At 39.5% G+C, this 72,089-nt stretch overlaps 3 protein-coding genes and 1 pseudogene across 4 annotated transcripts; 2 read left to right on the top strand and 2 right to left on the bottom strand.

The window, feature by feature from the left end:
• Positions 1 to 267: 267 nt before the first annotated feature.
• LOC306666653 (histone-binding protein RBBP4-like) lies at positions 268 to 2,378 on the bottom strand (annotated as a pseudogene). The gene has a single exon. The product of its transcript is annotated as a histone-binding protein RBBP4-like (transcript).
• Positions 2,379 to 12,811: 10,433 nt separating this feature from the next.
• On the top strand, positions 12,812 to 13,771 carry LOC306666970 (olfactory receptor 6N2-like; the record flags this gene model as incomplete). Its single annotated transcript, XM_079149223.1, has 1 exon — positions 12,812 to 13,771. The coding sequence occupies one exon, from the start codon at positions 12,812 to 12,814 to the stop codon at positions 13,769 to 13,771; it is 960 nt and encodes a 319-aa protein (XP_079005349.1).
• A 20,541-nt stretch (positions 13,772 to 34,312) lies between these two features.
• LOC306666969 (uncharacterized protein) lies at positions 34,313 to 64,927 on the top strand (the record flags this gene model as incomplete). Its single annotated transcript, XM_079149222.1, is given in 5 exon segments — positions 34,313 to 35,239; positions 40,831 to 41,254; positions 53,143 to 53,381; positions 63,934 to 63,984; positions 63,986 to 64,927. Coding segments are annotated over 5 exon segments (2,583 nt in total).
• Positions 64,928 to 65,648: 721 nt separating this feature from the next.
• Positions 65,649 to 69,137, bottom strand: UBD (ubiquitin D). Its single transcript, XM_079146431.1, has 2 exons — positions 68,980 to 69,137; positions 65,649 to 67,078 (listed from the first exon to the last, which is right to left on the bottom strand). Exons 1-2 carry the CDS (start codon positions 69,112 to 69,114, stop codon positions 66,608 to 66,610), a joined length of 606 nt encoding a protein of 201 aa, XP_079002557.1. The 5' UTR covers positions 69,115 to 69,137; the 3' UTR covers positions 65,649 to 66,607.
• Between the last annotated feature and the right edge of the window lie 2,952 nt (positions 69,138 to 72,089).

The following is a 72,089-nucleotide window of genomic DNA, read 5'->3' as shown; positions in this document are numbered from 1 at the left end:
CATGGTCAAGAAACTACTATCTCTAGCTATGCCTATATTCCAGTTAAGGGTAGCAGGGATCTGGGGTATTAAAAAGATAAAATTACTATTGCATGCATTCTTAACTTTTACCATGTAAAAATGTTGCCATATTTATTTTTTACATGTTAACTAAAAGTAAATCAGCTGTTTACCTTTTTGTTTTTTTTTTGTTTTTTTTTTTTTTTTTTTTTATGTAGGAAAGCAATTTATTCCATTATAAGCACTTACAGAGTTAGTCATGGAGAGTAACAGGCCTGCTGGTGAAACAGGTCACCCAAAATGCAGATGGTATCAAACTAGTGGTCAAGGACCAACTCCTAAAAAAAAAAAGCAACTCTTATCAAGGATTAATTTAATTTTAAAAACATACAAGCTATCAATTCAGTCTTCTCAACTTGATAGTATACCCGTGGTACAACTGTCAGGTAAAAACATACATCTTTACAACTTGGTGGTCCCAAGTTTAAAAAACAAAAATACAAAAACAAAACAAAACCAAAAGAACAAAAACCATTTCACAGAAAGGAAAGGAATAATATGAAAACAGCTCAAGAAATACACTAACAAGCAAAAATATATGGGGAAGGAAGAACATGTAGTTTTGAGTTAACTTGTAGAAATCAAGAGGAGACTGGTCTACATAGGAAAATGTGCATCCTGCAAAGTCAAGTGTGAAGATTTTAGAATAGGAATCTACATGACTTGAATCTCCCCTAATTCCTGAATAAAAATGACATCTTGCTGTATTTATACTTCATGGCTCAGACACCTACCTCACTTGGCTCTATTCCTTACTCGTTCTAGCTTTTACTTAAATGAGTCTGAAAACTTGGGGATACAGCTTAAGAAGAAAAATAACCACATGTAATATTCCCCTTTCTGTATCTACTTTAGACCTGGGTTTGTTACTAGAAAATTCCTGAAGAAAATTTAAATAAGTCTGGCTTTGCTGAATAAAGTACCCCAGTTAATATTTAGAAAACACCCACTATTTGGGATAATAGCAATCGGTGGTGGTAGCTATAATAGAGGGATAGCTGAACAAAGTCTGTATCTCAAAACCAGTGTTAAATCGATCTCAGGGTTGAGAGGGGGAAAAGGGGAGTCTAAAAATCACAAGTGCAGACATCTAGGATCCTTGTCCTTCAGGATCCACACTTCCTTCAGGATCTTCATCATTATAGATGTTCTCTGCCATCTGCCACACTTGCATGATATTGTCTTCTGATACAGAACAAATCACCCAAGATTCATTGGGATTCCAGGAGAAATCAGATATCTTGGCAGTATGACCACCATGAATAAACAATAACTCTGGAGGGCCATCTTCTGCATCTTCTGGTGATTGTTCTTCTCCAATTTTACTTAAATCCCAGACATTCAGTCTGCGATCAGTACCACTAGAAGCCAAAATAGTCTCATTGTGAGGTGACCACTGAACCTGGAATATTTCATCCTTATGTGATTCAAAGGAATGCAACTTAAGTTTCAGATTTCTCAGATCCCACAAGGTAACAGTCTTGTCAGCTGATCCTGTGGCAAGTATAAACTCACTGTAAGGATTGAAAGAGAGGCAGTTCACTTCAGCAGTGTGAGCATCTACTGAGTGGCTTGGTTTGGAAGTATTGTTTGAACGAGTATCCCAAATCATAAGTTTCTGATCATCAGCAACTGATCCAAACAGGGACTCATGGAGCAGATGCCAGGAAACATCTTCTACTACTGCTGTATGCCCTGTAAAGATGGTCTTCGCATCGACCACTTTTCCTTCCTTTGGGACAGCACTGATATCCCATAGGCAGATGGTATGGTCATCTGAAGCACTAATTAAGTGCCCACTGAGATTTGGGTTCCAAGAAAGCCCATACCCTTCCTTCTGATGTCCACAGAGACGCAAGTCTGGATTGCACTCCCCAGAAGGGTCTGTTTACTTCTCCTTCATGGTTGATCTTGATTTCTATTTCAATTTTCCCACTAACTGAGCCAAAACCTCCAAATTCTCCTTTCTCACTGTCGTAGTGTGATGCATCAAACTGAGCATCATCATTAGGGAGCTGTACACTGGCTATCACAAGGTGGTTTTGTTCATCTGATGTGTGTGTCCCCAGAACAAGTTGATGAATGCTGAAATCTTTTCCTTCTGGTCTGGTTACATCTGGAAGCCACTGCGCTGTTAGGCTAGGCCACTCCAGAGCATGGGTCATCACCAAATCATAAAGAAAAGGGGTGTTCTTCTTCCATATTTTGTACTCCTCGTTGATCACACGTTCTTCCACTGCGTCGTCAAAGGCTGCTTCCTTGTCGGCCATGGCGGCAGGCGAGCCGGGGGTATCCCAGGGTCGAGCGTTGCGGGAGGGGCGGGGAGCCTGCTACCTTTTTATTTTTTAATTATGAAAGTAATAAATATGGTAACAAATGAAAAAATAGATGAAATAGAAGTATTGTGGTCTCTCCCAATCATTGCGCCTCTAATTCTCACCTCTCCAGACAATGGAAAAGTCTAGTGTTAATCCTTGCATATTTTTATTTTGCACAAATATAGATAGTGGTAGATAGGTAGGTAGGTAAGTACAGATGAATAGACATTTCAAATAAAATAGTCCTAAAATAAACTGAATATTACCTCATTCTTTCTTACAAACATTTCACCAAACTGATAGTCTGATAGTACACTCACACACACAAACACACACACACATACACACGGACATTAGTTCTTCTAGCTGGTGCGTTAGTGGTTGACTTCAGAGTTAACATGTTTCTTTTCAACAAATAGACTCACAATATACATACTATAAAAATAGTTTGCATCTTGCACTAAACAATGTGTATATACCTCAATATATCATGGGTGTCCTTACAAAGTAGTAAAGATTTTCCTATTAAAATGTCTTTTTGCATAAAAATATACACAACATATGATTTTATGTCTCATATAACAGTACCATAAAATGTAAGGCAAGGGGATGTTTGGAGCTATCTGTTTGTTGAGCCTCTTTTTGTGGTTTTCTACTGCCTTTAATTCTTTCATATGAATTTCCCCCATAAAACCTCCACTCAGATCCTTCTCATGTAACCCAAGCTCAGAATCAGTTGTGTATCTTTCTACACTTTTCTCCATGAGTATAAAAATACATTTATAAATACATCCTCACATGCATGCACAGTGCTGATATAATTGTTACATTGGTTTTAGTATCTATATTGAATCTTTAACTTGAGTACATCATATTGAACTCAACCATTCCTCTAAGACTATATATTAAGATCATTATCAGTATGCTTTATTACAGTGATGCCCCAGCATTCCTATTCTATACATCTTTAACTACCAATCTCCCATTTTCAGCAGATAAATTTTCAAAGTGATTCCTGGCTCAAAATACATGCACTTTTATAATTTAAGTAAGTATTGCCAGGTTGCTTTCCGTAGAGGCAATAGTAATTCTCAAAAGAACATAAAAATAAATCCTCAGACTTTTCATGACCATTGGGTCTTACTTAACACGATTTTCATATTTGCTAATTTGAAGTGTACTGCCTAATCATTGTTTTTATATGCATTTCTGATAAGTAATGGTAAACTGAATATCTTCCTCCATTTGTCAATTTTGTCTTTGTGTGCTTCACCTTTTCATATCTTTTACCTATTCTGATTTGGATTGCCTTTCTTATTAATTTCAGAATTTCTTTTTGTATCAGGGAAAGCTTATCCTTTGTCCAAGTACAACATAAGCTCATTTAGAGAACCACGTTTTATAAATTTCAGCACCTAGAACAGTTCTACACACTAAGAACGTGGAGCTTGGACTTTGACAAGTCTGATTTCAGTCATGGCTCCACCCTGCTGCCCTTCCTCACCCTATAAAATACAAACTCACTGACGGGGGGCTCTGCTTAAAGACTGCAGTGGAGACCACAAACATATTCTCCCATTAATTTCACATATGTTGTCTAATTTCATTACTCAGCAATTCGTGGTTGCTAAAAAGAGCCTAATCTTATTGATTTGTACACAATCCAAACTAAAGGAATTTCAAAATTATTGGCCTCCATTTTATTTTCCTAAAGTGAAGCAGGTCTGATCCAAAAATAAAACTGATGGAGAAACATCATTTCAGAGAGGAATCAAGTTTACCATGGGGATGTCTCTGACTTCCAAAGTTTCTTGAGAATTAATAATTCATGTTCATACAAAAGAAATGGTATTTTATCCAACATGATTTTGCCAAAAAAGAAATATCAAAGCTCTTTGCAGTCTTTATTAGATATTTACATAGTCCTTCCAGTTAATGTTCTTCCTCACGAGACTACACACTAGAACTCTGTATCCAGGACAGGTAGTATATCCTGTTCATCGTTGTTTCCCAAGTACATTGTAGATGTTTCATCAATGACTAAGAAAGAATGAAGAGAACTGCATGAATGGATGAGTGCATGAATGAAACCATCCATCAAGTTGGAAATGCCAACTTGAAAGAAAACTCAAAACAGTAGACATGACTGGTTTTCTTTAGTTTTCAATTCAGTACCTGCAAAATTGTCTACTCCCTAAAATTTCTCTGTAACCCTCAAGTCGACTTTTCCAACAATTCGTGGGTATGTGCTTGAGCAGAGTGCAAAAAATGTGAATCTTACAACGTGCACTCTCCCAGCTGGGGGTTAAAAAGAGACATTCTGCCTTCTTGTTTCAGCTCTTATACTGCAAGCAAGTGTCCTTTTCATGGTGCATTTAGTGCTCCATTTCATTGTTTGTTTGTTTTTGTTGTGATTTCACTGATTAAAATGGCCCCATATGTGATGCTGAAGTGCTCTCCAGTGTTCCTAAGCATGGGTGGGCCTTAATGAGAAAATACATTCGTTACAGAAACCTTTTTAATCTAATTTTTTATTAGTGCATTACAGTTATACATAATATTGGGGTTCATTTTTGACATAATTATACAAGAGTGGAATATAATTTGCTCCAATTCAGTCCCCAGTACTTCTCCTTTCCCTCTTTTCCTCACTCCACCTTTTCCCTTAGTGCATTTTAGAGATACATAGGGTGAAATTCACTGTGGTATATTCATATATGTACATAGATACATATATGGCTCACTTTCATTCCACTGTTACTCTCTTTTCCCATCCCTCATTCCTCCCCTTCAATCTTCTTCTTCTCCACTGATCTCTCTTCTATTTTTCATGGGATTCCCAACCTTTTTTATTTCCTAATTTTGCTTCAGCTCCCACACAGAAGAAAAAAACATTCACCCCTTGACTTGCCAAGTCTGGCTTATTTCATTTACCATGATGTTCTCCAATTCTATCCATTTTCCAGCCACTATTGTAATTTCATTTTTCTTTATGGCTGAAACTCCTTTATATATATGTATACACACACACACACCACATTTTCTTTATTCATTGACAGACATCTGGGCTGGTTCCATAACTTGGCTATTATGAATTAGGCTGATATAAACAGTAGTATGCATGTATCACTACAGTATGCTGATTTTAGTTCTTTTGGATAAATATCAGAGTGGGATAGCTAAGTCATATGGTCATTCCATTCCTAGTTTTTTGAGGAATCTCTGTATTGCTTTCCCGAGAGTGGCTGTCATAATTTGCAGTCCCACCAACAACATATGTGTGTGCCTTTTCCCCCACATCCTTACCAGTATTTGTTTTTATTTGTTTCTTGAAATTGCTCTTCTGGCTGGAGTGAAATGAAATCTCAGTGCAGTTTTGATATGCATTTCCCTGGTTTCTAGAGATGTTGAACGTATTTTCATATATTTGCCTGTCATTCGTTATTTCTTCTTTTGAAAATTATCTGTTTAGTTATTTTGTCCATTTATTAATTGGGTTATTTGGAGGTTTGGGGTATTAATTTTTTGAGTTCTTTATATATTCTGATATATATACATGTATGTGTGTGTGTGTGTGTGTGTGTGTATGAGAGAGAATATAGACATATTCTGTATAAATTCTGGGTATTCCCTATCTGAGGAGCAGGTGGCAAAAATATCCCATTCTGTAGGCTGTTCAAGAAACTTAGGTATGTGTTATAATATCATTGGCTATGGGTTCAGTATTAGTAAACAATATATATTAAATAAGATGTCTTTAAGAAGAAATACAAAGTTGTTATTTATTCATCAATTTATGAAAATGTGACCATAGACCCACAGGAATCTAATTCTGTATTTCCCCTACAGCAAGGCAGGATTCAATACTGTCTATGTTTGAGGCAACTGTGTAAAATATAACTGCATCAAATAATGAGAATCAGTTTTATTTTCATTTTAAAGATGAGACTCTGAAACTCAGGAGAGTGAAGTAAACTGTACAACTTTACAGAATGGGTCAGTCATATGGCTAGGATTTGAACTCTGGCCTAGTTCAGAGCTCTCTGTTTTATCTATAGCTCTCTGCAATATCCTAGGATGCAATAAGAAAAAAGGAAACACAGAACAGGGCAGAAGAGAAAGAGGAAGCATCAGATGAGATTTTGTGGATTTTTTCAAAAAGGGTTGGCTTTAAAGCAGTCTTGTAAGTAGTACATTAGAAGTATTATCTTAGATAGTCCATGCTTATATAATTATGTAAAAATGGATTCCACTCTTGTGTATAACTAAAAAGAACCAATTTAAAAAAAAGAAAAGCCATACATTGATATCAAGCAGCATATGTTTCTCAAATACATGTAACTGCTGTATCAGTAATGGTCAAAATACTAATAACTGGTGCAAATTGGAAAAAGTAAATAAGATGTTACCTTTTCATGGATATTGCATTCTATAGATTTGACATTAAAACTATATTGTGATATGTCAGTAATAGTAATTTTAATTAATTAACTTTAACAGGGTCTAGGCAGAAATGAAGAAGTGAATAAGGAATATATAAAATTAGCTTATGTATTGACCTCAATTATGAGCATATGAAAGAAATATCAGATAACTCTCATAGAATTTTGTTAAAGACAGGTTATCAAATGTGGAGAGAATGTTTAGCGGAACAATGAAATTTAGTGAGAAGTAGCAGAGTTTATGAAGCTACAACACTAAAATTTACAACAGAAATATCCCATTAAGTATTATTTTCCAGCTTGGCTTGGTCCTCAACTATTTAAAGATCTTAAATAAGGAGTCCCTTAAGTTTTTCAACACATGGTGTTTACTTCATTGTTTTTTGAATGTCTGTTTATGCTCTTTTAAGGATAGTTAAAAGGATTATGCAGAAGAGGATGTTCATGAATTCTATTATATGATTTATGCATGCAAAATGCTAACAAACTGTAATCCTGCTAGGCCATTATGGCCCTTTATTTTATAAAACTTAGAAAAACTGTATCACCATTATAAAAATGGTCACCAAACATCCTGACAAATTAATTAAAGTTTAAGTGTCAAAATGAAAAAAATATATATTATTTTAGCGTAAATAATATAACATTTACTGTAATGATCATTCTTCAGGTTTAGTGGGGTTCTTCTGTTCCTGTCACATTTCTACAGAAAGGATTTCCTCCTACATGAGCTCAGGGAAATGGCTGCTTCTTTTTCCATGCCTTCCTGACTCTCTTTTCCCCCACAAAGGAATGCTTCGTCTATCACCTAAGAGAAATATTTGTTTTCAACACCAAAAGAAGTATATGTCAGATGTGCTTCCCTTTAATAAAAGTCATTAGTGATTGAAGCAGGAGATCCTGAGACGACAGGACCCTGTGGGAGGTGTGGGCTTATTCAGTGGCTGTGGTTGAAGAAGATGCCATCTTAAGGGATTAGAGAACCTGTAGTCTCCGTGCTGACACTTCATAGAGCAAGAGAGAAGAACTTGGCCCCATCGGCCTGCTCTCCACACAAACAGGTAGACATGGTCCCTCTCCAGGGAGCAGCCTGCCCTGCCAGAGTTCTTTGGCCCTGAGGAAATTGTGTGTCTACTGAGTTTCTGACAATCATCCCTGTGTGTCACCTCTGTGTGCCTGGGTCTTGGGAGGCATGTTCCCCTGAGAAGAGTCTCACACCATTAACAATCCACCCCTGAAAACTTGATAAGTGAAAAATAAACTGGAATAATCTTCTGAAGATTCACAGTCTCAAGGAGCCCCTGTCTTCTAGGCTGAATATAGTTCCAAAAGAGGGGCTAAGAGAAAAGGGCACTGGGAACTTCTCTCCCAACTTTTTCCTCGGTTGATCTTTCTCACTGTTTCTCCTAAGGCAAACGCTGTGCCCTTTGTCTTTAATCCAGCTGAGCATCATTCTAGTCTCATTCTCATCATTGGTGAGTGTTAACCTCTCCACCCCTGACCTCTGCTTAAAGCCTTTACAGGTCAATGTCCTTGATCATACAAAAAAAAGTAGAAATGTAAAGGTGGAATGTAACTACTGATAGTGAGCCAGATAGTCCCTCTAATAGCTCAGAACAGAACTGAGCTATCCCCATCTTAGAAGGAAGGGAGGGAGGGAGGGAGGGCCAGATGAAGCCCAGAAAAGTCAGCATAGGATGCTCCAAAGGTAATCTGGAGCTTCACTGAATTGAAGAGGAGTTTGGAGTATTTCTTCACCTATCTAGAATAAATGTGAGGCGATTAATGAGAAAAAAAAAATTCTTCGTCAGTTGCAGAGGTGAAGAAGAGGGCTGGAAAAGGTAGAAGCACTTGAAGTCATCTGTTTCTGAATTACACTGCCGTGTCCATTCTCCAACAGGAAGTTGTGCTTCTAGTCACTTGCACTGTAATAATCATGCCTAGGATCTGAGCTATAACTAAGGAATTGCATTTTCAACTTTCCCACCTTCTCTCATTCAAGTTTCCTTCTGAAACTTGGGGCACTCATCTCTGATCCTTGCTGTAAGCTCTCTCGAGAAGTATCAAAATAGCATGAGTACTTTTTATTTTACACTTTCATTTACTATTTAATCTTTATACCACATAAATATATAATTTTATTAAAAATAAACTTTAAGATATCACTGAGAAAAAAATTGTGTCACTTTCCTTTGCAAAACTGTAAAGAAAGTCAAATTAGAAAAGATACACATGAAAGCAACCGCTGTTTAACAATATTAGGTAAAGATTAAACCATGGTTTGGTCAGAGAGAAATGAACAATGTAACTTTTTCCATTTTCTCTCCATCAATAGAATATATATGTGTGTTAACTCAACAGGTAGACTGAATTTTGGGTTCTTTCCCATAAAACCACCTGGCCTCACCCATTCCATGACTGTGCCAATCACTGGCCAGCAGTGTCATTGAAAAGGAGGAAAAACTAAATGGAAAGAGAAAAGCAGAAATGGGGATAAAAGTAAAAATGTCAGGTGCAAATCTATTCCTCCCATCCTGAGTCTGGCAGCATGCTGAGAACATGTCCCTGGAAAAAGAAGGGCCTTATGAGACATGGATGCTGAGAAAATTTCCCAGTCCCAGGGGAAAGACAAAATCATTCACAAGAGAATTAAAGATGTGATTAAAAATGCAAGCTAACAGGTGGACCTGTGGACCAGAAGGCTCCAATTCTCATGTTACTACACACCATTTGGATGACTCAAAAAGCCACCTACTTATTTCCTCTCTGAGCTTCAGGCCACGTAATATAGAGGAAGTGTTTGGATTAGAACTTATAGATCCAATTGCCACTCTAACAAACTCCGCGGCCCTTTCTAAACACCAGAACGTAAAGGTCAGTGGATTAGGATAGCTGGCTAAGTCTTCTTAAATAATTCAAGAAGGATGATTGCTATTTTAGAAACCAAAGGCATTGAGGCAGGAAGGATCCTGTTGGTTCCAAAGAACAAGCTGACCAAAACATCCTTTGACCATTATATTTTCTAAATGTTAAATGTGCATCAGGATATAAGTATGTGTGTGTGTGTGTGTATACGTGTGTGTGTGTGTATATATGTGTGTGTGTGTGTGTGTGTGTGTGTGTGTGTGTGTATTTTTTTTTTACTAAGGCATCTCAGGGTATAGGGTGTAAATGTGAAACAGTTTTACATTTGTGTTAACTGGCATAGCTACACTCTGCTGGCTCCCTCTCTTTCTATTGGATAGCTGACTTAATGTTCCTCAGCCAGATTCCTTAATTTGTGAGTCACTTTTGGCTTAAAAGTATTAAAACATGTTGATAAAGCTGTCCTTTTCCTCTTTTTGTTGAGTTGTAATTTGGCACACAAAGACCTGTTTAAGTTTCAATCATATTTTTACTTCAAAGTTCCTTTCTTCATAACCTCAGTCAACAGCCAGCACTAGCAGCTGGAGTAAATAGGAGAGCGTTGGACCCTCATACCGGCTCCCCACACCCCTCCGGGTGCTGGGGAGTGAGGAGGGACAGGAACAATGCACAGGTAAAGCTGTGTCTCTTCTTGGCTGGTGGCAGCTTCTGCTCTGGCCCTTGGAGGGATTCACTTGGATGGACAGTGGTAACCGGCTCCCACATTCTTGTCCATCTTCATCTTCCAGTTATGTCTTGGCCAGAGGCCTCATACCAAATTCCTAATGCTTGTACTCTTTGTTCTAAAATCTAGCATAGCCCTGAACTCATCCACCCTCCCTGACCCTAATTCTGTCCTGTACCCATGGATGGAATCCATCTTCCATAACCTTTCATACCCTGAGAAAGCAATTGTTCAAGGAAGCAGGGCCTATCTCTTTCTTCTCTGCCTTAAGGTCCCATAACATCATCCTTATGATCCCATATGGCTCTTTCCTTGTTAGATGCTGCTGGTCAGGAAGCCCAGTGACTGAATGAGCATCCAAGTAAGAAACCAGAAATCAGTCCTCTTCTCTCCACAGACACCCCTTTTCTCCTGGCTGTGGAAAAGAAAATTTGAAAATTCATCCTCTGACCCCTTTGGAAGGCCTGAAGAAGGGATAGCCTGTCTTCACAAACCTTGCCTTCCTCATAAACATGACCAACTCCCCTACTCGCAACTCCCCTCTTAAACACCTGGGGTCTGGAGAGGGTGGAGGCTGGGGTCTTGAGTTCCGATTCTTCTAACCTAACACTTAGTGACCAATAGTAGGAGAGGGCAGACCCCCTCAGGAAGTGTGAATTTTGAATGAGCTTTGGGAAAATGAGAAAAAAAAATCCCACTAATAAATCTAAAATTACATTTTTATGTACATATAGGGTGAGGTCAGATTTGCAGGGTCTACAAAGGAATACTAAATAAAAGGAGATGGGCTGAAGTCCTTGACCAACTTGGTGAAGGGAAAATTGAAAGAAAATGAGCAATTAAGGTAAGGTCTTTTTATGGCTTCAAGTGTGCATTTCTGTGTGGGTATAAGCATGTTTAAATGCATGTATGCAAATTAAGTAGCCTGTAATAAACACTGCAAATATAAACACTGTCACAAATTAAAATTTCAGGTGATACTTGTTTTATTAATACTTGTCAATTTCTGTAGTCTTTTCTCAATTAACAAATCTCTGACATTAAAATAAACACTTTAATAGCAAAATTAAAGTCTCAGATATATTAAAACATCTTTATTATAAGATATTTGGAAACAGAAATCTACATTTTTTTGGTGGTGGTGGTATTGGAGATTGAACCCAGGGCCTTGTAAATGCTAGGCAAGCTATATCCCCAACCCAGAAGCCTATATATTTTTTTTTATTGTAAACAAATGGGATACATGTTGTTTCTCTCTGTTTGTAAGCCTATATTTTAAGTGATAATCTTACAATAATCTGACATCTTGAGAATATACATCAGATGCTAGGTTTTGCATTGTATCACTTTTTCTCTTCATGTTGTGTCAGAACAATTACCCATGTTTTTTAATTTGTAGCATATTAGCCTAACACCTAATAATGAATATTTTTGATGTCTCCATTTTTAGAAGCATTTCGAAGAAAGAAAGTCAAGAATTGGAAATCTGTGTAAAACTCATGCTTTGAAAGCATCAATACTATTATCTTTATCTTTCCCAATGTTAATTTTAACTCAGAAAATCTAAGTTTCCTCTGAGGTTTGCATTATGGTCTCTTTGAATTTGCTCACATATCAGTAATAGTTATTTTCTCTTCAAAGACCGTAATCCATCCCAAAATTTCCACCTGAGAATCCCGGCCTGAATTTACCCTCTCCTCTGAAACATGCTCCCTTTCTTACCCTTAACCAAGCAAGATCTTTCCTGTTCTTCCCAAGAAATCCAAATCCAGAGGTTTCTGTGAAGAACCTCTGTTCCATCCACATTGAAACCTGTACAAAGGGCTGCACACTCTTCTTCTTTACCTTCTGAGATCCAATGTCCATTGACATAACAGGTAAATAAAAAAACAGGAAGATTCCACATCTTCTGCAAGCTTGATGGTTAAAGAATCTTAGGGTCAGAGAGGACTCAAGGTATACAGTAACCCACATGTAGAGATATTAGGTTAATTCATAAATTGTTGGGGATTTTATACCAAATAAGTTGACGTTAACATACCAACATATGATTCAATCTTTATGTGGAAGTGAGGCATGTTACATGCTCAGTCTAGAGAGATCCATAGATGCAGAGCCTTCGCCTCTAATTCCTGGGAAATATGGGAATTCCTGGGAAATATGGCATTTCTATTTCAATGAGGAGAGAGAAATGGCTTTGAATATTTAGTATTCTATTTAAGAAGTATAGTACTCTTCACTGTTTGAAAAGTGAGAAGCAGCCAAGTCAAGCAGTAATCTAAAGGGAAAATTGAGAGTGTCCATAGAGGTTGACCAGAGATGACTAGATAACCACATAATGGAGGACATCTAAGATCTTCAAATACACCTCCTTTCCTTGCCAAGTTGACTCACCTGACTGAATGGAGAAAGTCAACCACACGTTGGTGACTGAATTTGTTTTCCTGAGATTTTCTAACTCCCCACATCTTCAGGTGCTCTTCTTCTCCCTCTTCCTCCTGGTCTACCTCTTGTCCTTGGTAGGCAATGCACTTATTGTGCTCCTCGTGGCCCTCGATGGGCACCTCCACACTCCCATGTACTTCTTCATCTGCAATCTCTCCTTGGTAGAGCTCTGGTACACCACAGTCACTGTGCCCAAGATGTTGGCCAACTTTCTAAGTTCCCAAGGGGTCATCTCAGTTCCCAGCTGCATCACTCAGTACTACTTCTTCTTCTCCTTGGCTGCCACTGAGCTCTTCATCCTCACCACAATGGCCTTTGACCGCTATGCTGCCATTTGTCGCCCACTCCACTACCCACTGTTGTTCAGTCCCCAAACTTGTGGGACCCTGGCTGGGATCTGCTGGTCTGTGGGATTCCTCTGTCCCATGTTCCCCTCCTTCCTCCTTGCACAAATCTCTTTCTGCACCCCAAACCAGATCAACCACTTCTTCTGTGATGCAGATCAGATTTTTCGCCTTTCCTGCACAGACACATACGTCATCCAAGCAGTGGGCTATGCTTTCAGCAATGTCATTATCCTAGGAGCCCTGGCCTTTACCATGGTTTCCTATGCCCAAATCCTGGCCACAATCTTAGCCATGGCCTCAGCTGCAGCCCGACACAAAGCCTTCTCTACCTGCGCAGCCCACCTCTCTGTGGTAACTATCTACTTTGGCACCCTCATCTTCATGTATGTCCGCCCAGCAGTAAAATATGAGTCAAGTATCAATAAGATTGTGGCTATATTCTACTCAGTTATCACCCCACTTCTCAATCCTCTCATCTATACACTCCGCAACAAGGATGTCAAGGAGTCCCTGAAGGTGTTGGTGTCCCGAATCCAAAGAGTCTGCCAACCAAGCAAGGAGACCCAGTGATGGTGCCACCTAAGTAACCAGAAGAAAGCAAAGATGGAGGACTATCCAGAATAAAACCTTCTTTACTCATTTCCTGTTTCATTTGTTATGTAGATTCTTTTAGAAACATTAAATTTATGTACTTTCCTTGTATGAGTTATCTGTGGTATATTTTAAGTAGGAAAAAAAAATGTCTTCTCCTATAACGCAGTATCATTACCATCTAGGGGTGCTGGATTTGATGTCTCCATGCAGCCAAGAATTGAAGAACAGGACACAATAAACCTGCAAGCAAGCAGCAGGTTTATTGCAAAAGCAACAGAGATAGACTTTTCCAAAGAGAAGGGGCCCCAGAGCTGGGAATCTGGTGGAGGGAAGTGGTCTGTTCTTTCTATGGTCTCTGGAGTTTCTTCCTTTCCTTATCTCCTTCCCTGTCCACACTTCCTTCACTCTTGTTGATTGGAGCCCCCTCTGTCCATGTGTCTGTTTTAGTTTTTCTATTGGATCCACTGCTTAGGAGCATGAACTTGGAAGATACTATCTGACTGGGTCCCTGCTTGTGTCAATAGGCACTTTCATCAGCCCGGAAGCTGACATCAGAAGACCCTCTCCGTGCTCCTCTATTCTGGCCTATGCCTGACCTCCTCACTTGCCATCTTGTTCTGGCTGCCTAAACCCTTCTACAGTATTGTCAATATGCTACCTGTTCCTTCAGCTGTTCAGCTGTTCTTTTTTATTTATTATTTGTCCAGTTTAGTTATACATGAGAGCAGAATGCATTTCGATTCATCATACACAGACGGAGCACAACTTTACATTTCTCTGGTTATACATGATATAGATTCATACCATTTGGGTAATCATACTTGTACATAGGATAATGATATCTGTCTCATTCCACCATCTTTCCCACCCCCTACCTGCTCCCTCCCCTCATTTCCCTCTGCACAATCCAAAGTTTCTCCATTCTTCCCTCACCACCACCACTCCCCAGTAATGTATCAGCATCCACTTATCAGAGAAAACATTTGGCCTTTGGTTTTTGGGGATTGGTTTATCCTGCTTAGCATGATATTCTCCAACTCTATCCATTTACCTGCAAATGTCATAATTTTATTCTTCTTTGTGTCTGAGTAATATTCCATTGTATGAATGTATATGTGTGGGTGTATATATATATACACACACACCACAGTTTCTTTATCCATTCATCTGTTGAAGGGTATCTAGGTTGGTTTCACAATTTAGCTATTGTGAATTGATATTCAACTCTTCTTTAGGAAAAAGAAATGGATAATTTCACATTAATATTAATATAAGAAAATGGAAAGGATTTTGTAGTCCTCTCTCAGTTGCTAGCATCAGTTAGCAATTCACTAATCTGATAAAGAGTTCTGGGGAAGTAATTAAAGAACAATAAAACTTTTTAAATTACCTCAGAAGACTAATATTCAATTGATCTAAGAACATGTAAAGCAATGAACAAGTGTTGATTTTTCTTACATTACCCTCTAGCGAACATAATTACAAAGATCAAATACTCATTTTTTAACAAAATGCATTTTTTTTTCTGAATGTAAAGATAAAAGATACTCATTACCACGAAGCCAAATGATACAAACTCCATGATACATAAAGTAAGAGACCACCTTCTAATTCAATCAAGGAAACTTGATTTTTCAATAGCATCCATAATGGTGACTACAGGACTTTCAACTATTTACAATAGCCAAGATACAGAATCAGCCTATGGATCTTTCAATGGATTAAAAAATATATGGAGAAGCCCAGCAGGCTTGCAAGAATTCTTTTCTGGACAAGGGAAGTTTGTGCTCTTTCCCAGGTTGGCCTTCCAAGAACATGACTGCAGTTGAGCTGGAAGGAGATATTTGGATGGGGGGGTTGGGGTGGGTTAGCTCTGAGCAGTAGACCCTAAATCTGATAGTGGAGAGAAGTGCAGTTTTCTGCATCTCTGCCCTTTGGTCTGTGCCCACAGGTGACCTCATCCTCGTCCATCCTAAGCACATGGTCTGAAGGACTTGGTATCTCCTTATACTCTATGAACAGATGGTCTGAGGAAGCTCTGGATCCTGGGAAAGGCAGCTGTATTGGCTAGCACACGGTATTTTCTCTTTGATTCCAAATATATATATATTTTTCCCTTTTTTACTTATAAATAGACAAATCCAAGGCTGTGAGGTGAATGAGTGTCTATTTGGATTCCTCAAAACCAAAATCTATCTCAAACAAAGTAAAGGCTGTACACAATAACTTTGAATGATCTGTAGTGTGTGTGTCTGTTGTGTGTGAGCCTCATGCCCTGTGTTCTTGTGAAGATACTTTGAATGGCAGCCATCCTGCTCACGTTAACCACACATCTCAAGGCCCTCTCAAGGTAATTTATTTTATGCATTTACTGTTTACCAAACACCTGTCTGATTGTGTACTCGAGAGTATTTGGCGCATTGTCGATGGTGGCCCCTGTGTTGCCCGAGATCCTGCACTCAAGGTAGAGGTTCCACTCTGCTCATCACTGCAATTTGCACATTGCTCCATGGACACTCAGAGGCCTGTGTTCTGCTCCCTATGAATGGAAGTGTTCTTTGAACCTGTTTGCCTCCCTCCGCTAGTCCTTGCCTTCAGTCTCAGCCTCCAGAGGATGTCCACATTCACTTGGGACAGAAGACAGAAGGCAAAAGTGGAGTTCCAGACAGAAGCTTGATTGGTTCTTCAGTGACAAGTTTGGACGTGCTGTGGCCCAGACATCAGCCCGACCAGGATCTCCAGGAGGCCCTGGCAGACACCACAGTGCCACAGCACTGTCCTTCCTTTTCTGAGTTCAGTGGACACAGGCAGGCTGGCATGTGGCCAAAAGGGGCCAGAGCACAGGAACCCTCAGATACCTACTTTCTACCTTCCTTTCGAAATCACCAATAATTCACTGAATTGTCTCCAAGCAGAACAAGTTTTACCAAAATGAATCCTTCTTCATTTAACTGAACAAATGGTTAAATCTGACCCTTCAAGTTTCTTTCCCCAGCCGGGAGCTGGTCTGAGTATTGAGTATTGGCTTCACTGAAGCATCTTACCCTGAAGGCCTGAGAAGAATCACAGTGGTCAAGCTGGGCTTAACTAGTGACCACAGTCTGGCCACAGCGGTTGGAGGTTTCCTTCTCAGAAACCTTGTTGAATCTGGTTTTCCACATGAATGAGACGGAAAGAGTTGATGGAGGGTTTGGTGCTTTAGTTGGAAGATCTGCAAATGCTAACACATTCCTGTGTGAGGCATATCACCATTTGTCAATTATTGTGAATATGTGTATTTTAAGCAATAAGATTCAGCTGGTCAGAGTTTTCTGGGAAGTCTCAGTGACGAATTTCCTGTGCTGTGATTGTTCTGAAGACAGAGTGTCTCTAACCACTGTGAGAAGCTCAGATAAAAATTAATCCCAAAGTTAAAAAAAAAAGTTTCAGTTAGGCAAGATGAATAAGTTCTGGAAATCTATTATGCACACATTGACTACAGTTAATAAAAATGTATTTCACAACTAAAAGTTACCAAGCGAATAGATCTTGAATGGTCTAATCACAAAAACGTATGTGAAGTGACAAACGTTAGTTTCATCTAATCATCTCACAAAGTATATCTACATGTATCAAAATATAATGTTTTATACCATAAATATTAAATAAAAATTTAATGGTCGATTCTACTTTAATAAAGCTGAAAAAGAACTTTAAGAGATTATAATTTGAAAGTCTTAAATAGGAATTGCTTAGAGACAATCAAAAAGAAAATCTGATAAGCAATTTGAAATTTTTTAAAACTTACAAATAAAAAACTTTTGTGTTCCTATGCATAGTTACAAATCAATCAGATAAGCCTGTACTACTGAAAGATCTCTGTTCCAAAGTATTCCAAACATAAAGCTTTCATTAAAATACTAAACTTCTGAAAACCAGACTATATCATAGACAAGCACTTAATGTTATATCCTTATTTCTTTTTTTTACATAAAAATCAATTTTTTTTTTTTTTGGAAAGGAGACTCATACAAAAACTTTTTTAAAAAGACAACTAAGGGAGACATTTACAGCTCATATTACAAAGAGCTATTCTTCCTAACATGTAAATTGACAAAATCACAGCCCTGTCAAAACATAGAAAAAGGAAGTAAAATTTGCTATTAATAAACAAGATAGTTAACTTCACTCATTAAAAAAGAGAAATTTAAATTAAAACTGCAGATGAAAGCCCTTTTTCTCTCTCTCCATTGGCAAAAATCCAAAGTTAGCTAACGTACCCTATTGATAGGATTCTGGAGGGGAAAGCATTTTCTCATGCATTCTGACAGCAGTGTGTTAAAGTCATCCAGAATTATTGTGTTGTGGTCTATTTAATTCCTGGAATTGAGAAGGATTTGTTTGACATACATGGATGTGCCATTGTTTGGGGCATAAATATTTATGATCGTTATGTCTTCCTGATTTATGATTCCCTTAAGCAGTATGAAATGTCCTTCTTTATCCTTTCTAACTTTGGCTTGAAGTCCACTTTATCTTATACAAGGATGGAAATTCCCACTTTTTTACTGAGTCCATGTGCGTGGTATGTTTTTCCCATCCTTTCACCTTTAGTCTGTGTATGTCTTTTTCTATGAGATGAGTCTCTTGCAGGCAGCATATTGTTGGGTCTTTCTTTTTAATTCATTCTGCCAGTCCATGTCTTTTGATTGATGAGTTTAGGCCATTAACATTCAGAGTTATTACTGAGATATGATTTGTATTCCCAGTCATTTGGGCTTATTTTTGATTTTTAAGTTGGCTTGGTCTCTCCTTTGAGTGGATTTTTCTTTAAGGTACTTCCTCCCTTTGCTGACTTACATTGTTGTTTTTCATTTCCTTCTCATGGAATATTTTGTTGAGAATATTCTGTAGTGCAGGCTTTCTATTTGTAAATTCTTTTAACTTTTGTTTATCATGAAAGGATTTTTATTTCATCTTCAAATCTGAAGGTTAGTTTTGCTGGGTATAGGATTCTTGGCAACCGTGTTCTTTCAGATCTTGAAATATGTTGTTCCAGGCCCTTCTAGCTTTTAGAGTCTGAGTTGAGAAGTCTGCTGATAACCATATTGGTTTCCCCCTATATGTAATCTGATGCTTTTCTCTCGCAGCCTTCAAAATCCTATCTTTATTTTGAATGTTAGGCATTTTCATTCTAATGTGCCTTGGTGTGGATGTGTTGTGATTTTGTGCATTTGGTGTTCTGTAAGCCTCTTGTAATTGATTTTCCATTTCATTCTTCAGGCTTGGGTAATTTTCTGATATTATTTCATTGAATAGGTTGTTCATTCCTTTGGTGTGTATCTCCATGCCTTCCTCAATCCCAATAATTCTTAAATTTGGTCTTTTCATGATGTCCCATAGTTCTTGGAGATTGTGTTCATGATTTCTTACCATCTTTTCTGTTTGGGCAACTTTATTTTCAAGATTAAATATTTTGTCTTCATTGTCTGAGGTTCTGTCTTCCAAGTGGTCTAGTCTTTTGGTGATGCTTTCCATTGAGTTCTTTTATTTGGTTTATTGTTTCCTTCATTTCAAGGATTTCCATTTGGTTTTTTGTTTGTTTGTTTGTTTTGGTTTGGTTTGGTTTTTTGTTGTTGTTGTTTTTGTTTTTGTTTTTGTTTTTGAGAATCTCTCTCTTTGTTGAAGAGATCTTTTGCTTCCTGCAGTTGCTCTTTCAACTGCTTATTGGTATTATCATTCATTGCCTGCATCTGCTCTCTTATCTCATCCTTTGCTTCACAAATCATTTTAATTAAATATGTTCTGAACTCCTTTTCTGACATTTCTTCTACCATGCTATCATTGGATTCTATTAATATAGAATCTTCGTTTGTTTGGAACACTTTCTTCCCGTGTTTTTTCATGTTGTGTACGTATCTTTCCCTCTAGCAGTGTAGATCTGGGGTATTGTGGTTTCCCCCTATAGGCTTATAGTGACCCTGCAGGTTTCTAAAACCTCTTCTATAAGGGGGAGATCAATATTAGCAGCACCAAGTACAGGCAATATGCAACCCTAAACCATGTGGGGTGCTGTCGGTCAGGCACAGGAGTCCTGAAGGTGGGGTGAAATCAGTCAGGCTAGGGGTCCTGCAGGTCCTGGCTGTTGTCCCAAAATGTCAGTAGCCATGTGTAACCAAACCTGTGGATACTGTGACAGTGGACTTCCAGGCAACAGCAGGCAGCTGGCAATCCACTGTTGGTCTGTGGTCTGTCTGCAGGCAACCAGCCAATGATCGGCAGGTGGACCTCAGGTGGTGGGTGATGGGTAGGTGAAAGGCAGGCATTGGGCAGGCAAGAGGCAGGCAAATGGGCAAGTGGTGGATGATAGGCAGCAGCCAGTAAGCAATCTGCACTCAAAAAATAGTTGATATGCTCGCAGATTGTGGGTGTTTTGGGTGGACAAATGGGGTAAACAGCAGGGGATCGATGAACAGCAAAGACTGCCTCACAAAGAAATAGAGTTTCCTCTGCTTGAAACCTGAGTTATGAAGTGACAAGAAACCCAGTCTCCCTCTAGTCCACCATCTTGGATCTCCTATCCTTATTTCTTGACAAAATCTTTTTCTTAATTCAGTGATACAGAGTCCTGCTTATTATAGCCTTTAATTGACTTTCAGTGCTGTGGGAAACATCTGTATTGCCAGAGCAAGCTGACATAAAGTGCAGTGAGTGACCAGAATGTGGGAGCTTCCTTCCTCCCTAATTAAAATCAAATGTATTGTCAAACATCATGGAACTTCCTCCCAACAGAATGAAGCTTTCCTTTTCAACCTTTGCTTAGGAAAAAAAAATTTATCATTTCTACAACATCAATGGCCATCATTGTTTTAAAATATATATATATATATATATATATATATATATATATATATATCAGAATTTTCTGATCTCATCAGCATGAGCATGGCAAAAGAAAAGAGTTAGCACACTGAGAGATAGCTGCCGTTTCACCAAGTGTACACAGAGGAGAAATGTTTGAAGAAAAATGGTCTACATCAGGATAAATCTCATCTTTTTTTTTTTTTTTTTTTCAATCTCTAACAGTTAATAGATTCCAGTTGCTATTTAGTTCTTACCAACAACCTGCCTCTGCATACCCAGGGCAGGCAGCTTCACTCAAGTGCCTCCAAGTCAGGCTTTTTTATTTAGAGATCTGGAACAATTTGTGTGCACTAAAAAAATTTTTCCATGAGAGCTGGTGTGGATCAGTGGTTGAGCATTGGCCTAGCACGCTTGACGCCTTGAGTTCCATCTCTAGAACTGCAAAAGGATAAGTAAATAAATTACTTCAATGAGTGAGCAAATCTATGATTTTAAGTGTTCCAGTGTTTTCAGTTTGAGTTATCTTCACACAAAAAAATCATATATCCCAAACGTCATTTTCGTATGTTTTCAAAATGAACAGAACTGAGGTGCTCTTTCAATTTGTCTCGCTTCATGTTTCTATTCAAAAGAATTTTTCCACACTACAAACACTGTGGCATTTAGATGCCACTGCATATTTATTAATACAAGTGAAATTCTAAAATGCAAAGCTTTCATCAAGCTTTCTTTGACATTTCAATTTAATTATAAGAAATAAAATACAGCTAAAGTAAAATATTCAACTCACTTTGGAACTAAATTTTCATTTGGTTTTATCTACATTGAATAAGAATTTCCATAGCATGTACATATGCAAAATATTTTAAATATCTTCTTATAAAAGTTAAATTTAAACATTATCTTTAAATGAGATATTTTTAAAATTATGATAGGTACACAAAATAAAACTAGTTTTATAATTTGTTCAAGGTTTAAACTTTTTTATGGCTTAAGTGGGAGTTAGAATTGGGTTATATTATTTACAGTAGTTTAGAAGCAATGCCCAGACTGAATTTCAGCTACTGCTTCTAAATCTCTCTAAAAATAATTATCTTTATTTCTGGTATGGCTCTCCATCTGTTCGTGAATTTATTTTTTAAATACAGACAATTTTTATAAATAATAATGTATGAACACAACCTGTACCAGTGGAGTACCAAGGATAAGGCCATTGGAGCTCAAGTTTGCTCAGGTGTGGGCAATGAGGGAAAGCATTTTAAACAATAACCAAACCAACTAGGGTCATATATCCATATATTGCTATGTCATATATCCATGCAATCACACACACACACACACACACACACACATACACACACATACACACACATCTTTTGATGGACCAACTTGTTGCAGCTTCTATTGAGTTTTTTCCTTTTATTAAAATTTTTGTAAGAACATTATAGTTATACATAGCATTTGGGTTCATATTGACAAAATTATACATGCAAGGTATACATACAATGATTTCAATCCCATTCTTCCACTTTTCCTCCCCATCTCCTCCTCCTTTTCTCCCTCCTCTATGCTACTGAACTTCCTTTCACTCCTTTTTTTTTTTTTATTAGAGCTTTGTAGTTACATATAGTGGTTGGTTCATCCTGACATACTCATACATGTGTGGAATTCAATTTCAGTTCATGTTCCCCCCTTTTCCCTCCAGTCCTCTCTCCTCTCCCCTGTTCTCCCTCCTCTACTCTACTAGACTTCCTTTCGCTCATCTATTTGTTTATAGTTTATTGGCTCTTTTTACTTATACATAAAGATGAAATTCCCTGTGTTATTTTATATATACACTTAACATGATTTTTTAAGAATTCATGAGATGCAAGCAAGGCTCTTCTTAAATGGGTTCTTGATAGCTGCTTCTATCATCTGAGGACATCAGACTCTCACATCTTACCCTTCCAAAGCGACTCTGCCAGTGATTTTCCAGGAAAGGTGTACCAACCTCGCCCTCATGCCGAGCCTCTGCACACAGGCCTCCTGAGGCTCAAAGATCTGCCTTTGGCCTAGCCAGGACTGCCTCCCCATTACCTACTGCTCCCAGTGCCACCCACTCAGGTGCTACAGGCCTCCCTCCAAGATGTTGCGGCTGCTCCCTCCCCCTGCACAAACAACCCGCAGAACTGTATATTCACTCCCACCCCCATAACCCAACCCAACCTCCAACAACTAAAAACACTAGAATAAGAGGTCTCAATTGCTGAGCTGTTGAATCTAGGAATACAATAAAAATGGGCTGGGAATTTGAAAAAAAAAAAAAAAGAATTCATTCTTCATTGCCTCCCTTTTCCCATCCCTCCACTCTGCCTCTCAATCTCCTTCTTCTACGGTACAGATCTCCCTTCATCTTTATGATATTCTATCTTTCCCTCCCCATTTCTTTTATCTTACATTAGTTTCTACACATGAGAGAAAACATTTGATTTTGAGTTTCTGAGTGTGGCTTATTTCACTTATCATGCTATTCTCCTTTTCCATGCATTTACCAGTAAATGCCATAATTTCATTCTACTTTATTGCTTAGTAGGACTCCATTGTGTGTATGTATGTGTGTGTGTGGGGGGGGGTGTTACAACTTCTTAATCCATTCATCTATTGATGGGCACCTGAGTTTATTTCATAATTTAGTTACTGTAAATTGTGCTGCTATAAACACTGAGGTGGCTGTATAGCTATAGTATGCTGATTTTAGATCTTCTGGGAAAATAACAAGGACTGGGATGACTGGATCATGTGGTGGTTCCATTTCTAGTTTTTTGAGGCATCTCCATACTGCATTCCAGAGTGGTTATACTAGTCTGCAGTCCCATCAACAATAGACAAATGTACTTTTCTCCCCACAACCTCACCAGCATTTATTATTGTTTGTATTCTTCATCCTTGCCATTCTGACTAGAGTAAGATGAAATCTCTAGTATAGTTTGGATTTGCATTTCCCCGTTAGAGATGTTGAACATTTTTTCCTATGTTTGTTGGCCATTTGTGTTTCTTCTTTTGAGAAGTTTCTATTCAGTTCTTTTGCCCATTTATTGATTGAGTTATTTGAATTTTTTAATTCTTTGTATTTTCTGAATATTAATCCTGTATCAGGGGAGTAAATGACCATGATTTTCTCCCATTCTGTAGGCTCTTTCTTCATACTCTTAATCATTTCCTTTCCTGGGCAGGAGCTTTTTAGTTTGATGGTGTCCCACCTTTGATTCTTGGGTTTTTACAGCAGTTACAATGGTCTAATTCCTAAGTCTGTGATCCATTCCAATTTGAGTTTTGTGCAGGGTAAGAGATAGGGGTCTATTTTCATTTTTCTATGTGTAGTTATCCAGTTTTTCCAGCACCATTTGTTAAAAAGGCTGTCTTTTCTCCGAAATAATTTTTGGCACCTTCATTAGGTATCAGATGACTTTATGTGAATTTGTCTCCGTGTTTCTATTCTGTTCCATTGGTCTTCACATCTACATTGATTCTAATACCATGCTGTTTTCATCACTGCAGTCTGTAGTATAATTTCAGATCAGTTATTGTGATGCCTCCTACTTTACTTTTCTTATTTAATATTGCTTTGGCTATTCTGGGTCTCTTATTCTTCCAAATAATTTTTTAATGTATTTGCTAATTCTGCAAAGAAAGTAATTGGTATTTCGTTGAGGGTTGCATTGAATCTGTACATTGCTTTTGGTAGTACAGCCATTTTGACAATATTAATTCTGCCTATCCAAGAACATGGGATATCGTTCCATCTTTTGGGGTCTTCTTCAATTTCTTTCTTCAGTGTTCTATAATTTTTACTGTAGAGCTCTCTTTTCCCTCATTGGTTATATTAGTTCCCAAGGTTTTTGTTTTTGTTTTTGTTTTTTGTTTTTCTTTTGAGGTTATTGTGAATGAAATGGTTTTCCAATTTCTTCCTCAGTTGAATCATTGTTGGAGTATAGAAAGGCTATTGATTGATTGTATCCTGCTACTTTTCTTAGCTCATTTATAAGCTCTATTCTGGTGGAGTTTTTTGTGTCTTCTAGAAATAGGATCATGTCATAGGCAAATAGTATAGTTTGACCTCTTCTTTTCCTATTTGTATCCCTTTGATGTCCTTTTCTTCCCTATTATACTGACTGATGTTTCAAGGAGTATATTGAATAGGAGTGGTGAGAGTGGATAACTTGTCTTGTTCCTGATTTTAGAGGAGATGCTTCTAGTTTTTCTCTATGCATTATGACATTGGCTTTGCATATGTCATAAATGGCCTTTACAATGTTGAGGTAAGTTCCTTCAATCCCTAGCTTCTCCAGAATTTTTAACATAAGTGGGTGTTAAATTTTATCCAAGGCCTTTTCTGCATCTATTGAGGTAATCATGTGATTCTCGTCCTTAGTTCTGGCAGTCCTTAAAAGTGATGAATTACGTTTATTGATTTTCATATGTTGAACTAAACTTGCTTCCCAAGAATGAAACACACTTGACCATGGCATACTATGTTTTGGATGTGTTTTTGAATGCAGTGTGCTAAAATTTTATTAAGGACTTTTGCATCTATGTTCATCAGGTATATTGGTCTATAGTTTTCTTATCTTGATTCATCTATGTCTGGTTTTTGAATCAAGGCTTCATAGAATGTATTTTGGAATGTATTTCAATTTCATGGAATAATTTGAGAAAAACCGGTGTTAGTTCTGTAAAGGTCTGGTAAAAATCGGCTGAGAAGCCATCAGGGTTCTGGGCTTTTCTCTTTTGGAAGGCTTTTAATTGCTGTTTCAATTTCATTACTTAATATTGGTCAGTTTGGGTCTTTTATATCTTCCTGATTCAATTTGAGCAGGTCATATGTGTCTGGAAATTTGTCAATGTCTTCTAGGTTTTCCAGTTTATTGGAGTATAAATTTTCAAAATAGTTCTGATAATTCTCTGGATTTCAAAAGGGTCTTTTTCATCTCCTATCTTGTTGATTTGAGTCTTCTCTCTCTTTCTTTTAGTTAGTTTAGTTAAGGGTTTATCCATCTTAGTTATCTTTTTGAAAAAGCAATTCATTGTTGCATTGTTTTCTTAGTCTCAATTCAATTAATTGTGGTTCTGTTTTTTTGTTTTTTTGTTTTGTTTTTTTGTTGTTGTTTTGTTTGTTTGTAGTGCTGGGGATTGAATCCAGGGCTTTGTGCTTGAGAGGCAAGCACTCTACCAACTGAGCTATCTCCCCAGCCCTGTGGCTCTGTTCTTCATGCCTTTCTTCTACTGGTTTTGAAATTAGTTTGTTCTTTTTATAAGGCCTTGGGGTAGAATATAAGCTTATTTATTTGGAATCTCTCTGTTTTTGATGCTACTCTTGAGTTTTAATAACACCTGTAAGCTTCAAATTAGTATATTGTTACTACTTAGACTTTAATAAACATTATATTCTACTTGGCAGCTAATTCAGATAATTCCCTGCTAAATAGTTAACACTGGACATTTCAAAATCAGCTACTGGCATTAATTTAGAGTAAGTCTGAAAATTATTTGGAATCTCCAGTTCATTTCAGAACTGAGTTCATTTCTCTGACCCCCGCAGTACCACCTTCCTACTTTGAAAAATGGATTCTAAACAAACAGGGATAGTATGATGACTTAAAGAAAAAGGGAAAAAACAGAATTTGACTTCAATTTCCTTCTTTGCTGCCATTTGGAATTTTATTTGTGGTTAAAGTTTAAATTAGTGAAACAATGTGAACTGAACTGTGAGATGTAATTTTTGTGTTTCTTAAGAACAAGTTTATATATGAAATAAGCATTTTAATTGAATAAATTTTACTAAATAATATCTTAAATTGAAATGTATTGTTGTTGTTATTTTTGAATATTTATTAAGCTGAGATATTATTACTCATTACTACAATAGATCAACATATAGTACAAGTTTTTCCTTTACTCCCCCCAAAATACATTAGTATAATTTTCTATATCATTCCTTCCTTTTTCCCTCCTTATTGTTTGACATAAACACATATTTGAAGTTCAGTGAAAGCACATTTATCTACCTGTACTTTCTTTCTGAGCATTATGATGAATATAATTTCATGATTTTCACTGAAATTTTTATTGTACAAAGGGGAGGCATAAAAACAGTCCCTTCTGAGTGTCAGGTAAGCTTGGTACGATATCAATTTGCTGAACCAATGTCAACTTTATGTCGAAAACAAACTATACCCCCAGCCCTAGAATAAGTTTTGAGAGGAAAGAGAAGCATTTTCTTGCTAACGCGCATGCTCACGGTAATCTACAAAACCGTCTTTAAATTTCAAATTTTCCAGTTATATACATAAAGTCTATAAAACCACGACACGTCCCGGCACATGGAATCACGCTAACGCTCACTACAGTATCCCTTCCGGTTTGAAGTTATTGGATGAAATGTGGCAGAAAAAGCTTCAAAAGAGGCCCATGGTAAGATTATTCAGTACAAACACATATTCACAGAAACACGGAAAGCAAAATGCTGGAGGCGCAAAATTAAGGTCTGAGAGGGCTGCAGATTGCAGCTCACATCGCCATCGTGTGGCAGCATCCACAGTTACAGCCTCTGATGGAGCATGCCCGCCTTTGGCAGGTGGATTTAAAAAAAAAAAAAAAAAAAAAAATTATAGTGAATATAGAACTTATTTTAATTTAGCCTAATAAATATGCTACAGATAGTGTGAATATAATTATCATTTGGCCCTGTAAAGAAAAAAAAGAACAGAATCAGAGTTCACTGTGTACACACGTGTGTGAGTCTTTAAAATATGAGGAAAGATACATGTGAAATTAAGGAATGATCAAATATATATATCAAGCAGATGAAATAACAAAAATTACAGGTACGATACTTTTATTATTAGATAAGTTACTCCTTATCAAAAATGTTAAAGGGCAGAAAAGCACTTTATAATGCTAATGGATGAAATTTACAATGAAGGTATGGCAGAGATGAGTCCGAAGTCAAAAATATCAATACTCATGATTCAAAAAGTACAAGAGATATAAGAAGGAAATATAAATTCATTAAGCTCCTAAGTTTTTTAAAGCTATAGCAGAAACAAAATAGAATTAACTAAATTTATTTACATCATTCATCATAACATAGTTATAACTTTTCATAGTAATATATCCAATGAGAAAACATCTGCAGCTGGTCCTTGTACCCACAGGTTCCACATCTGGAGATTCGACCTAGTGTGGATGGAAAATATTCCTCCTCTCCCTAAAAATTTCATCTACACTGAACATGTAGAGGCCTTTTCCCCTATCATTATTCCCTAAACAATATAGTGTAGCAGCTATTTACATGGTATATAAACTATTTATATTGTATTTATACTATTATAACTATTTATGTTGTATTAGGGATTATGTGTAACCCAGAGATCATTTAAACACATAGGGAAGATATGCACAGGTTATATGCAAACACTGTGCCATTTTGTATATAAGACTTGAGCATCCATGAATTTTGGTATCCAAGGAGAATCCTGAAACTAACCTCCCACAGACACCAAGTGACAACTGTAATTGATATGGAACATTCACCACCATCCCAGAAAAATGACTTTATCTCACAAAGACAACCTTGAATTATAAAAATAATGAGAGGGAAGAGGGAGGAAAAAACTAGGGGAAGAGTAAATAGAATATCTCTTATCATGACACAAAAAACTAGACATTGAAAATAAAAACAGAACCTCTACCATTTGTAAATTTTAAAACTTCCAGGTGTGGCATAACCACTATAGACACAACAGTTCTTCAAAAATGGGGTAAATAGAATGCATACAGCACCACTGGACCATAGTAATATTAAAATACAAATGAGTTCATGTTGCCAGCTTCTTAATTAGGGCTCAGTCCTACTGTCTGAAAGTTGGTCAGCATGACCATTGCCTCTATCTTCTGGCTTTTTGGTTCTACCTCTGAATCTTCTTTTTTTCAGATAGCTTGTGTTGCATCTAAGTAAACTTCTCAGCATGTCTCCCATACACAATAGTTCAGAGATCCAAAAACTTCCCTTCTTTTAGTACCATATCTGTCCTTTCAGCTAAGTTGATACAATTCCTTTAAAAACTTTATAGGCTTCCTGTGACTCAATTTGCAATCCGGTTTTATTATATAAATAGTACTTCCACAGGAGTCCTTCTCTACCTTGGGCTCCTTGTTAGGCTACTGGACAACATCTCTACCCTAAGATATTTTAGCACAGATTTAAGTTTGAACCCTATAAGACCTAGATACTATATTTTAATATTTTTCTTGAAAACTGAAAAAAATCCCTTTTTTAGTTCACTTCTTTCTATACCATTGGTTAAAAGAACCGGCTGAGGTTTTCAGCCTTCTAAGTGGATATCTCCTTAGCCAGACCCATCAGTTCAGTAGGTCCATTTTTTTTCCCACATTGCTACGGGTTACTGTTTTGCTCTATTTTCTGTCACTACGTACAAAGATCTCAAGGATCTCTTTGACTGCAGCTTCTGATAACATTTCCCTCACTTTCCTTTAATATTTTCTCCACGTTCCCCATTAAAAGTCTCCCAAAGCTCCTTGCTATTTGTTCCTGAAGACAATGCCACTGTAGACAGGTAGGGTGTGGCTGAAGGAGGTGGGTCACTGGGGACATGCCTTTGGGGTTTATGTTTTGTCCCTAGTAAGTAGTATCAGTGCCTCTCTCTCTCTCTCTTTCTCTCTCCTCTCTCTCTCAACTGATTTCCTCCTCCTCTCTCAACTGATTTCCTCCTCTACCATGTTGTTCTGCCTTGAATTGGGCCCAGAGCATTGGAGTTGGCCATCTAAGGATCCAGACCTCTAAAACCATGAGCCCCAAAATAAACTTTCCCTCCTCTAAAATAGTTCTTGTCAAGTCTTTTGGTCACGGTGATGAAGAAACTGACCAAAACAGGTCTTTTTCATAAGGGCACAATACCACTCAGGAGGGCTCCATCCTCATGAACTAGTCACATCTCAAAGGTTCTACCTCCAGATCCTACCACATTGAGTTAGGTTTCAACACATGAGTTAGAAGGGGAGGAGAGAGAAAATGTCTGTATAATGTAATTCTATAGCAGCAGAACAGGATGTCTTGTCTTGTCCTACAATGTCTGAGACATCAACTGGGAAGACTCATAGACTGGAAGTGGTTTGACAACTGGGATCCATAGTCTGCTGGTTGAAATCATCACTCACGTGTCTGATACTGGTCTTGGATGATTTTTAAAGTGTGCTCGCTGGAGTGCTTCTGTGACCTCCGCATGTGGCTTGGCTTCTCACAGCACAGTAGTGTCAGAGTAGCTGAACTTCTTACATGGTAGGTAAGGGGGTCCAACTGTAAATATTCCAAGACAGAAGGCGGAAGTGGCATCACCTTTTATGATCCAGCCTCAGAAATCACACAGCATCCTATCCCCCTTGCTCTATGGGTTGAATGATCAAACAGATTTAAACAAGTTGGGAGAAGTAGGCTTCACTTTTTGATGGAGAAGAAGGTGATATCGTAGAGGAATGTGTGGGTAAGAAAGAATGTGGGTACCTTTGGAAAGTACAATCTGCCACAATCCCTTTGAAGTCAGTTTTAGTTATGCGACATGCTCTGGCGAGTAAAATGTAACTAATGTAATTTAATTGATGATGATTGACTCTCCAGCTCATTCCTTCATGCTGTAGCAAATACAAAAGAAGTGTTCATATGACAAAGTCATGAGATCAAAGCTACGTGGAGCTTTGCATGGAGCACATCTATTCCAGTGGGTCATCTAGGCCCACAACAGATTCTGCATGGTTAAGAAATAATTGTTTTGTATTAAGCCACTAAGATTTTGGGTTGCTTGCTCTTGCAGAAACATGCTACAGTTATACTCCACAGTCAAAGTAGCAGGAGAAAGAGTGTGAAATCTGTACAACCTCCACAGACAAGGACAAGGATGATTGGTAACAAAAACAAACATCCCCTAGAGCAGAGTCAAGGATTCACTCATGCACACATATACACTTTTTTGGATGAACAACTTAAAAGAAACTTGTAGTAAGCATAACCCTTTGCCCTTAAATGTGTTATTCTCCAACTTTCTGAAGTCAAGGGATCCACGAAAATGTTATGACACCCAAGAAATTTAATAGTAGTACAGTAATATAAACTCCACAATCAATTTTGTGTTTCGAAAGCCTTTTCTAGTTGTTTTGTTTTTCTTATGATCTGGGATCCAGTCATGGGCCAGGTCATTTTTCTGTCAGGTTTTTTGGTCTTCCTCAGTTAAGAATAATATCGTCCGCCACTTTTGTTTCAAAGGTAAAACACAAGTCGTTAGTGTTTTTGAAGAGTCTGCGTCAATTGTCTGAAGAATGTGCCATTAACTGAGTTTGTCTGATTATTTCCTTATAATTATGCTCAAGCTAAACATCTTTGGCAAGAATTCTACATACTTTACACTAATAGAATGTTTACCTGGCACAGAGCATCCCAGAGTGTTCCACTGTGTTCTGTTCCCTGAAACAGAGATGCCCCCATCTTAAGCCATAAGTGGGCCAGACACCAGGAACAGAACACTCATAAACTGACAGGAAACAAGATTTCTGATGACTTCTTAGATCAAAGCAGTCATAGTGCTTTGAACTGCAAAGTTTCAGAAAATGAAGTGAGACAAAAATTTTTGTCCTCTTTTTTATTTTTAGTGCATTATAGTGCACATAACTATAATATGTAGTGGGGCTCTTTTTCATAGTGATAAATTTATTTATGTGTTTGTGTGTATATGTGTGTGTGTGTGTGCTGGGCATTAAACCCAGGGCTTCATGCATGCTAGGCAAGCACTCTATCACTGAGCTACTCCCCAGTCCTAATTTTCATCCTTTTTGAGCCACTGGAATTTCCATTACTTTCAACCAAACCTAATAAAACAGGTGATGCAAAGAAAACTACTTTTTTGCATTTTATTTTTACAGACTGCATTTTGATTCATTGTACACAAAGGGGGTACATCTTTTCATTTCTATGGTTGTGCATGATGTAGATTCATACCATTCATGTAATCATACATGTACATAGGGTAATGATGTCTACCTCATTCCACCATTTTTCATACCCCCTTCCTCCCTCTCATTTCCCTCTACATAATCTAAAGTTCCTTCATTCTTCTCTCACCCCCCACCCCCATTATATATCATCATCCACTTACCAGGGAAAACATTTGGCCTTTGGTTTTGGGGGATTGGTTTATTTCACTTAGCATAATATTCTCCAATTCCATCTATTTATCTACAAATGCCATAACATTATTCTTCTTTATGGCTAAATAATATTCCATTGTGTATATATACCATAGTTTCTTTATCCATTCATCTGTTGAAGGGCATCTAGGAACCAACAAAATGGTCTAATTACAAATATTTCATTTCATTAATGGGGAAACGGAGATGTCACAAATGTCACCTAACAAAGCATAAAGCCAGAGCTTGGATTCTGATGTGTATATATAAAATGGTTTCTGTTATGAAATTTAAAAACATTAATGAAACCCAAGCATTCTTTGAATTAGTCATTTTGGGTCAGCTTTAGTGGTGGCATAAGATGATTAAAAACAACTTCAGACTAGCAAAAAAAAAAAGAAAGAAAGAAAGAAAAAGAAAACTAAGTGGGAGATCTGGTATAAGCAAAACCTGAAGTTATAGTTACAGGAACTTATAAATTAACTTATTTTTAAACCAGTTTGAGTTTGGAACTTGTTATTGTAACAGGTGTTATATGTCTTAAAAACATCTTTTCTCACATGTAGAATTTATCAAATGTATGAAGGTGTGTAAGAACACAGAAGAAACAAATCAAAAAATAAATGCAAATTGTAATAATGTAAAGAAGATACTTGTATAATACGTGAAAAAATTAAGAGAAGTTCAAGACAAATTTCCAAAAAAATAATAATTATTAGCTCACTAAGGTCAAAATATGTTTATTTCTCTTCTGTATTAATTCCATGTAAAATAACTGAAATATATAAAGGACTCTGTGAATAGCTAAAAATAAATTTATTACTAAACTATATCAATATCCATGAGATGGTAAAATGGCATTATTACTTTTCATAGATACAGTAGGACATTAAGAGTGGTAGAAGAAAATCTTGACAAAGGCAAAGAGCATAAAAAAGGTCGACCTAGAGGTATTATGGGAGAATTAAAAGAAACCAATAGCCCTGGTCATTTCCTCTGAAATATTCTTGACAGGTCATCCTATACTTTTTGTGATCTAAGGAACTAACTCTAAAATAACAAATTAATTAGTTATTTCCCATTGGAAAGCCAAATATACTGGAGACTGAGGTCCTCAGAGACCTTAGGGAGACACCAAACCTACGAGTACCTTCCTCATGAGGATCCTCTATGTAGAGAGAGGAGAAAATAAGCAAGTCGTCAAACACCACCTGCCTTTATCACTGGTTATCTCTCCAAACAGAGAAATGCTATTCTAATAATATACTGGAAAACTGAACAACATGGAATGAACCAGGGATTCTCAACTGCAAAAGGATATCAATACGTGCACTCGTGTTTCTAATATACATTCTAACATATGGTTATTTTGCACAGAATTTGGATTTATGTATCTGTGTGTGTCTTTGGGTGTAATATTCTTATGTTAAATGAGTTTTGATTTCCATTGTTATCCGTAATGAAGTTTGTATATGTATGATTTATATGTGATTTATCTGTGACTTTAAATGAACCTAGCATCTGAGGATATTACATTATTCTTCTGTGCTTAGATTTAGAAATGCAGTATGCTAGTGTGTGCATCTGTGGCGTTTATATGAGTGGCCTGGGGATTTGTATATGTGGTATGATATAAAGGGATGAAATTTGTAAGAAGCAGAAATACGCAACTGAGGAAGTTCTTTTTATCTCCTTCCAAGAGCATTTTTTTAAAACTAGAGAGATCCTCTGGAAAATTGAACTACTTAACTGCCTTCAGGACCCTGAAAGAAATGATCTACAAAACCCTTCTCTCCCCACTGAAAACCGTGAAATTCATCTCATGGTAAATGATAGAAAACGAAAAGGTTGGGAAACTGGAATAGTAACGGGAGGAAAAAAGAAAAATAGAGAAGAGGTAAACATTAGGCCAGAGAAAAGACAAATAGAGAAAAGAAAGACATGTGAAAGAAAGAAAAGAAACAAAAGGATTCAAGGCGGAAAAGAACAGGAAAGGAAATTCCCTTTTACTTGGAATGCGGGTTTTCCATGTCCCGAACACAGAACAAGGTCTGGCTTTGAGCAGAAAAACTTCTGCTGGGAGGGAAAATTCAGTCCCCAGCCCTGCAGCAAGGCTGGGAAAGGGAGAAGAGAGTGAGAGGGGGCTAGAATGAGCCACCGCTCCACCCAGGAGAAACTAAACCAAATTCAATGCTTCATCTGAAGGTAGGCAGCATCAGGAAGAGATCAGGACCGCCAGCCTGACTCAGGGTTCCGAGGGGTGGGGGTGGGGGGCAGCTGGGCTGTCTCATTTCAAAGACCCTGAAAGTCTAAAAGAAAGGGAGTTCCAGTGCTTTGATCCAATGCGGAGAGAGGTCATTTTTGTCGCCTTCGCAATTCCACGGTGGCGACTCTTCTTTGCCATTTCTTTTCCCTCCTGTCCAAAGGGGCGTGAGCAGGATGAGCACAAACGCTTCCATGGTGGCTGACTTCGTCCTGGTCGGCTTCTCCCGCCTGGCCCACCTCCAGGGCTTGCTCTTCTCTCTCTTCCTCGCGGTCTACCTGCTCACCGTCACCGGCAACCTCCTCATTGTGGCGCTGGTCTCAGCGGACACTGCACTCCAGTCCCCCATGTACTTCTTCCTCCGAATCCTCTCGGCCCTGGAGATTGGGTACACGTCGGTCACGGTCCCCCTGCTGCTCCACCACCTCCTCACCGGCCAGCGCCACATCCCCCGCTGGGGCTGTGCGCTCCAGATGTTCTTCTTCCTCTTTTTTGGTGCCACCGAGTGTTGCCTCCTGGCGGCCATGGCCTACGACCGCTACGCAGCCATCTGCGAACCCCTTCGCTACCCGCTGCTGCTGAGCCGCCGGGTGTGTCTGCAGCTAGCGGGCTCGGCTTGGGCCTGCGGCGCCATGGTGGGGCTGGGCCACACCTCCTTCATCTTCTCCTTGCCCTTCTGCGGCCCCAACGCCATCCCTCACTTCTTTTGTGAGATCCAGCCCGTCCTGCAGCTGGTGTGTGGAGACACCTCACTCAATGAATTGCAGATTATCCTGGCTGCTGCCCTCATTATCCTCTGCCCCTTTGGCCTTATCCTGAGCTCCTATGGGCGTATCCTGGCTACTATCTTCCGGATCCCATCTGCGGCTGGTCGCCACAAGGCCTTCTCCACTTGTTCCTCCCACCTGATCGTGGTCTCCCTCTTCTACGGCACTGCCATCTTTATCTATATTCGCCCGAAGGCCAGCTATGATCCAGCCACGGACCCTCTGCTGTCCCTCTTCTATGCTGTGATCACCCCCATCCTCAACCCCATCATCTATAGCCTGCGTAACACTGATGTCAAGGCTGCCCTAAAGAGAACCATCCAGAAAATGGGGTCTGCAGAGATTTGACAAGGAGAGTGACGATGAGGACTGCAGTACAGCGCCTCCAGTCAACCCCAAATCACCAGGGACCAAAGGGAGAGGAGGCACGGGTCTCCCGGAGGGGAGGACCACCCTGTCAAGAAGACAGACAGCTTTGAAGAACTACTTGGAATCAAGTCCCGGCAAAACCCTTTCACACTCACATAATCTAAAGAAAACTCAAGCTAAAGGATCAAGTTTATAAGCAGAACAATTTGACAAAGTTACAAAGTATCAACCCCACCAGACTGTCAAGGTAGTACAATTTTCAACCTTTAACACTTGTACATCCGGGGGAAAAAAACAAATCTTTTTTTAAAAACTTGTATTGGTGTTAGGTGGGGGGGTCCCTCAGTGGATGGGAGGTGTCAGCACAGTGGAGAAACAGCACACAGATACACCAAGTGTTCTGAGGCTGAATCTGTCTTTATTTTTTCTGCCAGTCTTTTTACAGATATTTTCTTTAGTAATGATTGTATCATTTTTGGTTAGTTTACAACAAGAAAAACCTTCAAAAGTACAATCTATGCTTCTTCTCAAAGTACACATTCTCTCTGTATGACAGTCCAGACCAAAACAGTCTTATTTCCCAGCTAAATTAAAACAACCCCGTCTCCCAGCTAAACTGAGGGCACCAGATCTGCCAGCCTTCAACCTTCAGAACAAACGCATCACTAGATTTTCTGAGAAACCACCCCCACCATGAACTCCAGTGTTTAACAGTGAAGTTTTTACTATTATTAAAGGGCAAAGAAATCAACTTATAATTAATATTTAGTCTATTCTAATTTCACACAATGATGGACTACAATCTTATTCTGATTCTCCAAGAATTAGACTAAACATAGGAAAAGCACAAATTATATTTATGACTAACCTAAATGTTTTTATTATGTAAAGTATCTCTAGAATCAACTATTGAAACTAAGAAAGCAACAAAGGCCAAACACCATATCCAAGCTCAAAGGAATGTCTCTTTATCCATCTATTATTATACTAAAGCAATCACAGACTCCTTTTAACTCGAGCACAGCTACAATTGTTAATTTTCATATATTTTATCTATGTATTACTGCTAAATTTTTATTGTGCACTATTTTGTGTCCCAATACAGTAAAACCTTCCCAATGTTTTCCCAATGTTTCTAAATGATATATTGATTACTAATATTAAAAAGCAACTTCACATGGAGACATGCCATGCCTATGGCCCCCAAGAGGGAGGACCATCAACAGAACCATGTCAAGTGTTGAGTCTTCTATTCCAACAGACCGTGTCAAGTGTCAGATCCTCTACTCCAACAGACTGTGTCAAGTGTCGGAGTGGCAGGAAATAGACGCGGCAGGTGTGTTATAATAATACATCTTAGCAAGCGCTGTTGTCACATATTTAGATATACACACAGTATAATTTGGTTTATTTCATTCCCCAGTACCTTTGCTTTCCCTCCTTTCTTCCCTCCCCCGGTCCCCATCCTCTATTCTGTTGGCCTCCCATCTACTTTCATAAGATTCCACCAACCCCCTTTCTTTTTCTTTTCCTTTTTTCTCTCTAGCTTACACATATAAGAGAAAGCATAAGACCCTTGACTTTCTGTGTCTGGCTTATTTCACTGAACATAATATCCTCAAGTTCCATCCATTTTCCTGCAAAAGACATAATTTGTTCTTCTTTATGACTGAGTAGGACTCCATATATACCACATTTTCTTTATCCATTCACCCACTGAAAAACACCTAGATTGGTTCAATACTTTGGCTCTTGTGAATTGTGCTGCTATAAACATAGGTATGTATCGCTATAGTATGCTGACTTTAATTCTTTTGGATAAACACAGTAGAGTGGTATAGCTGGGTCATACGGAATTCTGTTCCTAGTCAAAAAGCAAATCTCCGAAGATGTGAGGAGAGGCCAAAAGAATTTCAATCAGTATGACACAGTGATTGAGAGAATAGATATTGATGTCAGATAAATTTGAATTCAAGTCTTATTTCTTCCAACTAGCAAATGATACAAACAGTCTGAGCCTTAATCTCCTTATGCATAAAATTCAAATAACAATGGAGTCTATTTCTTTGGGGGTTTGTTCGGATTTAGAGACTTGTGAGCACCAAGCTTACTATCTGGCACAAAATAGTATCTCAAAAGCTGTCTCGACAATGAGTCAGACAGATCAGCACAGAGGATAATATCCAGCTCACATTTCATGCCTTTGCTGGGGAAAGAAGGGTATTCCTAGACTGTCAATGGCATTGGGATCCAAGAGACACAAAGGAAGGTAAAGAAAGAGGCTCCGTACAACAAGACTATAGGAAACTGCCACACAGCACACAGGCAAGCCAGAAACAACCAGGATACGAAAAAGCAATATAACAGCAATGAAATGCAGGAGTCAACTATCCTCAGAACAAATATGAAATAAGCTGAAAGAGTTAATCCAAAAAAGATGCCTTCAAGATGCAAAAATTCATTAACAATTAAAAATACAACCCGCATACTTTTTTGTATTCCCAGCATCTTAATTTTGTTCCATTTCTCTGCTTGACACTGTGGTGAATACCAATTAAATACAGGGGGTAATTTTGCCCAGAAAGTCCTTTCTGTCTGGAGAGAACATGCTGATTCCTGTGAAAACTGTCAGAGAGCCACAAAATGTAAGGAAATACCGTACTCAAAACATTAAAGAGACACAAGTGGTTACTCCTCCCCTTCCCAGAGGGACAACAGGACCTTTGCCACACTTATTTTATCAGAGTAAAACCTCAACACTATTGCTCTTCAGTACTTATCAAAACTCCCATAAATAGGAATGGCATTTTAAAAGAATTGCCTATAGGATTGGTAAAACAATGAGCTTTCCTCTTTAATCACTGAAAATCTTATTTCCAGGCTGAGGCAGACCACAGGAGAGCTGCACATTTAAAATGCATCATTTTTTGCCTCCTAATTATCTCCACCTGCCCACCCTTCATAGAAGCGTTCTTGCTGGCAGGTGCTCTGGCATGCTGCCACTGGTTTCCATTAGGGAAGATTATAAGAAGCAACACTATGAAACCTTCAGAAGAAAAATTTATCCCACATCTCCATGATAGGAACACCAGTACTTTTCCCTGTCATATAAGCAATAACTTTTTTTCTTACTATTTTATGGAGGCATCATTGATGTGTACAAATTGCACATATTTAAGTGTGAATTTTGTGTTGACTACGTATGCACTATGAAACCATCACAACAATCATGAAAGAATATACCAGCCTTCCCAAAACTTTTCTCAAGGCCTGCTACAATAGCTGATTTCCACCCTAGCCTGCATTCCTCATTCCCAAGCAATCTTTGATCTGATTTCCAACACTATAGTCTGCCTTTTCTACAGTTTTATAAAAGACTCTTTTGGTCTCTGTGTTACTGGAGATTGAATTCAGGACCTCACATATGCTAGACAAATAGTCTTAATGCTGAACTATATCCCAGCCCTTTCATTTTGAGAAAGGTCTTGCTAAGTTGCTGAGGCTGGCCTTGAACTTGCTATCCTCCTGCTGCAGCCTCCCAAGTAGCTGGGATTATAGGTGCACTGCTCCCTGCAATCTGACTTTTTTCACTCAACATAATTTTTTGAGATTCATCTACACTGTGATGTATAACAGCTCATTCCTTTTCATTCCCTAAGTGATATCTTGTTGTATAGATGTACCACGATTTGTCCATTCACCTATTAATGGAAATTTGAATTGTTTCCAGCTTTTTATTCTTACATGAACATTTGTGTACAAGTTCTGTGTGCTTTCATTGCTCAAATGAATATACAGGTGTGCGATGGCTGCATCCATGGAGGAGATATGTGTTTAACCTTTTTAAAAACAAAGGAATCACTTTTTCCTCTTTGTGTAACAGCTAGTAAGTTTATACCAGATAGCCTCATATGGCTAGGGAGCATGTGAGATACACCACTCTACCTCTCCAACATAGTTTGCAGACTCCAATATGATCACCTTTTATCTAGAATGGGGTGGGAAACTTGGTGGAGCTTGGGGCTCAACACTGTTAACCTGCCCTTATACTATGCCTATGGTCATCAAAAGTGATCCCTGAACAGCAGCAACAGCATCATCAGGGAATTTAAAGATGCTCCTCAGGTGCTACCCTAGACCTGCTGAATCAGGAATTCTTGTGGGTAAGATCCAGTTTTAAAATCTCAACTACCCTAGGCCTTAGCTCAAGGAGATGTTGCTACAAAGCCCGCCAGTACTGTACTGCATGCAGTTTCCCAATTTGACCACATGGTGGCACCAAAACTCTAATAATCCTGACATTTATCAGTAAGGAGCAGTGTATTAGCCTGGTAGGGCCCCTGCCCAGAAATTGGTAGGTTTCTTAAAGTTCAGAAATAGAAAGCCAAGGTAAAAGTTTTGGTAAACAATAGCTTTAACCACACCCCAAAGACAGCACAGGAAGGTAATTGGTCCAATTAATGGTCTCCGGAAACGACAAGTTTAATAATGACTTCGTACTTCCAGTCGCAAGACAGCTCTGGCCCCACCCTCCAGGAGGTGTGTCCAGTGCAATGTGGGAATAACTTCTCCTCCCGAAAGTCCAGTTTTCCAGGTGAGGAACTGAGAGAAAGATAATGTTTCCACCTGCACTTTATCACTCCCGAGAACTTTCCCTGAGAAAAATCAAGTGCAGAAAGGAAGCTGAAGCCATTACAGCCCCTAAAACCATCACCCTTCCTTGTTTGACTTCTACCCTGAGCCCCAAAGAAAGATGATAAGTGCATTTTGCTTTGCTTTATTTTTATTTCTAATCACCCAGACTCCCACCACCTCCCAGTAGAAAATCTAGGCAGGTAGTTTTTTCAGTGAGGGAAGGGCAGATTGCAACTATAATGAATATTCCATCCCCCAGATCCCTTAAGTTCAGAATGCCACAACTTCTTAAGTGAAAGTTGAAGGTTTGGGGGAAGAGAAGAGAGAGCAAATTGATGGGCTGATGCAAATAAGAATCCCTGAGCTGCACAGCCCAGAGATGGGAGATGGGAACATAAGGGGTAAAATGGGGACCATGATGATCTAAACTCTAGAAAAGAGGGCAAGACAAATTTAGGGTGATGAGAAAACTATAAAATAGGAGGCTTTTCCCCAGAACCATACATACTACTTGCTACACTTTTGCTCCATATCTTCAGCTCCCAAATAACTCCTTGGAGAACCAATCCCCTGGGAGCAATGGGACAGACCCTGGGGAGGCAACAGGAGAAAAGGCCTGAGTGCCAGAAATCCCAGTTAGTTGGCTTCCATCCCTGGAAATGGTGTCTATAGAAAATCAACTTGAGCTCCCCTACTCCACTCCCATTCTACTGTGATCCCGTCTTCTCTTGACTGGTCCCACAGAAGAAAGGTGAAGCCCAATAGTAAGGTCTGGAGAGGGTCGCTCCTATGCAGCCCCAGATGAGAGTCTCCCACCTTGTCTCCAGGAGACAAGGCAGGCCACCCCTCCAGCTGTCACCCCAGGATGCATGTACACTCCGTGCAGCTTCCGCTGCAAGATGATGCTTTTCATCTGACTGAAGCTCTTGCCGCACACCGCGCAGCCCTTAGGGCTTCTCACCAGTATGAAGCCTGCGGTGCCAGAAGACGTTGGAACTGCCGCCGAAGTCCTCATCGCAGTAACTGCAGCAATAGAGGCGCTCGCCTGTGCGCTTCCCCGGGTGGACCGTGAGGTGCATTGCTGGTTGAAGTTTCCCGTCAACCCACACTTTTCCCTGGTGTGGATGCCAGGGGTTGACCAGGATGTGTCTGAGAGGAAAGCACTTTCCGCACTTGCACCTGTAGGGGCCGCTCTCCGTGCACACCCTCAGGTGCGTGAGTACCGCACAGTGGGCGCAGCAGATCGGCCCCTCACGGACGTGGACATGCTGCTGCCTGGCCAGGTCAACGCTGTGGCTGAAACTACAGCTACACTGCGTGCACAGGAAGGGCCGCTCACGTGCATGAGTTGGTGACGCGTCAGGTCCGAGCTCCAGCTCTGACGCTGATGGCCCTGCACGCGTTGGAACGGCTTCTCTGCACTGTGACAGCGCCTGTGGCGGTTGAAGTTAGAGCGATAATTGAAGGTCTTGCCGCTGAGGGCTCTGGTAAGGTTTGGGAGGGTCTGGGGGAAAGGGGGTTCCCAGTCTCCCTTGGTGGGGTCGAGGTTTCAGTTATGTCACCTACTGGGTGAAAGCAGAAAGAAGAATGGGTTAGAGATAGGTGGGAAGGGCCTGGAGTGCATATCAGATTTGTGCTCTAATGTCTTGGCTACCATCAACCCATTGGCAAATTACTCAGTATCTTTAGCCTTTTCCCTTATCTATAAAAGAGAAGAAAAAAGAACATCCTAGGTCTGTTAGAATGATTAAGTAGCTGCTTAACAAATATTTGCTGAATGGAATGCCTGAAATGTAGAGATGTCCACAATTACTTCATACTCCGTGATCTGGCTTCTCACCAGAAACTCATATAATCCAAAAACAAAATAAACATGAAGTTATTTCCCCTTGGTTTCAGTAGGTTTAAATTCCTAACTCAATTTTTTTTCATAATTATTTTCAGGGGTGGGGGTAACGGGGACTTCCAGAATGATTGAGTAAGGCACTTAACAAATACTACCAAAAGAGCAATAATAAAACTATAAAGAACAACTATGCAAAGGTTCTGGAAATTGTCCAGAGGCATCCCACAAATTAGGAAGCATTCATTCAAGAATAATTCTAGAACCTCAGTAAGAACAGTGAGAAGCTGCCGAATTTTAACCTGGAGCTGCTACCATTGTCCATCTACCCAACTCTCTGTATGCAAAGTTCTTCAAGGAAAGGCCAGGCCATGATCAGCAAGGAAAGGGCTGACTTTAATTGGAACAGAACCGAGAACATTCCAAGCCTAAGAAATTGTCAAAAACAATAGAAATCTCAGTGATGAACAATCAGAAAAGTCCTGCATGTCAGCTAGCCTGAAACCTACAAACTGACTGAAGAGAACAAACCTGCAATCCAGGCAGAAATGTAACAGGAAGATCTGGAGAATAAGTTATCCAAAGTGCATCTGGATAAGATCCCACCTATTCTGCATGATCTAAAAGGCTGTGCTCCTATGAAAGGCTATAGACACTACCCAGCTACTCAACTCAGACTGAACACTAGGCCCAGCAAACACAGAAAGTAAGATACAAGACAAGCTTACAAAATGATTCAACTTTGAATGCATTCTCCAAGTCACACAGATCCATCAATAAAGGGTAGAAGACTCACTAGCTCAAGGTGTTTAAGCACAACCTCTAATAAACCTTTTTGACCCATGAATAACCTCTAAGAAGGTTAAAAACAAAAACAAGAATTTAAAAATTCTGTGGCCAATACTAAAGGTTAAAGAGACCCTACAAAATTAGTCCAGGTAAATTTTTGAACAAATAAATAAACAGCAGCAGCCACCACTGTTGGAGGGAATCGGAATTCAGATTTGCTACTTTATCTAAAATATCCAGTAAGTAACAAAAAATTATAAATCAAAGAAGTAGGAAAGTGTGACCCATATACAAGAAAAAATAAATAAATAGAAACTGCCTCTGAGGGTGTCTAAAAATTCTAACTATAAAAGTCAAAGACCTAAAAAAAAAATAGTACAAATACGTTCAAAAAAGTAAAGGCAGAAGAACTAAAATATGATGACAAGGTTTTATCAGATAGAGAATATAAACAAGGAAATAAATTACTACAAAAGAACCAAATGGAAATTCCAAAATTGAAAGTATAACTGAAATGAAAAATTCACTAGAAGAGCTCAACAGCAAAGAAAAGACAAAAGAAAGGATCAGCATACCTTAAGACAGATCAATAGAAATTATCCAACTGAAACAGTAAGAAAATGAAAAATGAACAAGGCCTCAAACAGAAATGAGGGACAACATCAAGCATACAACAAACAAATATCTGGAAGATCAGGAAAAGAGAAAGAGAAAAAAAAACATTTGAAAAAATAATGGCTACAAATGCAAATGATCGATGAAAAATAATGAACTTACACATCCAAGAAGCTCAGTGAATTGCTCTAGGATAAGTGCAGATGAAAACCAGACCTGGCCAGGCACAGTGGTATACACCAGTAATCACAGTAATTTGGGAGGCTGAGGCAGGAGGATTCGTTACAGACCAGCCTCTGAAACTCAGTGAAACCCTGTGTCAAAATAAAAAATAAAAAGGGTTGGAGATGTAGCTCAGTGGTAGAGTACCCACTGGGTTCAATTGCCAGTACTGAAAAAAAAAAAAAAAAGAAAAATCCAATTCATCAGGATTAATAAATAAATACATAAAACATACAAGCATAACAAGAGAGTCCCAAAATACATGAAGCAAATTTGATAAAATAGAAAAATGAACAATTCAACCACAATGTTTGGCGATTTCAACATCCCACTAACAATACTGGATAAAACAATAAGATGAAAAAACAGCAGGGATTTAGAATATGTGAGCAACACTTTCATACAACTTGACCTCACTGACAAAGAACACTCCACGAAAGAGCAAAATATATTTTTTTCTTAAAGACACTTAGGGCTATAATTAAGACTTTTACAAGAAAACGTAGAAAAATTCCAGGACTTAGTTTGGGCAAAGATTTCTCAAATTTGACACTAAAAGCAAGAAATGAAAATAAATAGATAAATTTGATCTTCATCCAATTTAAAACCTTTTCAAAAAACATTGAAAGATGAAAAGACAAGCTACAGTCTGGAGTAAATGCCTACAAATCATATATTGGATAAAGAACTTATATCCAAAATATGAAGGACCTCTTACAACTTAATATGAATACAAATGACCCAATTATAAAACGGACCAAAGATTTGAATAGACACTTCCCTAAAGAAAATGTGCAGGTGGCTAAAAAGTGCACAGAAAAATGCTCAGCATCATTAGTCACTAGGAAAATGAAAATGAAAACCACAATGAGAAATGAAAGATTTCTAAATAAAACTAAAACCATCAAACCACTTAACAAGTGTTGGCAAGGATGTAGAGAAACTGGAATTCTCACACGTTACTGGCGAAAATATAAAATGATGCAGCCACTTTGGAAACAGTTTGGCAGTTTCTTAAAAGGTATTACTCTACTTTTTAAGATGTGCCAAGAAAAGGCACTGTCATAGAGACAGAAATTAAAGTAGTAGTTGCCTGGGGCCTTGGGTAAACATGAAGAGTGAATGCAAATGGTCAAAAGATCTTTTGAGCTTGGAAAACACTCAGATTGTTCTGAAGTTTACTAAAAATCACTGAATTATTTGCTTAAAATGGGTGAGTTTTGTGGTATATAGGTTATATACTGCAATAAAACTGTTATGTTTTATATATGACGTGTCTGCCAAAAGCTCCTGTTAATGCAGGAGCTCAATGGTGACAATGATTAGATTATGAGAGCTATAACCTCATCAGTCCATCCTAGTTTGAATGACTGGGTGGTGTGTGGAGACAGGTGGGACATAGCTAGAGAAGGTGGGTCCCTGGGGGAGCGATCTGGAAGGGGAAGCCTTCCCTACTGCCCCACCCATACACACACACCCTACTTCCAGACACGCTGTGAGCAGAGCAGCTTCCTCTGGGCCTTTCTCCAATGATGTGCTACCTCACCTTGGGATGAGAGCAATGAGTGTTAATAAACTTTTCCTCCTCTCAGTTGTTCTTATAGGGTATTTTGACTACATTGACAAAAAGCTAACTAAAACACTATTTTTAAAACTTATTTCTAAGGTTCCTTTTTTGTTCTACCATTTCATGACTTCAGGCAGTAGTATGAGTTTCCAGGACCCAAGGAGTCTGGATGGTGTCTTTGGATAGGTGGAGTGGCCAAGGATGTGGAATGGTAAGGAAATGCCAGCTAATGATTCAGACAACCACTTACAATCCAGGAATTGATGGGTCCACACATAAACTATTAAAAGTTGATGCAGTTTTCCAAGTCACCACAGGTAAAAGCAGTAATGAAGGTACCTAAAGCCAGAACCTGATGCAAATTGTTTTCTGTCATACAAAGTAGGAGACAAATTCAATTTGAACTTGGAAGAAAGATTTTTCATGGCATACTCTGTCCTAAAAGTTACACCACAGTAGCTCATGTTTAATAAAGGGAGAAGTAATACAGCTTAAAAGATGAGAGCACAGCTTCTAGAGTCAGACTCCCAACTCTACCACAAACTAGTTCTATGATCTCCAGAAAGTATTTTACCCCTTTTACACCTCATTGCCCTACCTGGAAAAATTGGATTAAGGTGATAATATCTAACTCATAAATTTAAAAAATAGTTCCAAGTTGAAAATGAATTACTATGCCTAAAGGTTCAAGAACAATTCTTCACATAGTAAATTCTACGCAATGTTGGCTGTCACTTTAATTCTAAACCATGTTGAAATAAGACACGCTCAGATATGCTGAAAAAGGTCTTAGGCCAATTTGATGTCTCCTTCAAAAGCATGATGGGTTTTGATTTCCTCTAAACCTATGAGCTCCGGGTTTAAATAAAAATGAGGCAGAAACAGTCATATTACCATACGCTGCAATAACATGCATAAATAATGACAGAACAGATAACTACAGGTGGGCAATGTCTGTGACTGTGGAGTAGTTTTAACTGTTTAAAAATAAGGTAGCATCAAATGCATGACCTCCTCTTCCTTATCATGAGGCACAAACGCATGTACAAAAGGATTCATGTGTGCACATGTACCATATAGGAGGGTAATCTGAATATTTACCATTCATTCAGCAGAACCTCAGTTGTGTGACAATTAGTGAACCTGCCATGCTACTACCAGTGACCAACAGGAGGTCAACAGATGCTGAAAATACCAAGTGTACCTGCTGTTGTCCAGAAGCCACATCACCACATGACCTGCCAATGACAACACCAGACTATTCTGGTTCTATTGTTTCACAATAGAAGGAACTTTTCCCAAAATTTCTGCCAGTACTCTAACTAAACTAACTTACATGGGCTTTAAATCAAGTGTCAAAAAAAAAAAAAAAAAATACTGAGTTTGGAATGTAAACTTGGTGGTTCCAAGTTTAAGTGACCATTAAAATGGTCACTTTGGGCATCACTGTCCAAAAACAGATTATATCATCTGTTGATTTTTTAATATGTATATTAAATACATATTTTTTAAAACTGGTCTTTAGTAAACACTTGATTTAAAGAACCTTTTGACTGTAGTTCCAGTCCTCCTCCTGTCAATCTCACATTCTCATTTTTTAAGACATTTAGGGCTACATTTAAAAAAAAAATGGACATTGTCACTAGACCTATGTTAATTTTTAAAAGTCTGAGGAACACAAAATATAAAGACAAATTGTATGTGGTTAGTGGAATTATGGATGTTTTAATTAAAGTTTTTTTCCCTTTTTTTGCAATTTTTCTACAATGAACAAGCATCACATTTGTAATCAGGAAAATGTAAGTGGATATAGCTCAGTGGTAGATCCCTGTCTCGTATGCAGAAGGACCATGGGCTGGGTTGAGTTTTGTTCTTTTGCTCAGTGAGAAAAGTTCACTGATCACAAGCTTGGGCGCTGCAGCAATGTCAAGTTGCTCTGAAATTTTTTCAATGCTTTCTCTCAGTTTATGTACTTTTCCCATCACAAACTGGTGACAATTCACAGAACAGCACTAGTCCATAGACCACACTTTGAGAAGCACTACTCTAGCCAGGAATAGTGTATGCCTATAATCCCAGATACCTGGGAGGCCGAGGCAGAAGGATTGCAAGTTCAAGAACAGTCTGGGCAACTTGTCAAAATAAATAAATAAAAGGGCTGGGGATATAGCTCAGTGGCAGAAGGTGCCTGGGTTCAATCCCCAGTGCCACAAACAAATAGCACTACTAGACTACTCATTTGATATGAAGCATATTCAGCCTTCTATGTTTAAAGGATGTTTTTTCTGTATGGACACATTTTGTCAGTCAGTTCCCCATGTTTACCCCTTCCCTCCCCTCTTCACCTCTCCTACTCAGTTCCCCATGTTTACCCCTTCCCTCCCCTCTTCACCTCTCCTCTCCAGGATTTCTAGAATTCACAATTCAATGCTGCAGGGAGGGATTTGGAAGATCCTGGGGCACAGAGGTCTCACATAGGGTGCAGAAAAAGAAAGTGGGATGCAGAAATGAACACCGAAGGCTTCAGTTCAGTACAGGAAAAGTGAGTGGGTGCTGTAACTGATGCAATGATTCTCCCCTTGGTGAGTGTAAAGCCAATAAGCAGTACCAGAAGATAAAAGAATGGGGAAAGATTACCTGCAGCCAGTAGGAAGAGCACTGAAGTTATTTGCAAACCAATGTTCTCCCCCAACAAAGGCAGCACGGGGATTTTATTCGGTCAGCCTTTCTGCTTCTCTAGGGGCTGTGTTCTCACCAGCCTTAACTCCTCCCAGTCAGGGTCCACTAGGAAAGGGTGAAAAGAGGAAAGAAACGAGGAAGCAAGGAGAGAATACAGGCACCACAGGGAGGTTGAGAAACAAGGAAGGGGGAGGAAACTGACTGGGCTTGCTGCTCTGAAGATTCATGGACTCAGTTCTCTGAGAACTGAGAAAAAAACTAGATGTGGGATCTCATGGGATCTCACTGCAGACTTAAGGCTTTAAAGATGCCATTTATTTAGTCTCCTTTATTCTGACTAACTCCTTTCATGTCTGCAAGAGGTATCAATTTTCCACAGTGTACTTTATTCCACATACTCCTCATGATCAGGTAAAAATCCTTTTGCCTTTCTCTTCTGTGCAGCATCATTTTTCTCTCATCTTCCTTCTCCCACTCTCTCCCCCAGTGAGCCTCACTTGCCTATCCTCCTCATCACCCAATACCATACCCTTCAAAGAGGTGGAATATTATCAATTTCACTTTCTGAATGTTTAGTCTTCCAGCAACCAGGACTGAAAATGCCACTTACCAAAAGACTGAGAAACCCAGCCACACCCTCCTTAGAAACTGCTTTTGCCAAACAACAGAGAAGCAGCCCTGGACAGGAAACTGACAGCTTGTGATCTTGATATTTTAGAGGTTAGAGGTATAGCACCTTGACTGAAGTTAGACATTTAACCACTGTAAGAAATGAGAATGTACAGGCACAAAATTAAAAGTCACTTCTCTCCCTGATTTTGAAAAGCCCCCAAAAAAGTTTGCTTCAGCTTGCCTACAATGTGATGGGTAAGATACCAGTCAGTGACTAGGTATCTAAAGTACTAAAGTGACTAGTTTACCAAAACTGAATTCACAGGAAGTTGATTTAAAACCAGAAGGACAGTTAGCTCCTTCTGAAGACACAGTACACCTGGCCTGAGTAGTAGGATCAGTTTTGCAATCACCCTCTTTAGGAAACCAAGTCACAGGTCAAAAGATTTTTTTAGAACCCAAACATTGAAAAGAGCACAAGGTCCCTGTCCACCTAAACAAAGCATTCATTTTCCACAGCAAGAATATTAACCTAAGGACTGGAATTTATCATCCAGGTCGGTTTTCTGCCTTTCTTTTTTATTTGATGGCATTCCTGTGAGTCTTCTGTATTCTTTTATCTCCCACCCCAATCTGCCTCAGTCTAGTAGTTTGGACCTTACTCTCCATTTGTTTAAAAATTAATACAGATCATAGCTATGCAAACCCTAAACATCTTTGACTCCCAAAGTAAAAAAAAAAAAAAAAAAAAAAAAAAAAAAAATTGTCATAGGCACTCATAATACTTTTTTTTTTTTTTTTTTAACTGAGGATTTAACCAGGAGCAATTTACCTCTGAGCTACATCCCCAGGCCCTTTTACTTTTTTTATTTTGAAACTTTTGAGACAGGGTCTCACTGAGTTGCATAGGACCTTCTAAACTGCTGAGGCTGACCTTGATCTTGTGACCCTCCTGCTTCAGCCTCCTGAGCTGTTGGGGTTATAGGCATTCAACATTACATCTGGCATTGGCCACCATGCGCAACATGATACCTCTTTTTTGCTTTCTTGCACCAGTTGGGAAACCTTCTGAAGTAGTGATTGGGAAATCAAAGAGTTTTTGCCCTGGGACCACATATACATATACACATTGGGCTCATCATTTTAATCTTTATTCGGCTCCAAAAAATAATCAACTTGAAAAATGATGTTTGTTGGTAGTTTTATACTACTGATGCCAAATCAGAATTCTGTACTAGGTAAGGTTTGTTGAAAAGGATTGAACAGTGGTGAAAGACTCTCCTGACTGGAGTATTCGAAAGGCCTTGCACCAGCCTGGGTGGGGAGATTAACTGAAAGGTTATAAAGATAAACACAGGGGTTCACCCCACACCGCAATAAGCACACACGTCATATCCTATTTGGGGAATCACTGTTACATGTAATCTGGCAAACCAGGGTTAGTCATTCTTCTGTATTATGCAGAGAAAACCTAGTACTGAAGTGAAGAACGTAATGGCTGGGTCTCCTCAGGGCCTTAGCTCTTTTCCAGTTTCTCCCCAACACTGGATATGCTTTCTTTCATTCCTTGTCTTTCTCTGTATTCCTTGACTTTCTCACTGGTGTTACACAGGAAGTAAGCCAGTCATAATTGTTTTAGTTCTTCTTTCAGCCAGTCTTCCACACTCTGCCTCAAAAAGAAAATCAAAAAGTGATCAACATGATCCATAATCAGGGAAGTAGGATGGCAGAATTACTCATGAGGCAGGAGTCTTAGATGGCTCTCCAATGCTTCTGTCTCTCCATTCCCTCCTGGATAATTCTGGAGTCTACAAGTTATATTGCCACATTTGTGTGATCCATAGGAATCAGTTGAGAAAAGAACAAAGCTAGGAAAGAAAAGGTAGATATGAAAATGTTTTTTTTTTTTTTAATTGTAAACACCTGGAGTAAAGGCATACATACCATTTGTGTAATCATAAATTTACATAGGGTAATGTTGTTTGATTCGTTGTTATTTTTTCCCTTCCCCCCACCCCTCCCACCCCTCTTTTTCCTGTACACAGTCCTCCCTTCCTCCATTATTGCCCCCCTCCCTAACCCTAACTCTAACCCTAACACTAACCCCTCCCACCTCCCATTATGTGTCATCATCCACTTATCAGCGAGATCATTCGCATTTGGTTTTTTGAGATTGGCTTATCTCACTTAGCATGATATTCTTCAATTTCATCCATTTGCCTGCAAATGCCATAATTTTATCATTCTTTATGGCTGAGTAATATTCCATTGTGTATATATACCAGAGTTTCTTTATCCATTCATCAATTGAAGGGCATCTAGGTTGGTTCCACAATCTGGCTATTGTGAATTGAGCAGCTATGAACATTGATGTGGCTGTATCTCTGTAGTATGCTGATTTTAAGTCCTTAGGGTATAGGCCAAGGAGTGGGATAGCTGGGTCAAATGGTGGTTCCATTCCAAGTTTTCTAAGGAATCTCCACACTTCTTTCCAGAGTGGCTGCACTAATTTGCAGCCCCACCAGCAATGTATGAGTGTACCTTTCTCCCCACATCCTCTCCAACACCTGTTGTTTCTTGTATTCTTGATAATCGCCATTCTACTTGGGGATAGATGGAATCTTAGGGTGGTTTTGATTTGCATTTCTCTTATTACTAGAGATGTTGAACACTTTTTCATATGTTTGTTGATTGCTTGTAGATCTTCTTCGGTGAAGTGTCTGTTCATTTCCTTAGACCATCTGTCGATTGGGTTATTTGTATTCTTGGTGTAGAGTTTTTTGAGTTCTTTATAGATTCTGGAGATTAGTGCTCTATCTGAAGTATGATTGGCAAAGATATTCTCCCACTCTGTAGGCTCTTTCTTCGCATTGCTGATAGTTTCCTTTGCTGAGAGAAAGCTTTTTAGTTTGAATCTATCCCAGTTATTGATTCTTGCTTTTATTTCTTGTGCTATGGGAGTCCTGTTGAGGAAGTCTAAGCCAACATGTTGAAGATCTGGACCTACTTTTTCTTCTATAATCTGCAGGGTCTCTGGTCTGATTCCGAGGTCCTTAATCCATTTTGAGTTTAGTTTCGTGCACGGTGAGAGATATGAGTTTAGTTTCATTCTGTTGCATATGGATTTCCAATTCTCCCAGCACCATTTGTTGAAGAGGCTATCTTTTCTCCATTGCATATTTTTGGCCCCTTTGTCTAGTATGAGAAAATTGTATTTATTTGGGTTTGTGACCATGTCCTCTATTCTGTACCATTGATCTACCTATTTTGGTACCAATACCATGCTATTTTAGTTACTATTGCTTTGTAGTATAGTTGAAGTTCTGGCATTGCAATACCCCCAGCTTCATTTTTCCTGCGAAAGATTGCTTTAGCTATTCTGGGTTTCTTATTCTTCCCGATGAATTTCATGATTGCTTGCTCTATTTCTGTAAGGTACGTCATTGGGATTTTAATTGGAATTGCATTGAATCTGTTTAGCACTTTTGGTAGTATGGCCATTTTGACAATATTAATTCTGCCTATCCAAGAACATGGGAGATCTTTCCATCTTCTAAGGTTTTCTTTAATTTCTTTCTTTAGTGTTCTGTAGTTCTCATTGTAGAGGTCTTTCACCTCTTTTGTGAGATTGATTCCCAAATATTTTATTTTTTTTTTGAAGCTATTGTGAATGGGGTAGTTTTCCTAATTTTTCTTTCCAAAGAAAAATTCATCACTTATGTATAAAAATGCATTAGATTTATGAGCATTGTAGATCTGAAAATCTTACTAGTACAAGATGATGTTTTATTACTATGTGATTTGTTCTTCTTCATTAGGCAACTGACCTCTCGGCAGAAGCCTCATTTTCTAGCTGGACTATTCAGGGAATGTCCTGTGCCTGTTCTGAATGCCACTCAGAAACTTTAATGAATTCCTATTCTTCTTCCAACCTTCTATATTCCTCCTTAGTATCAAACTGGACACTTGATATCTGGTATACTGTAATTCCTACTTATGAGTTGCCTGTTCAATTCCAGTGACCTTTTTTTTTTTTTTTTTAATTTCCTGGTATCCAGTAAATCCCATCCCTACTTCCTTTTGAGATACTTATGTTTCTCATGATACCTTATCCCAACATATTCTTGCTTTTTAATTATTCATAGCCTTTAATTTATCCTTCTTTTGCTTTAACCTCTATCTTTTTCTGATCCATCTTCCTTAAAACCCTTGCAGAAAATGCGAAGTATGGAGACAGTGAAAATATCAGAGGTTACCAAGGATTATAAATGGAGAGGGAGGGAAGAATGGGGAGCACAGAGGATTTGTAAGTCAAAATTATTCAGAATGTATTATGCTTTTCTAAATCCATAAAATACATAACACCAAGAATAAGCCCAAATGGAAGCAGTGTGCTTCAATGGTATACCAAAGTAAGCTCATCAAATATAGCAAACTACAATTCTGAGGTGGGATATTGATAGTGGGTGAGACTGAAAAGGGGAAATTATTCCTGGAATTTAAGAAATGTGCTTTCTGCTCAGTTTTGCTGTGAAGCTAAGACTGCTCTAAAAATAAAATTTATTTAAAAGGAAGAGAAAAATAAGAAGAAAAAGAACCTCAATATCTCCCCATATGTTAAATAACTTGCAATCTTGCCCTCTCGTAATTACTGAAACTCTCTAATCTCTACATATGGTTAGAGCTCAAAAAAATATTTCAAAACATCAAATATCAAAAACATTTCACTCAACACTCCCTCACAAAAACTATCTTCCTTCTCCAGATTTTCTATATCCTCATCTTCACAATTGAATGTTCTTTCTAACACCCACTGGAGAAAGTCTCTTGGTTTCCTCGGCTTCACAGGAAAACAGGCTCGTGGCAGCACGCTTTTATAGGTAACGAAATGCCCAGCAATTCCACAAGCCTACATTTACATTTCCGCCCCTGGCTGCAAGAGAAAACCCAAAACCGGACTCGCCCCGCTGCCATGGAGACGCGCCGACCCTCGGGAGGCCCCTCTGGGACGCGCGGGAGGGCTGACGTCGGTGGTCCTAACCCTTCTCTCCAACGACCGCGCAGCTGCTCTGGAGTTGGGCGACCTCAAGGCGCGCGTTTATATCCTCAGCATAAGTGAGAATAAAACAAGAAACTCTGGGAAGCTGGTTGGTCCTGCGATCCAAGCAGAGAACTCTGAAAGATCACTGGAAATGAGAAAGAGAGAAACAAAGCCAGGATAGAAATGAATGAGAGTGGAAAGAAGGAAGGAGCTGGCACGAAAGAGTGATTTCTAAGGGCTGAAGCGGAGAATGGAGTGGGTGTTTGTGGATGACAATGTCCGTAGATTTTAAGAGGGAAAAGGAGTTCGCAGAAACTGGAGTGAATTAGGAAGCGGGTTCTGGTAGGCAGGGCAGGAGCAAGGACAATAGTTTTCCTTCTTTGATGCTTTACCTTCAATTAAAATAATAAAAACGTTTGTACGCTTGAAAACATCTTTTCTACATTGATATATAGAAAAGCAGATTGGTCCTCCAAATTCGAAAGCTATCACTTCTTCACCCTACAACTTCACAGAACAGCCTTACCACCTTCTGTGTAAAAAGAGGTTCTTTGAGGACAATCCCTATCTTCTCTTACTCCCTAAGATAATCAAAATACAGCAACAATTATAATGGTAAGACCTGCAAATAATCCAAATGTTCCCAATAGGTGGATGGGTTTTACAAATGTGGTATGTGATGACTGATCTTGGTTGTCAACTTGACTAGATTGGGAGACATCTAAAAAAATTGGTAAAGCACGCTTCTGGGTGTGTCTGTGAGGGGTGGCCAGAGAGGATTGGTATGTGAGTCAGCAGAGTGGGGAAGACCTGCCTGGAACATGGGCAACACCATCCGGTAGGCTGGGGACTCAGATGGAGCAAAAAGCAGAAGGGGAGGAACATGTCCACTCTAGACTTCTTGAGTGGGTATAAAATTTTGTTTGCTGCTGGCATCACCCATGGACATCAGACTTCAGATTCTCTGGGTTTTGAATTCAAACTTGCACCTCCAGGCCTTTATCCTTGAACCAGGGCTGCATCATTGATCCTTCTTACTTTGAGTTTCCAGCTTCTTGGATTGAGAAGCTATTATTTCTCTAGCTCTCCAGCCTGTCCATGGCCATTGTGGTACCATTCAGTTTTTGATGGTATAAGTCAATCTAATAAATCTCTTATAATACATCATACAATGAAGACCTCTGAGTAATAAAAAGAAATAAACTACTGATACATGAAACAACCTGGAAGAATCTCGAAAGCATACCAAGTGAAATAAAGTAGTCTCAGAAGAGCACTTAATGTATGAGGCCATTATATGAAGTTCTAGAAAATGCAAACCAGGCCATGTCCCGCCCTCCCGCCCTACCCACACCGCAGGCAAACGCTGGACATTGCACCAGCCTGCTGTGCTGACTTGGCACTGTCTCGCTGAGGCTCCCCAGCTTCTTTAGAGGCTGGTGCAGACATTTTGAAAAATTCCTGAGGGCATGGCCACCATCATTGGGGCGTGACTCCCTTCCTGAGATACCTACAGAAGACTGGTGGTCCTTTGACCAGTACCTCTATTTACTCAGTTACATCCTACACCCTTCCCCATCCTCTTCATTCACTTCTAGAAATACTGTAAATAATAATCAAACTCATCCTGTTTATTATAATAATGTTAAAGTCTTTATAGGGGCTATCTGGTTCATGGCTGCATTTCCTTTGTTTTGGGTGCTGTTAATATCTCCCCTTCAAAGGAGAGGTACTGGAAAACTGCAGGGTCACAATAAGCCTGCAGGGGGGAAACTTCAACCTCAGATCTTCATTGCTAGAGGGGAATATACAGAAACAATATGAAAAAGGAGAGGAAAAAAGTGTCCCTAACAAACCAAGATGCTATTTTGATAGAATCCAACGACAGCATGGCAGTAGAAATGAAAAGAGTTTAAAATTTGCATAATCAAAATGATCCGTGAAGCAAAAGATAAGAGAGTGAATGCAGGCAATGCATGATCACTCCAACAAACAGTTAAAAGAGCAACTGCAAGAAGCAAAAGAACTTCAATAAAGAAATAGAGATTCTGAAAAAAAAAAAAAAACAAACACTTGAAATGAAAGAAACAATAAACCAAATTTAAAACTCAATAGAAAGCATCACCAACAGAATAGATCTCATGGAAGACAGAATCTCAGACAATGAAGACAAAATATTTAATCTTGAAAGTAAAGTTGAACAAACTGAGAAGATGTTAAGGAATCATGAATGGAACCTCCAAGAAATGATATCATGAAAAGACCAAATTTAAGAAGTACTGGGATTGAGAAAGGCACAGAGATACAAACCAAAGGAATGAACAACCTGTTCAATGAAATAATATCAGAAAATTTCCCAAATCTGAAGAATGAAATGGAAAATCAAATACAAGAGGCTTACAGAACACCAGGTGCACAAAATTACAACAGATCCACACCAAGGTACATTATAATGAAAATACCTCACTTACAAAATAAAGATAGGATTTTAAAGGCAGTGAGAGAAAAGCATCAGATTACTTATAATGGGAAACCAATACAGATAACAGCAGAATTCTCAGCCCAGACCCTAAAAGCAAGAAGAACCTGGAACAACATATTTCAAACTCTGAAAGAACATGGATGCCAACCAAGAATCTTATACCCAGCAAAACTAACCCTCAGATCTGATAATGAAATAAAAAATTTCCACGATAAACAAAAGTTAAAAGAATTTACAAATAGAAAACCTGCACTACAGAACATTCCCAGCAAACTATTTTGTGAGGAGGAAGTGAAAAACAACAATATAAGTCTGCAAAGGGAGGAACTACCCTAAAGGAAAAACCAATCAAAGGAGAAACCAAGTCAAGTTAAAAACCAAAATTAAGCCAAAATACCAGGAATACAAATCATATCAGAATAATAACCCTGAATGTTAATGGCCTAAACTCAATAATCAAAAGACATAGACTGGCAGATTGGATTAAAAAGAAAGATCCACAATATGCTGCCTGCAAGAGACTCATCTCATAGAAAAAGACATCCACAGACTAAAGGTGAAAGGATGGGGAAAAATGTACCATGCACATGGACTCAGTAAAAAAGCAGAGGTCTCCATCCTCATATCAGATAAAGTGAACTTCAAACCTAAGTTAGTCAGAAGGGATAAAGAAGGACATTTCATACTGCTTAAGGGAAGTATAAATCGGCAAGACATAATGATTTTAAATATTGATGCCCCAAACAATGGAGCATCTATGTACATCAAACAAACCCTTCTCAATTTTAATAATCAAATAGACCAACACTCAGTAATAGTGGAGGACTTTAACACACCGCTGTCACCACTGGATAGATCCTCCAAACAAAAATCAAACAAAGAAACTGTGGAACTAAATAATAAAATCAATGATATAGACCTAATGGACATATACAGAGTATTTCATCCATCATCAAGCAAATATACTTTCTTCTCAGCAGCTCATGAATCCTTCTCCAAAATAGACCATATGCTATGCCACAAAGATATATATATACTACCTTGTATCCTTTCAGACCATAATGGAAAGCAATTAGAAATCAAAGATAAAATTACAAACGAAAACTACTCCTACACCTGGAGACTTAATAATATGCTACTGAATGATGCAATGATAACAGAAAACATCAGGGAAGAAATAAAAAAATTCTTGGAGGTAAATGATAACAATGACACATATCAAAATCTCTGGGACACTCTGAAAGCAGTACTAAGAGAAAAGTTCATTGCATTGAGATCATACATTAAAAAAATAAAAAGTCAACAACTAAATAACCTAACATTACATCTCAAAGCCCTAGAAAAAGAAGAACAGATTAACACCAAAAATAGTAGAAGACAGAAAATAATTAAAATTGGAGCTGAAATCAATGAAATTGAAACAAGAGAAACAATTCAAAAAATTGACAACACAAAAAGTTGGTTCTTTGTAAAAGTAAACAAAGTTGAAAAACCCTTAGCCACACTAACAAAGAGGAGAGTGAAAACTCAAATTACTAGAATTCATGATGAAAAAGGAAAGATCATGACAGACACCATTAAAATACATAACATTGAGAAGCTACTTTGAAAAGCTCTACTACAACAAAATAGAAAATATCGAGGACACTGACAAATGTAGAGCACTTGCCTCGCCTTTGTACAGTCCTAAGTTCAAGCCCCAGCACAGAAAAAAAGAAAAAGCAGATCATTGGGGTGGGGGGGGGGTAGGGGCAAAAAGAACATTTGGGGATGATAAAAGTTTTATGTAGATTTTTTTATAGCAGTGTTTTCACAGAATATATATCGAAACTCACTGGATTGTATTTTTTAAGTAGATGCATTTATTGGATGTAATTTGTGTCCTAATAAAATTTATTTAAATGTATGAAAACACAAAATATATGTCAACCATAATAATGTCTGGCTCTATTTCATACAGCACTTTTAAGTACTTTTAAAAGAAGAAATATTGGCCATCTTAATTTACAAGCACTTAAAGATACAGCTATAAGCAAAATAGACCTTGTACCTGCTCTGCCAGAGTTTATATCCTAGTGGGGGGAACAATAAAACAATAAATATTACAAATGCCTTGAACTAGCAGGATTCCAAAGAGTGAGATTTCCAACAGAAAACAATTGCATTCCATTCCTCCATTGTATGGGTAAACCAGGGGCAAACCCACTGGCTGCAATATTGAGCAGATGACTCAGATAATAAAAACTCCTCTGGTCACTTTTGGTCCCAACAGTGAACTAAGTAAATAAAATGACCAAAATCCTATAATAATATGTTGGACTTCCATTTTCCAACTAGTGCTCACCTGCAGATGGAACTGGGAGAAGGAGTGACTCTATTTTTTTTCCCTACTTACCAGAATACCTCTGCCTTCCCCAGACTTGGAAGTGAAGGCAGAGCAGGAAATATGGTAATGAGCATAAAAGGCCTTACTTAACTGTAGAGTCCTATAATTTGATTGGTTCCTCTTATTATGACAAGAATTTAATGCTAGCTCCCTTTGAGCTTGGCAGATACCCTAAGCTAACACTTTTCCTTAGGAGGCATACACGGGGTCCACATATACCTCCCACCATCCACAAGCATTTCTCACCTGCAGATCCTTCCTGCCATTACTTTTCTGGTTGTCTTCTTCTTATCTCTCCTAAGCCAGGATTAAGCCTCCACTTCTATTTGAGATATATTCTGAAAAGTAAGAAGGGGACAGTCCTGGAAAAGTAAAGAGGAAAAGTATTCCAGGAAGGAAAAACAACTAGTACATGTTTAGCATGAGTTTAGCATGTTTAAGGAGAAGAGAGGAAACCTAGTGGTTTCATAATAATCAAGACATAGAATAGCAAGTCTGATCAAGTAACACAAGAGCTAGAACAGGTAGAGCTTGGTAAGCCTGGTCCTTTGACCTCAGGCAGGCATAGAATTTTAGATGTTCTTGGTGCAGAAAGCTATATATACAGTGCAACATTAATAATAAAAATAAAATGGAATTAGATTTTTACCCATCAGATAAGCAAATATTTTATTTGAATGAGAATGCTTAGCGATGACTGTAAAGTGTCAGGGAAACATTTACACTGTACATGGATGACAGAAGTATACAGAAGCACAACTCTTTTGAAGAGTTGTCATGTACTGAGCTCCTACTCTATGTCAGGAGTTTTCCATACATCATCTCCAATCCTTCCAGTAACTTTGCAGTAAGGCAGGTATTATACTCAGATTATATGCTGCAGTTTGAGTGTGTTCCCCCAGAAGCATGTATTGTAAACTTAATCCTCAATGCAAGAGTGTTGGGAAGTGGGGCCTAATAAGAGGTGGTGGGTCATGAGGATTCTGTCTTTATGAATTCATTAATGTCATCATTGCCGAAGTGAGTTATCAGGAGAATGAGTTGTTACAAAATGAGTTTGGACCCCTCTTGCTCTCTCACTTTCACTGTCTTGCCCTTCTGCCTTCCACCATGAAATATCAAGAGCAAAAGCCCTCACCAGACAGCCACCCTCTGCCTCGTCATAACAGAAGTCAAGTGGAAAGTGTTCTCCAAAAAGGAAAGACCTGCTCTATCACATGCTCCCAAATTGTCACATGAGAACAAAAATCTAACCACTGGGTGTAGCAATGCAGAGGTCATTTGCAAACTCATAGTTTCAGTATGGAAGATTCACTGGAGTCAATGTAAAAGAGAATGAGACCAAAGAAGTACAGTGAAGGGGATGAAGAGGCGGGTGACAGCAACAAGAAGGGGTGATGGGCAAAAGCTGAAGACATGAGTCACAGCTGCATTCAAAACTGAGAATGATTTCTACAAATCTACCTCTCTGACAGGTCAGCATTGTTTTCCATGGTTTACAGATGATGATGTGGGAATCACTGAACATAAGCGGCCAGATTAAGGCCACTTGGTCAGAGAACGAAATTCTAAACTAGTTAAAACTTAAGAGTAGAAATGGCAATGAAAGGAAATGATGCTGCCTCTGGCCCCTACACCCTGCCAGAGACACAGCACCCTGAAGGGACTTTCTCTGCAGAATTTCCCCTTCCTCACCCTGGGGGACTTCTCTCTGGACACCTCCATGAAAGCACTAATGATGGGAGCAGGACACAGACTCCCCAGAGTTCTGTCCCCTCTTCTAAATAACAGGGAAAGATGAGTCCCCTGTTTCCCCCCTAGTGAGAGGACTCATCAACATCCTCCCCTCCATCCAACTGCTTTACCCCTTAGACTTCAGAAGGATAATTTTGTCATTACCACCAGCTCATGCTGATTGGCTGCCACCACAAGCCCTTGCCTCATCTGTCTCCCCCCACAGGACCCTGCACTAACAGACATCACCACCTCTGCCCCGGGGCCCATGTTTCACAGGCTCAGGTGCCTTCCTTCCAGACCTTCTATCCATTCCTCTGCTCACAGACAAGATGACACCCACCTCCTGTTTCGTTCCTGAGGTGTCTGGCTGTCACCTCAGGCACTCATTTCAGAAATCAACAGAGTCATATAAGTGGGTCTTTTGTTAATCTCTTCCACTGTCATTTCAAACCCAGAGAATCCAGAGCAGGCACAAGAGAACCAAAGTATAATCTGAAAACTCAAGGTCTAAATATTGGGGCCAGAGTTTAGACATGAAGGTAAGTTGTTATTACATTGCTCTGGAGCAGGGAAATGATTTTGCAGCTGAGGGACATATTCTAGAATGCCAAGTGAGGTTTGAGGGGATGCTACACAATGTATTTTACAATTTACCTTCTGGATGCATAGGGGGAATGATGGTGTGTGCGTGTGTGTGTGTGTGTGTGTGTGTACACAAGTGTTAGAGATGTGTATTTGGGAATTTATGCGTACATGTAATAAGGATGTTATCTGTGCAATTTTATTAGTGTGTAACTGTTTTCGTGGCGTGGAATGTTTGGAGGGGAAAGGTTTAGCAATTTACCTGACTGAACTAGTATATGGCTATGTAATCACAATACTAAAGAACCTGACTTTTTGTAACCCAACATTTCTAGCCACTATTGGTTCAGAAACCTGAAAAGTCACTTTCTACTTCATCCATGCCCAGTATGAGCCAATTCTGTAAAATTATCTAAAAATAAAGTTCAGGTTTTATATATCCTTTTTATACTCCACAGTCTTTAGCATAATAGAACCAAGTTTACCTCCCCGCCCCCCACAAAAAAAGAGGCATGACCTTGGAGTTAGTCAGAATCTTATTATACATTTACAAACGTATGACCTTGGACACGTTATTTAATTTGATTACCCTCCTATCCTCTATAAGACTGTAGCCTTATTTCAAATGAACCAAGATTAGATTTAATATATGAAAGGAATATGGAACTTTAATATGTTAGGTTACCATATATTGAGGGAATCCTTTAAAAACTTGTTTCCTGGCTGGAGGATGTAATTCAGTGTTAGAATGTGTGTTTCATAAGTCTAAGGCCCTGGGTTCAATCTTCATCACCAAAAACAAAAAAAAATTTGTTTCCTGATTTATAAAATAAAAATACAAATTAACATTCAATAAACACCTAATATGTGCCAGGCACTGTATTAAGTGCTTTGTGTATTTAACTCATTTCACCCACTACTTTTTTCAAATGAGAAAACGGGGGATCCAGAGAGGTTAAGTAACTTCCCCAAGGTTTTTCAGCTAGGAAAAGCAGAATCAAGACTCAAACCTGGGCAATCTGGCTCCTGATCCCTTGTTTTTATTCACATTATTATTTATTCTGTCTAATGAGGCTAAAATGAGAGAACCATAGACGTGAGATGCTTTGTTGGGGAAAATGGATTTTTTTCCTAAAAAATAAAAAGAGGATTATGATTTTTAAATTATAAGCAGTTATAATTTAAATTATAAGTGATGTTTCAAATAAGTTTGCCACAACTGTACAACCAAACTCTGGGTCCAGTGAGGGGCAAAGGGGAATTGGAAATAAAGATTCACAGACACAGATTTTGAAGATTAAGCTGGCATCAGGTGGAGCTCTGCTCCCTGAGTGAGATGCAGATCTAAAGAGTTAAGCTAGCAATCTTTATTTATGTATGTCTCATTATCAGGTTCAAGACTATGCAACCATTATTCTTTGTATTCAGGAAAGTTACAGAAACTAGGACATCTTTGTAGCTTTTCACAGTTGCATTGTGCAATGTTAGTAGCTCTGTGCAGCTCTCAAGAAAGTCCATTTTTAAAAAAGTTACTGTAAGGTGGGCAGGAACTGGAAAAGCAGAGCTGGTGAAACATTGTGGTTGTCTAGCATAAGAATTCCTTCCTTCCCAGGAGCTATGTGCCTGAGATCAAGGTCAGAGCTGATAGGACAGAGCCTCCTCATGCAGGGCATTGCCACAGCAGCTAAGCATCTTGTGCCCATGCACAGAAATGTTCCCAGGCACCAGACATGCCACAGCTATGAGGTCATCAGAGACCCCCCAATCTCAGTCACTGCTCTCCCATCCTCTGTCACCACTCTCCACATAAGTTACCTAGGGCTGGGGATGTGGCTCAGTGGTAGAGTACTTGCCTAACATGTGTGAAGCCCTGAATTCAATCTCCAGTATCATAACCCAAAAAAAAAAAAAAAATTTATTTATTTATATAATTATACATTGCCAGGAAACATGAAGTAGAAAGATTTCTATTTAAATTTCATTAATCATGATGGTTTCTGTACCATTAGGATATTTAATTCAACATCATTCTCAAGGATCAAAATGCCCTTGAGGGGAGATCCTTTGTTCCCCACATTCCCTTTCTGATAGTTTGAGAAATGCTACAAGATAGAACAGGAACCTGAAAGGTCACCTAGTGCAAACGCCTGGATTTACAGGAGTTTGTAAACTGAAACAGCGGGATATGAAGTGACTTCCCCGTATCAAATAATCATCCAAAGGTAGCTATGGTAGATAGGACCAAGGCCTCCCAACTTCTGATCTACCAGAAAGTGTTCTTTTCTCCACCAAATGACTCTTGGTTTAAAGGCTAGCATGCATGTCCTGCTCCGTGGTGATCCTGATCATTATCTGCGGCAGGAGGGGCATTGACACTGTAAAGCAAGCTTTATTAACAACAGAGTAGACATCACTGTCAGAAGAATAATGGGTTGTGTTAAAACATAAACTGATGAACTGGGGACACAGCTCAGTAGAAGAGCACATGCGCAAGGCCCCGGGTTCCATCCCCAGCACCACAAGAAAAAAGTGAACTGAGGCACAAGAAAATTTTAGAGTTTATTTCAACAAACAGCTCTTCATGAATCAGGCAGCTCCAGTCCAGAAGTAGTTCAGTAAAGTCAAAGCAGCAACCCAAGAAGGGAGAGTTTAATACAACAAACAGAGAAGTAAATCAAAGAAAATATTCGATTGCTTATAATTATACATTTGCATTATTTGGTCTGTCCTATTAGAAAGAGCCTAGATATACAAATCTGCTGTCTGCTTCTAATTGATTGGATTTGAGTTCTGTTTTTCTTTAGGTATTTACAAGAAATAGCTCTAGTGAAATCTCACTTGTATTCACAAATCAAACCAGGTTAAGGCAGTTTATGAGGTCTAACAGGCTTTGTCTGCTCAGAAATTCTACTGGCCCCAGTTCCACAAAAGTGAAGCACCTAAAACAAGGAAGGTGATAATTCTGATCTACAAATTGTTAGTGGGGGCAAGCATGGAACACTGTCCTAATTTTTCTGTACTACACACTTTCCAGGAAATTGGGGAAAGGAGGCTCAGAGTGAAATCTATCTTCATAAATCTGAAAGGCTGTGATGTGGGAGGGAGATTAGATTTCTTCTTTGGCCCCCTGGGAGTACAACCAGAGCCAGGGTGGCAGCTGAAAATAGCACTGATCTGGAAACAGGCAGGACTAAGTACAGTCACACAAGGCCACTGACTAGCTAAGACCCTAGGACAACTTCATTAGCATTTCTGAGACCCTATTTGTTCATCCATAAAATAGACGTTTATCTCCCCCATAGGACCCCGTAAATATATAAAAACAAAGAATACTGGCATGTAGCAAATAAACTAAGGATTCAGATCTGTTAAATGGGACTACAATAAATAAATTATTATCTATACTATTGTGTGCTTTCAGCTCTTCCCCAGGCCCACATTCCCGGGTTTTCCTTTTACTTGTAAGAGTAGTGTCACCCTTTATATCGTCCTTACAAATATTCTTGGAGTTTTCCTCCTTTAGGCCAACCACAGCACAGAGGAGCGCTTCCTCCTGTTGGGATTCTCAGACTGGCCCTCGGTGCAGCCGGTCTTGTTCGCCCTTGTCCTCCTCTGCTACCTCCTGACTCTAACCGGCAACTCGGCTCTGGTGCTGCTGGCTGTGCGCGACCCGCGTTTGCACACGCCCATGTACTACTTCCTCTGCCACCTGGCCCTGGTGGATGCCGGTTTCACCACCAGCGTGGTGCCCCCGCTGCTGACCAACCTGCATGGCCCCGCGCTCTGGCTGCCCCGCGGCGGCTGCATGGCCCAGCTGTGCGCGTCACTGGCCCTGGGCTCCGCCGAGTGCGTCCTCCTGGCGGTGATGGCGCTGGACCGAGCGGTCGCGGTGTGCCGCCCGCTGCGTTACGCGGGACTAGCCTCGCCCCGTCTCTGCCGCGCGCTAGCCGGCTCCTCCTGGCTTGGCGGCCTCACCAACTCGGCCGCGCAAACCGCGCTCCTGGCCGCGCGGCCGCTCTGCGCGCCCCTGCAGCTGGACCACTTCATCTGCGAGCTGCCCGCGCTGCTCAAGCTGGCCTGCGGCGGCGGCAGAGACACCATTGAGCGCCAGATGTTCGCCGCCCGCGTGGTTATCCTGCTGGTGCCGTCCTCCGTCATCTTGGCCTCCTATGGCGCGGTAGGCCGCGCGGTATGGCGCATGCGGTCCAGCGGAGGCCGGAGGAAAGCGGTGGGCACCTGTGGCTCCCACCTGACCGCCGTCTGCTTGTTCTATGGTTCAGCCATCTACACCTACCTGCAGCCCACGGACAGCTACAACCAGGGGCGGGGCAAATTCGTGTCGCTCTTCTACACCGTGGTCACACCGGCCCTCAACCCGCTCATCTACACTCTCCGGAATAAGGAAGTGAAGGGGGCAGCCAGAAGGCTCCTGGGGAGTCTGGGGAGAGGGCAAGCTAGGCAGTAAGTGGCTTGGGAAAGGGAAAAAGGTTTAGTCCAGGGCCCACGGATGGAAATGCCCAATGGAGAGTCAGTTACTTTGGCCTTCAGGCGGGTCATTTTCTTAGGAGAATCAGCAAAATTTTTCCTGGGGACTAAGGCTTGGAGGGAGGTTCCTTCCTTTCATCAGGCAAGAGTCAAATTCTTCAGGAAAACTCCTGTGTCATATATTTGCATATACACTACACACACACACACACACACACACACACACACACACACACACACACTTATGGAGTGGGAAACGCCCTCAGGCTTTCTCCTACACCAATGAAGAAAGAAAGCACGATGATGGGCATGGGCTTCCTCATCCTCAGGGGATACCCAAGATTTCACATGCAGTTAAGATGATGAGCAACACGATGCTTTCTCCCAATCTGATGGAATACTATGGAAGAGTCTCTGTGCACTGCCATCTGGGCTCCCTCAAGTCTCAAGTTAATAAGAAAAGCGTAGGCCCTACCCATCCACAAAAAGGAACCATGGCCTCTCTTGGGAAACCAGCCCAACCTAATGCAGACCTGATCAGGTGACAGTGCCCACCATAGCATATGGCCCATGAGGAATACTCATAAATTTAGGGAATTATGCTGAATAAGGTTAAAAGTTGAGTAACTCTCCTGCAGGAGATGGTCTTGAACCAGTTTTAAAGAGAAGAAGGAACCAGAACTGATGGAGAAGAAGGAAAGCTTGTATGGGGTTGTAAGAAAAACCTACAAGTGACCGGTAGTGAAACAGGAGAGAAACGGTGAGATAGAGGAGTACACAGAGTTAGGAGGGAACCCAAGTTCCCAAGATAGGAGCAGAAATCCAGTGATAAAGAGAGCATTGAGGTAGAGGCAGAAGCCAAGCCCTAGCCTCCTCCATCCAGAGCCATATATATGCCTAACCTAGACCCTAATGCCAGCAGGGCCAAGACTGGTACACAATTCCCCAACTTTCAAGAAGCCCATTCCCTCCAGAAGCACATCTACCCCCAAGAAGCCTCCAATAGAGACACAAAATCTCTAGATCCCCATGGAAAATATCTTTCCATGCCCATCACTAGAAATAAGAATTTTAATTGGGTGTGGGACATAGAGAAGAGGGGGCATGGTACCAGATTTCATTTCATACCAAGCAACTTTAAATAAGAAAAGGGGAATTAGATTGAATTTCTAAATTATTTATTAATTGGATTGCAATCATGTTGGAGTAAGAAAGTTATTTCATAATAAATCATTTCACTATGCTCCATAAGTGGAAGTTTATTTTGATTCACTAATTATTGAGTGATACAGATGAAGCAGTAAGCTTAATATATAAACACAAAAATCAGTAGAACTGAATCACAACCTACGCTTAATATCTTATCCTGTTGGAAAGGAAATAGGATTTCAAAGAAATAAATTTCAAGTCAGCTTTGAATGGTATCCCTAAAATAAAAATGTTATTTTCTTTTCTTAGTAACAATCCTGCCATAAACTATGGTAGAATCAAAGAATCAGAGTTGAAAAATACTCTTCATCCTCCCCACCCTCCCACCCCCAAATCTTCCTCTATTATCCTATTCTCATTAATTTTGGGAAATCAAGAAAAATGTGGTTGCTGAGTAAGAGCTAAAAGAAAATGAACTCTACTCTGGGTAACCATCTCATCCCCAGGAAAGTCACCCACCAATGCAATAGCGTGTCAGAAAGAGTGAATTGCCCTTTTTGATGCTATAATCTGCCATGATCTTCCCATCTTCCAGTTTCTTTCCATTGCAAGTCACAATCTGGTTCTTAGGGGTCACACCAGACACAGTCTCGATCATCTTTTTCACCTGGGTCACTGAGCTGGACCTTCGCACCTGGAGGAGGTACCTCTGCCCTTCATCTCTTGCCTCTACCAGAAATAAAGGCAATTCCTCATCACTGGGCTTCACCACCTTCAAGGTGAGGTGAATGGTGTTCTCCTTGTCCATGCCATAAAATGACAGCGTTTTCTGTGGCTCTAGGGTCTGCGAGCCCAGAAGAAGGACTTGGTCCTGAACAGGAAGTTTGGTCTTGGATCTGATGTGTTCAGTGATCTTCTTCACTCTGTCTTTCCAGCAGGCAGCAAAGGTCATTAATGGCCATTCCACAGAATGGACATTCACCTGGACAAAGAAAACCACAAAACTGTTTCCTAAAATGACTCCCAATTTTTTCACCCCCTTGCTCCCTCACCCTACTCTTCCACTGCTTATCTGGCTCTCCAACTCTTCTCTAATAATCTCTGTCCCTCCTTCTCTTGAAACTTCTGTTTTGAAATTCCCAGATTATGACACAAACAAGAACATTAATCTCATTCCTTTTGAACTATACTTCTTATCCATCTCAAAATTTAATGAATGATTTCCCACTTTATTTACCTACCTGTCCTATCCAGATCAAGTTTGTCAAATGTCAAAAGTAAATCCATACAAAGGTTCAAAAAGATGTACACCAGATTCTGAAAATAATTCCCAAAGCAAATTTCTAAGATTTGGCAGCCTCATAGGAATATGGGCAATGCTTAACATAGAGGAGAGACACTGCAGTAAAGAAATATGTGTAGCATCTAGGTTGATTAAGATATTTTTGAGTGGTGTATGGGAGATGTTCTCCAAGGCTATACAGGGGTGATCTTCCCTATCTTTCATAGTTTTCCTGTAACTGAATCAAGACTTAGGTATGGTGCTACCTTCTGTGAGTGAAGTCCTGGTCTAATTAAAAGAGATCATACATTACAATACAATAGGTATATGTATAAAAATATAATAAATACAGATAAACACATAACACTGAGCATAGTATCACTATAATATGTAAGTTATTATAAAGCAGTGGCATATTAAGAAAGAAACTAACAATATAGATGTTCTATGTCCTAAGCACAGTGTCCTTTTAAATAGTCACAGAATATATCTTGGGGGCCTTGAGTATCCTTTTTTTTATTCAATACTTGAGATTGAAGTCAGGACCTTAGGCATGTTAGGCAAGTGCTCTACCACAAAACTACATCCATACTTTAAAAATTTATCGAAACAGTCTTCTAAGCTGTCCAGGCTGGACTTCAATTTGGAATCCTCCTGTCTTAGCCACCTGAGTAACTGGGATCACTGATGTGGGCCACCACACCCAGCCAATATACACATTCTCATTGAAGGTCATGTATTAACAAAAAGGTAAATGAATTTTATGCAACGCTCCTTGGGAAGAGAAGGAAGCTTGAGTTTAAGAACCCTGGAAACATTTTATAATCTCAAGTCTTTCCATTCCTGTTGAGCATAACCCCCCACCAGCAATTCCTACTGAGGTAGGAGAAAGAGCTGAGATACGCAGATAGGAAATTTGGAACCCTTCAAGGTCAGGTTTTTGTGTAGCAAGGCTGAAAGACCACAGACAAAAGCTAGGCCTCATCAAGGTCAGGCTCATTCCCATGTAAGAAGAAAAACTGGTAGAGATATCCATTGCCTAGTTCCCAGAACCCCTCCAAAAAAGGACATAGGGCCAAAGGGCTCATGAAAAGCTCATGGACACAGAGTGTCTTACCCAGGATTGGGTCAGGGACTAAATTCCTTAACCCTAGAGATTCATATAAGCCCCTAGAGAACAGACACCTGTAGGCAACCCTCTCCTGGGACCCCAGCCCCTTTGGGAGCTCTGCTTTCTTTCTTTCTATTACTCTAATAAATCCTGTTATTTTGCTCTCACCCTTGTATTCATGGAATTCATTCTGTGAATTTGGGAGACCAAAAACACATCCACCCATGCTCCCTGTTTCACTACCAGTCCTCCCTAAGGGCAGCCAGTCCAAGTACTGATTCAAAAGAGAACTCCAGAGTCAAGTAACCAGCTTCTCTTCAGAGTATCTTCCTTCCCGGCAGCTATCAGCACCTGCATCAAGTCCTTCGAGATGCCTCCCAGCCACCCCACTTCCAGAACCCTGTCCCTCCCTCCGCTATTCCTCAGATGTCTCCTCAACTCTTGGAAGTGATTTTCCTTTCCCCAGCCTCTTTATCAAATCCCAACTTACAGAAAGCATGTCACAGGAAGCCATCTCTGCAATCAAGGGAACAGACAGGACAGGAGAGTGAGAAAAGGGACTGTGTGTCCAGCTTATATGTGAGCAGTTGACTTGGAAATTCCCTGCTGGACTGATATTGTCCATCGTGGCTGTGCCCTTTGTTCTTGCACATTCTCGTGAATTTTCTTTCATTTTTGCTGGATTGGAGTAGTAAACAAAGAATACTTTCTGTTCACAACCTTCTCCCCTGGGTCAACCCATTTGCACTGCTTGTTCTAAACATGGATGGCCCTACATTAAGAATTTTTTCTTTACTCCCCTGCACTCCTGATTCTGACTTATGACTGTCCACCCTACAGCCCTGGTCATTCACTGGCTTCAGGATCTTTTATATTGGTTACCCTCTCCTGCTGCTCTTAGGAACACTCCATCAGTCACTGCCTTCCTGAGAGCAAGGGCACCAGGGAGGGGACAGTCACAGAGGATGGGAAGTGATGTGACTGTGAACAGCCTGTTCACTCTAGCTGGGCAGAATGCTTGAAACATGCCTGGAGAAGACACAGAAAAAAATATCCTGAGATGAGATATGAGTTCAACTCCTGGGGAAGCCACATGCTACATTACATTGGGAAGATCTGTTCATCTCTTTTAACTGATGGTTTTCTGCACATAAAATGACGTGTTTGGAGAGGATTTTTAAGTGTCTTACAGGCTTGGAAAAACTGCTAAAAACATGTTTTTACAATTTTTTTAAATTTTAGACAGTCTCATTGAATTTCTCAAGTTGACCTCAAGCTTATGATTCTCCTGCTTCAGCCTCCCCAGTCACTGGGATGACAGGTTTACAAAGAATTTTGGATTCCTGGGTCTTATGTTCTCCAACACACTTTCTACCCTGCTCGAGAACCACCAAACCAAATACACCATGTCAGAACAATCCTAAACCAAGAAAAAATTGTTGACTCCCACCTTCCACACACCAAAATCATCCACATGCACACTCATACCACAGTACCTTTATTTCTCCACCTCTACTCCTGGAAGCTCCTTAGAACTGAGAGCTCGGAGATATCTAAAAGCACTGCTAACTCCCTCATTCTTAAGATTTCGATTGAGACTAAAGGAGTGTGTGTGAACTGTGTAGCCTCAGGAAATTCACTCAATCACTCTGATCCTTCTGACATTCCAAATATATCACTGCCTTTTCACAAACTCTCAGGACATTGCCATGGAACCAGTGTTTTTAAAAATGTATTTATTAGGTGGCTGGGGAGATAGCTCAGCTGGTAGAGTGCTTGCCTTGCAAGCACAAGGCTCTGAGTTCGATCCCCAGTACCGCCAAAAAAAAAAAAAAAAAATGTATTTATTAAAAGTCCTTTGATTTTTTTTTCAAAGTAAGAAGCCTGTAAAAATTCCAATGATTCAGCTTTCTTTGTTGCGTTTGTAGTGGCTATCTACTGTACCTTCACTAAATGATAGATCTTAAATGATCTCATTTTATTCTGGGGGGAGAGGGGTCCATCCTGGAGAACTTGGATTTACAGAAGTGCCCATGTAAGGAAAGAAATCCAATAGCTCATTTCAATGTCTAAAAAGCCTAGAGTAAATCTCATCTTTCATTTGAAGCTCTTATTATATTAGTTAATAAAGTTGGAAAGACTATTACTTAAATGTATTTTATGGGTGTTTTGGAGTTTTTTTTTTTTTTTTTCCCCAGTGCTGGGGATGGAACCCAGGGCCTCTTGCATGATAGGTAAGCACTCGCCCACTGAGCTACATCCCCAGCACTGGAATACTGTTTTAAGCACATAGGATAAGTATGACAGGAAGAATTCTGATGAAATAGACCAAAAACCACTGAATCCTGCTGTTCTCATTTCAGATGTCTCTTCAGGTCCATGTTGTTCTGTGTTTAAAAATCATGGTGCTGACCTTTGGCTGCCCTGCATTGACTGTCCAATAGGATTTGGGGATTCTGAAACATCCCCAGAATCCAGGCAAAACATGTCAACTCAGGTTAAGTGTGAATGGGAAACAAAGTCTTGCAGCAGGGAAAGTGGAGGGGAAGGGCCTGGAAGAAAAGAAAGGAAAAGCTGCACAAACCCAGACTTGAGTAAACATCTTCCATTTTATACCTTCATGTCTTTACTGGGAAGTCAAGAGGGAGAGTAGGTGGTAATAAGCTGCTGCCAATCCAATCACTCTCTCCTCAGGCCTTTTCACTCTGTCCTTCTCGCCTCAGTACCTGACAGTATCTTGGTGCCAGCGTGTGCAGTATCAGGGGCATCAAGAACATAGGTCGGAGGCACCAGGAGGATGCATTCCCAGGATCCATTCCAAGGGATGACATTTCCTAGGAATGATATTGACCTCCTGATGCCCATGGCTCCAACAGAAGCTGCAGATTTGCACATAGCTGCATCTATTCATGGTTCCTTGAAGTCCCTGCACATCTTTGTACACACTAAGCCCTCTGACATCCTCAGCTAATGAGCATGCCTTCCCCCGAGTCTGTCTCCACACCATAAATGTATGTGAACCCTCAATGTAAGCAGCATCTCCTTCAAGAAATTTTCTCTACTCCTTCCCAATTCTGGGTTATGTGACCATCTTTTGTCCTCCCATACTTCCTCCCAAAACCTCTTAGAGCACATTTTCCAAATGACAGGACCATCTGCTTGTCTGTCACCCCAGTAAGCAGTAGGAGTCTGAAGGTCTGTGTTTTAATGAACTTGTACCTTCAGCTCTGGCCTAGTGCTACAGATGGCATTAATACCAGTCTGGGGGAAGAGGCTAGGCTAAAGTAATCCTCACGGCTCCAGAAATATTTGGAGTCAAATTGGTAGAAAAGTGGGTTTTCTTCAAAGCCAGCTCTAAAGGGAGGTAGAATGAACTTATTTCAAAAATTCCACCTTTGAAATCTCTGAAGGAGAGTAAATCTTTTAAAGAAGCAGCAGCAGAGAAGTGATACTAAAGGCCAGACATGTACCTATGTGCTAGACAGGCCTTGGGAGGGGGCAATCTCCATTCTCAGCTTCTTCAGTGGGGACAGACCCTCAGCTTCCATTCTTAGCCTATGGTAAAGAAGTTGTTTTCAGTTTCAGAGGGGCCCCAAATGC

Source organism: Sciurus vulgaris (assembly GCF_902686455.1).
Source record: "Sciurus vulgaris genome assembly, chromosome: 7".
Classification (NCBI taxonomy): domain Eukaryota; kingdom Metazoa; phylum Chordata; class Mammalia; order Rodentia; family Sciuridae; genus Sciurus; species Sciurus vulgaris.
The sequence above is the reverse complement of the archived record's forward strand: the minus strand, read 5'-3'. Positions and strand labels throughout refer to the sequence as shown.

Coding starts and splice junctions, on each gene's coding strand:
- UBD (XM_079146431.1), bottom strand. CDS start 69,114: ATGGACAATATCAGTCCAGCAGGGAATTTCCAAGTCAACTGCTCACAT. Junction 67,079..68,979: donor CTTCCTGTGACATGCTTTCT/GTAAGTTGGGAT, acceptor TTCTTTGTCCAG/GTGAATGTCCATTCTGTGGA.